This window comes from Camellia sinensis, chromosome 4, assembly GCF_055761805.1.
Source record: "Camellia sinensis isolate YWXY chromosome 4, ASM5576180v1, whole genome shotgun sequence".
Taxonomy (NCBI): domain Eukaryota; kingdom Viridiplantae; phylum Streptophyta; class Magnoliopsida; order Ericales; family Theaceae; genus Camellia; species Camellia sinensis.
The window spans coordinates 36,516,553-36,588,641 of record NC_138964.1 but is presented as its reverse complement, the minus strand read 5'-3'; the positions used below and the strand labels follow the sequence as shown (position 1 = coordinate 36,588,641).

General features: G+C 39.6%; 2 protein-coding genes and 2 long non-coding RNA genes across 4 annotated transcripts; 2 read left to right on the top strand and 2 right to left on the bottom strand.

Moving 5' to 3' along the window:
• Positions 1 to 32,019: 32,019 nt before the first annotated feature.
• LOC114256529 (CAP (Cysteine-rich secretory proteins, Antigen 5, and Pathogenesis-related 1 protein) superfamily protein) lies at positions 32,020 to 33,052 on the bottom strand. The gene has a single exon (XM_028196196.2). The coding sequence runs from the start codon at positions 32,980 to 32,982 to the stop codon at positions 32,392 to 32,394; it is 591 nt and encodes a 196-aa protein (XP_028051997.2). The 5' UTR covers positions 32,983 to 33,052; the 3' UTR covers positions 32,020 to 32,391.
• Positions 33,053 to 36,754: 3,702 nt separating this feature from the next.
• Positions 36,755 to 39,971, top strand: LOC145824562 (uncharacterized). The gene is made up of 2 exons (XR_014366336.1): positions 36,755 to 37,582; positions 37,620 to 39,971. It is a non-coding gene; the product is annotated as an uncharacterized LOC145824562 (long non-coding RNA).
• Positions 39,393 to 39,979, bottom strand: LOC145824561 (uncharacterized). Its single transcript, XR_014366335.1, has 2 exons — positions 39,751 to 39,979; positions 39,393 to 39,703 (listed from the first exon to the last, which is right to left on the bottom strand). It is a non-coding gene; the product is annotated as an uncharacterized LOC145824561 (long non-coding RNA).
• Positions 39,980 to 48,760: 8,781 nt separating this feature from the next.
• Positions 48,761 to 49,240, top strand: LOC114256549 (uncharacterized). The gene has a single exon (XM_028196213.2). It carries the CDS (start codon positions 48,761 to 48,763, stop codon positions 49,238 to 49,240), a length of 480 nt encoding a protein of 159 aa, XP_028052014.2.
• The last annotated feature ends 22,849 nt before the right edge of the window (positions 49,241 to 72,089 follow it).

Sequence of the window (72,089 nt, the reverse complement as noted above, 5' to 3'; positions counted from 1 at the left end):
TCTTAGCATAGGAATTATCGTATACTTGTAGAAATGGCCGCTCACCTAGAGGCCATAGTCCTAGTCATGGGACAGAGTGAAAAGGGGGCCACTTCGGCAACTCCTACAGCTAAGAGTTGTAGTAGACCTAGTAAGAACCAAAGGAGAAAGGCAAAGTTGTTGCTTCAACCAATAATTGTACCAATGGGTTCATCTAGCCAACCGGGACTTGGGGCGATCGAGTGCTCACCGGGGGAGCAGTCATCGGGATCCTTACCAGTTCAAACTTCTAACCAATCATGTATTCAGGAACCGCCTATTCGCTATGAATGTAATCAACCGGGTCATACTAGGCATTTTTGTACGCAACAGGGGACTTCTTTGGGTAATCCGTAATCTAGTCGAGTTCAACCTTATCTATTGTCGGAGCGATACCGATACCAAAACCCAGTAGGCCAGACTTCAAGGGCCATTGGAGAGTCAAACTTTTATCCGAGTGGGAAGATGTGTGTTTGTTTCAAGTGTGGCCAGCTAGGTCACATCTATAGCTTTTGTCCTTGGCGTCGTAGTTCAGGGAGTGTTCCTAGGGTTGAGAATAACCCGTTTTGGCAATCAAGATAAGAATGTGATGGTGGTGTTGGTGGAGGGATAGTTGTTTTGGGTAGTTTGTTTTAAGTATCTTGCTTTATGAACTAGAGGGCAAACGGTTGTAATTATTATGTGATCATTTTGTTTTGTAAGCAGTACGGTGTGGACCGTTGAAATATTATGACTTTTGTTTATGTATGTATGCATGGTGGATTGTTTATTTTGATGAGTTGGATATGTTGTAATTTTAAGTGTTTCCTTAATGTGATGGGCATTTTAAGGGTCATTATGATTAGTTAGAATATTGTGAGGGTGGAGTAATACCAGTCAGTATGTTCGATTTGGTTGATGTTGGTTGATGTTAGAGGTATAAGTTTTAATATATTGCGGTGGAAGTTTCTTAGGAAAGCTAGAGGGTTATGTCTTGTAGTGACAGGAGTATTGTTGTGTTTGTTGGTCGAGGTTTGGGATGACGGTAAGGAGGCGATTGTCTCCAGATGTGGGTCTTGTTTGGGCTCAAATAGTATTCTAGGTTGGTTGAGAGAGTAGTAAGGAATGTAGAGTTGCGACTTTGGTGGTAGAAGAGGTTGAGAACTTCTTTTGTTCTTTTGTGGAGTTAGGATAGTATGACTTTGAAAAGCTTGTAAGTGTTGTATGTATGTGTCAAGGTTTGGTTCAGGATAATTTTTCGGTAAATATTAGCAACTGGTAGTTTAACCAAGGGACTTAGTATTTTGGTTGTACTTGTATACTTGGTGACGGGATAAAAAGTGGATTAAAGAGTTAATTTTATTGGTCATTGAGGGATGGAGGTGTTGTGTTTGTTTGTTGTTCGGTTTGGGTTGTTATATGGTAATGGTGGCATTGTAGCGTAGTAGGCTTTTGTGAGTTGGTTTGGTGCAAGAAAATAAAATTATGAAATTCGTTGTTGTAAACTCAGTCGAGATTATGAGTACATTGGCAGACTGCGGGACTTAGTGCTGAGATAACCCATTTGGGGTTAAGGGTGAGATGTTGTGCAGTAAGTAATGGAGTCTTGCTTGTGTGGCGTGTAACAATATATATGGATTGTGTATTGTTGTTAGGTGAGGTGTAAAATGGGATTGGTCATGGGACTGTCTTAGGAAGGTGTCTTGGCGATGCAATAGTGTTGTTAATATATGGATTGAGTAGTTTATTGTTCAATAGTGCTGGATCACTTTGGTGTGGTGTTTGTTGTTTGGTTTGGATAGTGGAAATCCGAGTGAAGCAGTAAGATTATGTAGAGTGATTAGCATGCTCTGTCAGAGTTGTTTTGGCCTTATCAGTCCTTGTTGTATTTTAACTTGAGAAGTCCATTTCGAACTCAAATGTGAAGTGAAGATGTGCATGCCATGTAGGCATACGTGTAATGGGTGAATGGAGAATCAGAGTACCGTGGTTTAACTTTGAGGAACCCGGAGTGATTCAACGAAAATGTGAGGTTATGTATGGAACTCCATTTCAAAGTTAGTGAGGTTGGGCAAGGTGTTGATGTTAAGTTATGTGAAGTTAAGTGGTGTGGCGGTGTTTGGAGGTTGGTACAGGATAGTGGTGTCGGATAGTTGATTAATTAGTATTTGGATTGGTTGACATATAGTCACCTTAGAAATAGGTTGGAATTAAGGGTTGTGTAATTGAACGATGTTTTGGTGTGGCATGTAAGTCCCGTGTGGATAGTTGAAAAGTTGTTCTGATTTTATGGTAACCGGTTTGGGGTTACGATTGGGAACTTTGGTCTTATACTGTATTTTTGGTGTCATTATGTGATTGGTAGATGTGGTATTTCTTTCTCTTGTGTTATTGCGTTGATAGCATTTTGGAAATTTCTAGGGATTCTCATTGTGGAAATTTTGTTTTGGTGTTATGGCATCACCGTGGTTGTGATGGGTTTTGTTGGGTGACTGTGTTGTGGATCACTGGAGAAACACTAAGAAATGATTTTGAGGAAAACAAAAATTTTCGTTTTGGAATTATAGCCTTGGATACTTTTCTTAAACAAAAACGGTTTTGGGTTTGAAATGTAAATTTTTGGTTTAATAAAAAGCTGAATCCAACAAATCAAAAAAAAAAAATTGAAAATAAAATTGATTTTGGTGGTACGAGTAACACTATTGTTTTCAAAAAAACAGTTTGGAAATCTCTGAGTTTTGTTATGGACGATTGTAAATGTATTTGGATTGTGATGGTGCGATTTGAACACCTTTTGGGAAAGTAAAGTGTTTTGAGACAAACGGGGAAAATAATAATTTTCTTTAACCTTAATGGGGTATTTTATATCTTGTATTGGGAAGTCGTGATTTGACCTAGCTTAAGTTGCTAGTTACATATTGTATGTTTATTTTTGCAAGGACTCAGAATTAGCGGTCATTGATGTGCCATAACGTTATTGATGGATCATGTTTTATTTATGTCTTGAGTTATGAGAGAGTTGATTGGGAGCTTTGTATGCGAGGAGTTTCTTATTCTCTGTGTCCGAGTGTTTGAGCACTAGGTGGTGATTTCGGTGTTGTAGGTGGTTTAGGCGTGGTTGACATCTTTGAGTCTAGGTGGCTGTTGTTGTTGTTGTGGTTGTTTCTTGTCTCATAGACCATTACAAGTTATGTGGGTCGAAGAGGCATCTGTGCTTATACTTAGTATTTTGGTGTTCGGGTGTCATTGGGTCCCCGAGGTGTTGAACCGAGAATCTGGGGACTTATCCCAAAATGAGTGTGGGTTAGTGTTGTGCTCTCTAGTGTCATTTGGTGGCCTTTTTGGTTTTGGCGTTTCTTAAATTTCAGGAACGAAATTTCGGGAATGAAATTTCTTAAGGAGGAAGGCTATAACAATTCTAGTTTAGACCCAACCTATTTGATGTTCTAGATCTGGATTTCATTGTCTTATATGGTTGTTCATGTCTTATTCATCTTGTACTTCATTAAGTTTGGTTGTTGGAATGTCTTGGTGGCGTTTGGAACAGGTTGATAGTTTTTTTTCAAAACTATTATTGCCTAGATTTTGGCCTCTTCGCTCGAGCGGTGATTCTTGCGCTCAAGCAGTCTTTAAGAACTCTCAGTACTTTTGCAGGCCTGTAGACATACTAGGAGGGTGGCATTCTTCGCTCGAGTAGTCTTTATTACACTCGAGCAGTGATTCTTGTGCTCGAGCGATAGTCTTCTGTTTGTAAAACTTCTGAAAATTGGTATTCTTCACTTGAGCGGTCACTTTGTGTGCTCGAGCAGTCCCACTTATTGTGTCTGGTCGCTCGAGCGACACTTCTTCACTCGGGCGGTCTGGGTGTATATTAGTTTATAAAAGTCACTTTTTGAGTCACTTTTTCATCTCTCTCTCTCTCTCTCTCTAAACATTCTAAAAACCCTAAATCTAGAGTCTCTCTCTCTAGAACTCACCTTCTTTCTACAAATACACCTAGATCCATTAATTTCTTCACACTAGTCTCCTTGTCAAAAACGTAGAGCTCGGCGAGGGCTTTTATTTAATCTGAACAGATCGTCTTTTTGTTGCCGGCAATTTTTCCGCCTTGGCTCCTCTTCACTTCAAGAGGTAAGGTCTATTTTCTTAACTCAATGTGAGTTCGTTGGTGTATTTGTGGTATATTTTGATATATAGATCTTGTGGTCCTTAGATTGATTTTTGGGGTATATTTTGTGGGTTGAGGGTTTGTCCAAATTGGGGGTTGTCGGTTGTGATTTTGCTATTAAAATATATTTTTGGTATACAAAACTTGCATATGATTTTTCTAAAAATGAAAAATCCCAATTTGTGGAAGAATCCTAAATGATGTTGATTTTAGAAATTTGAGTAGAGCTATGGAAAATGGATTTGGTTGGGAAAAGGATGTTGATGTTTTGGAAATACACAAAGTATTAAATACTCTTTTGGAAATGTTCTAGAACAGTGATTGTTGAAACTATTGGATTGTATATCCCTATTGTTATCTATTAATTATTGCATTAGAGATAATTGTTTTGGCTATCGGTGGAGGATAGCATCGCCGTGTGTTAGAAATTTCATGTGGATTAGACAAATTGAAATCATTCATATCATAGAGCATGTAATGGATTTTTGAAATTTGAAACCGTATGTTTGGAAAGGGGTTTTGTAAATTCTCATATTTAGTCTTGGAACATTTGCATTGTTTTGGAAAATAATATTTTGAATCACACATATTGTGCTTTTGGAAAAAGGCAAATAAAGTGGTAAAGCTATGAGGGGAGGTTAAAACAGATTTAAGTTTGCCTGTGTGTCCATAGTGAAAGACCTAAACCCACGCAGTAGGTGTTGAGCCTTCTGATTAGCACCGGTAAAAATGACCTTGTGACTTGTATAGTTACTCATATGAGCACTAGTCCTAGAAATTTACCCATTTATTTATTATCATTTTGGTTTTTGGAACAGGATGTTTGGATGTGGTTTTAGCAATGTATTTGCATTTGATTTAGCAATATATTTGCTGGTTGGTATTGAGATACCTGGATTGATTTTTGGAACGGAATTTTATATCAAACAAATGTTTTGAATTCGGAAATTGTTTTCATTAAACGTAAGGTTTTGGTAATTGAAAAGAAAGGATTTTGTTGAGAAGCAAATGTATTTGAAAATGCATTTGGGCATATTGTATATATATATATTGCATCATGATCATTTATGCTGGTGGAGCATGTTTAGTTTTTTAAATATTCTTTACTAGGCTTTATGCTCATCCTACTTGGCTGAAAATGTTTTTCAAGCATACATGTGTGGTTGTGGACTAAGACGTGAGGTTGTGTTTGGAACCTTGTAGGGTGGTTCTGTTATATGTAGGCCATAGGCCATTCATGTTATTTATTGGTTGTGTGTCATTCTTGTAAAGGGTTACACCCTTTGTATATGATGTAAGCCTCTAGGTGTTCAATTTAATTTATAACATCTGTGTATGTTTTAACTACAGAACACCCATTCAACTTAGATATTGTATCTAGGAATGTATGAAATCAGATAAATACATGTATTGTGTGATTATACTATATACATCTATATGAGGATTGTTATCTGTTGTTTATCATTGAGTGATTTATTCACGTGGGCCGAACTCCGTAAATCTGGGGTGTGACATACATTATTTAGTTTTAACGATTTGTTTCTACTTTAATGTTGGAGGTATTAGATAGTTATGAATTTATTATGGATGGTTTGGTTGGCGTTTTGTTAATCTTTTTTTTTTTATCCCTTGTAATTTTTTTTAGCATTGAAATTTACTTAAACCACATTCAGACGAAAACATTTAGATTTTCTTGCACCCTTAGGATATTGATAAGGAATATTTATTGAGATTTAGTCATAATTTAATATTTAATTTTCCAAATTTTGGGGTGTGACATATTGTATTGTATTTTATTTTACCAAAATAACCTTCCATATTAATGATCTATGTTTTTTCATAAGGGTAATTTTGGTATTTTTGAAAACCTTTATTAAACACAATTCTTTTCTCACCAAATTTTACTTCTTTTGGTGAGAAACAAAATATAAGTTTGGAGAGAATCATTTTCTCACTATTTCTCATCATTTCTCACTTATTTAACCATCCAAACACGTAAAGAAATTTCATATTTTCACCATTTCTTTTCTTTCTTTTTTTTTTACCAAACCCCTCCATCCAAACGAAGTGTAATGGATGCCAGTTTTCAAATGCATGGATTGCATAGTAAACACGATTAATTATACCAGTTACATTTGTTTTTTCAGGAAAAAAGCTTCTTAAATTTAAAAATGATTGAATTTTACCTCAATCAACTATGTCACAAGAAAGATTATAGCGATCCCGGTTGTCCCTTTACTGTTCTGTTGTATTCCGGACTCGGTTCGGTGAAGTTGGTAGTGGTATCTATCTTGTTGTCGTCCTTTAATTCCACTTGATTGAGTTTTAGGATGTTTTGAGAAGGGTTGTTACAGGTTGGTTAGGCCTTGGTTTCAATTCCTTGCTGTTCAGTTTTTAGGCGTTCCGCTCGAGCGGGTCTTCTTGCGCTCGAGCGGGGATTGCATACCTCCAATATTTCGTGTTCCTGCAAAACTTCTGCAGATGTGATTTCTACGCTCGAGCGGTGGCGCTCGAGCGGGTTTGTTGGCGCTCGAGCGGGTAGTACTTTCTGGGTATAACATCTGGGAAGGGGAAATCTACGCTGGAGCGGACTGGTTTTCGCGCTCAAGCAGGAGTGCTTTATTCTTGTGTCTTGGCGCTCGAGCGGGCATTATTGCGCTCGAGCGTGGGCAGATTTTTGTTCTTGACGCTTGAGCGTTGTGTTTTCCGCTCGAGCGGGAATGTCGTATAGCAGAGGGCAACTAGGCATTTTTGAATCACTTTCTACACTTCCTTTCTCTCTCCTACTTTCTAAAAAGATATTTTGAGAGCATCTCTCTCTAGAAATTCCCTTCTCTCTAGGGTTTGGTCTAGTTAGAGTGCTTTCCTTCCCTTTGCCCTTTGTAAAAGTTGTGTTGATCGTCGAGGGCTTCGTTTTGATCCGTGAATCTTGGAGTTTGGAGCATTTTAGTTTTCTACATCTTCTCCTCTTGGGCTCCGAGATTGAGGTAGGGATTCCTACTCACTTTTATGGTCTTTAACATATATTTTTGGTAATTTTGATAAAGTGTTGAAGTTGAGAAATTTTGGGACTTAGGGTTTCAAAATGTCAAAGAGGGTTTTATTATTTTGATTCTAAAATGAGTATTTTGGGTTTCAAAATAGTGATATAGTTGTTGGTTGTTGATATTAGGCCATTGGGTCAATATGGGAAAAGGAGGTAGAAAACCCTAATTTGTTGTATAAATTAATTGGTATAATTAATTTGGGAAAATTGTGAACTTAGGGAATTGAGTTGAAAATAATGAAATTGGCTCATTATGTTGTGAAATGATGGAGTTGGATTTATAAATCGCTCGTCTTTGAAAACATTGATATTTTATCTGTTGGGAGCTTTTATTATCTGTTTAGAAATAATTGCTTGGGCTACCAGTGGAGGGTAGTTTTGATTGTTGTAGACAATGCATGATGATTAGGCAAACTAAAACTAATCAATTGGATATGTCATAGAGTATGACGGTTGATAGAATACATTAACGATATGTATTGATTGATTGTGCATATGACCTTTGTGTATATATGCATTGTGTGTGTGTGGGAGGAGATAGGGGATGTACTCCACGGTTTTGGGGAAGATAGGGGATGGACCTCTAAACCGGATGTTGTTTGGGAGGAGATAGGGGATGGACTCCACTGATACAGCTCATATGCTTGTCAGATAATGTGTTGATACATCTCATATGATTGTCATTGGAAGTGTTGATACAGCTCATATGCTTGTCATGGGAAGTGTTGATATAGCTAATATGCATATCTGTTGAAATGTGGATATAGTTTGTATGCTTATCTGTTGAGATATTGATATAACCTGTGTGTTTATCTATTGTAAAAATGGAAAACGTTTAATATGAGTCTTGGTCTCATATAAGTGGTTGGCCAGGTTCTGAGCCATTAATAGAAATTGTAAAATTGATAATAAATGGAAATGGATTATGAATTGGTTTATGGAAATTGAACACTTATCAATTGCTAATGTCTTAGTGAGATGCGCCCGCGTGGGGGACTCTCGCTACAGTTCGGACTCGATTTGTGTCACGGTTCTTAATCTGAACCAAAGAGTCCAAATCCGGCAAATCGTTTTGAGAAAACAGATTTTTGAAAGAAGTGCCAAACATGGACTGCTTTGCCAGATACAGAGTCGCCACCTAAATATTTTATTTTGGGGAATTTAGGAAACCCTGACTCGGTGCCAAAGGCCACGTGTCCGTCATCACCAAAGTTGCCTCGGCTCGGGAACTTGGGTACGATTGGGGAAGGTCAGCTATGAGCACCCCCTCTCGCCCGATCCGAAGATCGGCCTCTACTAACCGTGATATCTTGTTTTGAAGGCATTATGTGTTCTTATTCCATTTATTAGCTTAGAATTACTATGTTATGCGCGCAGTAAACAAGTATAGACCAAATCGCCTAAATTGGAACAAAACATTACATTTTTGTTTTGAAGATGGTTTGCTACTCGCAAGTAGGCTAAAATGCAGGTTTTGCCACCCTCGAGTGGGCTTTTAGAAAAGATGGTTTTGCCACTATCGGGTGGGCTTAAAACTCGCAGTTTTAATGAATTATCCCAATTTAGGCAATTCGACCTTCATCCACAGGCATTCAAGCAGTTATATCACATAAGCAGCTAGCCTCATGGTAATCATGCAATTATGGCAACACTCACACGCATGCAGCATGCTAAAGCATAAAAGCTCACCTAGTACTCCAAGCCAAAACAGAAACCAGTTAGTAATCACATGCATGATCTTAGTTCATATTTGAAATGGCTAATGCAACACATGCAAAGATGCAATCTAAACAGGCTCGGCTATCCTAAACATGGCATGTGAAATGCTGCAACTAACGAATACTCAACTTGGAATTGAAATACGAGTGCAGTTAGCATGATGTACCGAGCCTAGTGCATGCAAGACAAATGTATGAATGCACGCATGCATAACATAAGGTATGCTAATTTAAATATGCCCTAGTCTACCATCATAAGCAGGTAAATAAAAGGGAAGAAAGACATGGGATTGGAAGACATGCACACACGCACCCACACTTATTACAAATTTGCCCTCGCTCGGAGGGACCGAAAGAATAATACAGTCCGAATAACAAATCAACTATCCTAGCTAATTAATTATTACAGACCCTTAATTAATTAACAAAATAAATGCAGACAGAAGTTGGCCGCAGCCGTGCCTCGGAATGCGCAAATGATGCATGCTCGGTCCATTTTGCCCGGAAACCCATACCATGCCACTGCTACCTCTATTAATGCTGCCTTGCTCCTCTGAAAATTGCCAAAGTCTCAGGGTATCTTCAATGAGAACTGCATAACACCACCGGCTAAGTGAAATGACCACCGACCATGGGAAATTTCCATCGGCTTCTTTCAAGTCCATCGGCCTCATATCCTTTGCCGGTCGGCATTCTTCAGTGCCGGTCGGCAGAAACTTCCTGCAGAAGCTGGTTTTTGACAACAACAAGGACAGACAGTGCATGGCATAGAATTTCAAGCAAATGTATGCACCAACCACACTCCCTATCATGCAAGGGACTCAAGGGAGCATGGCCCTCGACTCTCGGACCACCAATCGCGCATTTCAATGCGTGATGGCCCAAAAGCCAAGTGTGCAACTTCAATATGGAATGAAATGCACAAAACAAACAATGGGCCCCAACCTCCATCATAATCAATTCAAGAGGCAAGAGATGCATGCTAATGTAATGCAACCTAGGCATGTGAGCTAAGTGTGCAACATGAGCATGTGAACAAACAATGTAAACATGTAAGCATGCAAGTTATGCAAACTAACAAGCATGCAAGATGGATGAGCATGCAACGACATGTGGGAATGGTCTTAAACCAAAACGGGCAGCTCTCAAATAGGCCCAAATCAGTGGCCAAATGCCATGGAAATGAGGGCCAAAACACATACAAGCATGCATGCACACAAGGTTCAACACTTAGGCACCAAAGAGCAACTTTTAAGCACACTTAAAAGAGAATAAACATGGATACATGGCATGCATAGAAAGCTCTGAAATCATGTTATATAAGGTGCAAAACCAAGTAAACAAGACAAGCCAAGCATGCAACAATGGTCTAAAACTCAAGGCAAGCCAAGGGGGATTACATGGTAGCTATACAAAGCAAAGCATGGATGACCCGAATGACCCAAAACAGATCTCAAGCACACTAAAACATGCACAAAAGCTTCACAAAGCTAAGCCAAAACAAGTAAGCATAGTGGTCTAAATGCTAGATACATGTTAAGGCAATTTCATGGCATTACAAGACAAGTATGCAAAGCAAGCATGGTGTGTCTAAACCAAGTAAAAACAGTGCTATATCATGGAAAAATAGGCACAAATAACACTTAAGACATGGCCAACATGAACTTAAAAATGGTGCTCACACATGAGGCTAAAATGGCACTTTTTGAACACAACAAGGAGAGGGGATGACCCTCTCCTTCCTAGGACCTTAAACCACCATCCTCACCACTGAAATCTTGAGGGATTTCAGTGGTGAGGAGGCCCAAACAAGGTGGTCCCGAAACTCACCAAAAATAGCACAAAAACAAGGCCTAAGAGGGGGTAGACAACCCCAAACACAAAAGTGGTCTTAATGAAGTATCTTAAACACAAAAAAATAGAAATTGTTTATGTTATACACGAAGCTCAAAACAGCAAGCAAGATAGGCTAAAAGTGTGTGCAAAAACGGGGAATAAAGAGGGAAAAGGGGTTACCTTTGTAGCCAAAAGGGGACAGCAGCCTCTTGGTCCCAAAAACAGTCCCTTAGCCTCTGAAAATGGCCTCCAAGGTCCTTAGGTTGATGATGGAGGTGTTAGGCCAAGAGTTGTAGTTCAAATGGCCAAAAACTAGACCCTTTTGGACCCTCTAACCCACCCAAATGTAGAGAGAGAGGGAGATATAGAGAGGGAGTGATATATATATCATATATATCTGATTTTTCTAACCCCTAAAATGGAAGGAGAGGCTCTCCTTATATAGAGAAACCAATGGGGCAAAGCTTCTCTTAGAAGCTTTGACCAAAAAGGCCAAGCTTCTCTTAGAAGCTTGGAGCAAAAGCGCCAGGCTTCTTGGAGAAGCTAGGCAAAGGGGTCAAGAGGTTCAAGCTTCTTGGAGAAGCTAAAAAAAAGGGTCAAGCTTCTTGGAGAAGCTAAAAAAGGGTCAAAAGGTTCAAGCTTCTTGGAGAAGCTGAAAAGGTTCAAGCTTCCTCAAGAAGCTAAAAAAAGGTTCAAAAGGGTCAAGCTTCTTGAAGATGCTAATAAGGTTCAAGCTTCCTCAAGAAGCTAAAAAAGGTTCAAAAGGGTCAAGCTTCTTGGAGAAGCTAAAAAGGTTCAAGCTTCCTCAAGAAGCTAAAAAAAGGTTCAAGAGGGTCAAGCTCCCTCAAGAAAAGGTCTCGGCTAGGAAAAGTGGCCGATTGATCAGAAACAGTGGCCGGCCGACCAAACACAATGCCGACCGACCGACCGACCGACCATCAATAGTGCCGACCGGCAACAAAAGGTGCCGATGGCAGCAAAAACCAGCCGGTGACCTCTAGCCACTGCCGGTGGTGTGTGGGGATGCCTCACAAGGCATTCCCTGCCCCTCCAAGGCAAAACACAAGTGTTTGGTGAAAAACCAGACACAAAACGGTCAAGTTCGGAGATCCTGAGGCAGGGCGCGTGGCCGAGACCCACGGGAACTTCAAACGAACACAAACAAGGATGATCGCCGAGTGTTCAAACGGTGACGTCCAAGTCTTGAGGACGGTCAAAAATGGGGTGTCTACAGTTGCCCCTCTTTGACAGAACGCGAAAGTCATAACAATGACGGGAGTGAGTGTCAAAGCCCAGAGACGACCCATTTTTGACAAGGCCGAAGACTTAGACAAAAGCATACAAGCTACAAATAAAGGTATGCGCCCGAGGGCAGGGACAAAATGCAAGACAATGCACAAAGCCGAGCATAACTTATGATCATGCAAGAAACATAGGGACGTATCCCGATGTTTCGGAAATGTATAAGCATTGGAACGTATTCCAAATGCTCTTAACCAAAGGGGGAGAAACATAGGGACATATCCCGGTGTCTCGAAACGAATGAGAAACATAGGGACGTATCCCGGTGTTTCGGAAAAAGAAGGAGAAACATAGGGACGTATCCCAGTGTTTCGAAAAAAGAGAAGAAACATAGGGACGTATCCCGGTGTTTCGGAAAGAAGGGAGAAGAAACATAGGGACGTATCCCAGTATTTCGAAAAGAAGAGAGAAACGTAGGGACGTATCCCGGTGTTTCGGAAAAAGAGAAACATAGGGACGTATCCCGGAGTTTCGGAAGGAGAGAGAAACATAGGGATGTATCCCGGTGTTTCGGAAAAAGAGAAGAAACATAGGGACGTATCCCGGTGTTTCGGAAAAAGAGAAAGAAACATAGGGACGTATCCCGGTGTTTCGAAATGGTGTGAGCATTGGAACGTATTCCGATCGCTTTTAACCAAAGAGGGAGAAACAAAGGGACGTATCCCAAAGGTTAGGGACGTATCCCAAAGGTTAGGGACGCATCCCAAAGGTTAGGGACGTATCCCAAGGGTTAGGGACGTATCCCAAGGATTAGGGACGTATCCCAAAGATTAGGGACGTATCCCAAGGTTAGGGACGTATCCCAATGTTACAAACAAGGAGGAGAAACATAGGGACGTGTCCCGGTGCTTCGGAAAAAAGAGGAGAAACATAGGGACGTATCCCGGTGTTTCGGAAAGAGAGAGAAACATGGGGACGTATCCCGGTGTTTCAGAAAAAGAGAAAGAAACATAGGGACGTGTCCCGTTGTTTCGGAATGGAAAGAGAAACATAGGGACGTATCCCGTTGTTTCGGAGAGAAGGAAGAAACATAAAGACGTATCCCGGTGTTTCGGAAAGGTAGGAGAAGCATAGGGACGTATCCCGTTGTTTCGGAAAAGAAGGAGAAAGGGAAACGTAGGGACGTATCCCGGTGTTTCGAAAAAAGAGAGAAACATAGGGACGTATCCCGGAGTTTCGGAAGGAGAGAGAAACGGAAATGTAGGGACGTATCCCGGTGTTTAAGAAAGGGATAAGAAACAAAAGGACGTATCCTAGTGTTTCCAAACAAAGGAGCGCGCAAAACAATGCAATGCAGGTGCACAAGACAGTGCGATAAAATGCAATTTCTATGCAAGTATGGGGGCATTTTCTGTGCAACATTGAAAGCATATTCTATGCAGAAACATAACGATGCGCGGCACGCATGCAACCGAAGTGTATATGAAAGTTCACATTCTATGCAATGGAAGGGCATCAAACACGTACTCTGGTGCCTCCGATTTACCTTTCAGAGGACTTGGCAACACAACTCTGCTCGAAAAAGGGACACCCTGTTTATATTGGCAAGAGATAACATTTGCTGCTGCTTTAATTGCCATTCTGACTTGAAGCAGGCTTAAGCTTGGAGTAGAGGCACACTCATTCTTCGGAGCACTGACAAGGCCTGAAGAGGTACATCCGGAGCACAATCACGGAGTTTGAAGAAGGTGAAACACACTCAGATACTTCGGTTTTCCCTCTTTTCTTTTGCTTTGTAGTCTGGAACTCATATAACTTCAAATAGGTCCTTATTTTACTGTTCTTGCATGACCTGGGTTGAACCCTACGGTTTTAAGAAAGAACAAATTCTTGTTTTGCACAAATGTGGAGAATGGCACAGCACTCTGGGCACAAAACGATTCATTTTTGAAATTGAGAAATGAGTTCTCGACCAGGTATTGAGCCTACGACTGGCCACAGCGCACTACAACTCAACAACGGAAAACAAAAGGTAAACAACCTAAACACATCGAGACACGCTCAGAACGACTCAAAGCAAGAATCGAGACAAACAAAACAAAAGACACGACACACAGACGTGCACAGGGAGCCTGTTTCACCGGGTATTGTTTCCCACCCTTTCTCATTTGTAATCCTCACATCACTCGGCCCTCAAGCTCTATTTTTCTGAAAAAGCCCTTTTCCTCACTTTTTCTCTCAGTGCACATCTCTCTATTCTTTAATCTCTCATTTTTCATCCCTCCCCAGGGGGTTGATGAATAAACAGGAAGTTGCGGGTTCTTGCCCCTAGCATTCTGCTAGATTCTCTTCTTCTGCTCACAACAGTGAACTTTCTTCCACAGAGGGGTTGCGCTACAGCTGGACGTGTAGCAAATCTGTAGTTGACATCGGTTGACGATGCTCTGCTGGGGAGTTTGGACGTGATTAGATCTGCCTAGAGGAGGGAATGGGATATCTTGTCCCATTCTGGTTCGTGCTTCGCACTTGGCTTGATACCTCGTTGCTTGGAGGATGTGAGAGTTTTCTGTCATTTTGTGGTCAGCTTCAGTGGTGCCCTTTTCTGGCAGGTAGAGTGCCCTTTCTGGCAGATGCACTGACAACGGAGGAAAGACAGGAAGCCTGACTCAACTGTGCCCCTAGTTCATTATTTTGACCATTTTTTGTTTTTGTTTTCTACTAAAACAATTTTGACCAACATGAGAGTTAGATTAACAAACTTGTTCGATTTTTTATTTGAAATCATGCAAGTCAGGCCATGAGCACTGAAAATTTTCCTCTTTTGGGTCCCAGAAATGGTCCAAATTTTGAAAAAGATGGAACAATTTTCGAGAAAATTAGTCAACCTTAGTAAAAATTCTCAAAAACTATTTTTGCAAACGGCCAATGCTTAACAAGCACGGAACCTACTTTTGAGAGGCACAACCTCGGATCGGAGGCAATGGAAAATTGCCCCTTGTCTGAAGGACACTGCATGGCAACGGAAAGTTGCCCCTTGTTTGAACGGTACGGCAGCGCATTGAACGGCAACGGAAACTTGCCCCTTGTTTGAATGGCACCGCAGCGCACTGCAATCAATCCTCAGAGTGACGATCACAACCGAACTCGTGGATATAGAGAAGGCAAAGACAATCAAAACCATTACATGGACACAATCGATTTTAGAGGTGTTTGTGGCTGGACTTCAGAATGAAGTTGCCTACGTATCCCAAACATGGGAATCAAGCCTTACGTAGTTCCGGGTAAGGTACACTCGGGTATTTTAACCTTTCCTTTTTAGGCTCTAACTTTTGCCAAGGCGCCCGTTGCGGGTTTCTGACCTTGCGAGCTTTGTTCTTCTTTTTTTTTTTCAATTTTTGTATCTTTTCATTCTTTTTTTCTTTTTTCTTTTTTTTTCGTTCATTTTTTTTCTTTTCTCTTTTTTTCTTTTGCATTTTTTTTTTTGCTTCTTTTTTTGTATTTTTCTCTTGCTCTAACTTTTGTCTGGGTCGCCCTTCCGGGTTTTCGGCCCAGCGAGCCTCTCAAAGGGTAAAAGTGTAACAAGTCCATGCCAAATGGTTTTAGGGTTTTGAAGCCATCCGTATCCAGGAGAGTGGCTGTTGCATTGATTTGCAGAAGGATCCATCTTCGGCTCTTCGAGCATATCGGACATTTTTGCCCCTAGTTCGAGGGGTGCTTTTATTCTGGCTTCACAAGCCTCTTCTGATGAAATTTGATCTTCTTGATCTGACTTTCTTGCCTCTTGTTCGAGGGCTGCTTTGAATCTGGCCACACAGGCCTCACATGGCGGTTGACCGTTGAACGTTCTGAATGGGTTCAAGGTTCGAAAACAAATGGATTGAATCTCGAGGCTGAGAGTGATCCTAGGCTGCACAATCTCAAGAGTGATTCCACACAAGTCTTCACAGGACCGCGCAAAACAGTTTTTGAAATCTTTTAAGAAAGCAACAAATCGCTCGTGCTGAAGACAGTGTAGGACCAATCTGGATCAAGCCAGGATCCTTCTCAGTACTCACGTTAACAAACATGATTTCATTCATTAAGGGCTTAGCATGCCTCTCTTTCTCTCAATTGATCAAATTTTGCAAAACCTGAGGAATTCCTTCCTCTTCGTTTTTATCACAATGTGTCGAAAAAAGTTTTGGAAAACTTAGGTCGATGTAATGAATTCAAGGCACAGAAAAGACACAGCTTCTAGTCAAATACTGCCATCTTACTTAGAATTTCTGGCACAACTAGCACACGGCAGAAGCAAACACAAGAGTGTGAAAATCACTACTGCTCCATTCAAAATCTGTTGGCACAACTGGATCCTCGGTAGAAACAGACTCAAAGAAAGCAAAAAGACAAACACAAAACAAAACAGTGATGTCCGAGGTAACACCCCCGGAATCACCCGACTCTTAACAAAACAGGATTGACTCGATACAACAAGAAAGGCCCGACTGACTCAATACAACGAGACAGACTCAACAGGACTGACTCGATATGAAAAGACTGACTCAAAACAAAGAGACAGACTCAAAACAACAGAACTGACTCAATACCCAAGCCAGAACGTACAAAACCCAGTATTCACAAATGCTCAAAACAGTGCGTGCCATATGCCACATCTGGAGTAAACTGAGCGCCGCCCGCAGGTGGTTCATCCCTCGATCACATCACATTATCCCCCACAAGTTCACTGATCAAGTGCCGATAGACTTTGCAGGACCTGGTGCGGGGATGACCTTGTCGTCAATCAAATTTTGTATCTCGTGACAGAGACGGACGCAACTGTCGGTGTCATGACCGGTTTGTTGATGAAAAGCACAGTACTTAGTCAGGTCATGCTTTGGAGGGAGAGGATCGGGTAGAGGCCGTTGTTCCAACGGTTTCAGATGTCCTTTCCTGAGTAGGACCCCCAGGGCTTTAGACAAAGGCATAAAGAGTGGGGTGAAAACCCTCTTGTCTCGGGGTAGATAGTCCGAAGTTCGGGGATTTGGATTGGATGCACCAACAAAAGGGGTGGCTGTTCTTGGTTGGTGGTGGCGACCATGCCCACCTCAGAAGATCTTGCAGCTGCGTCACCGCTGGTGGTCGTATTCGAACTGTGGGTAAACGCCCTCTTGGGCTGCTCCTTCTCCTGATCAATAAGGCCCTGCTTCATAGCATCCTCGATCTGTACCCCCATCTCATGCAGATCTGAAAAGGTAGGGAAGGGGAGCACGATCATTTTCTGCATTAGTTTGGGTTGGAGGTTGCGCACAACCATCCTTATCTGGTCTTTGTCGGAAGGCCTTATAGCCATCATCGAGGCCTTTGCTCTCCACCTCGCCACAAACTCTGAAAAACCCTCCTTTGGCTCTTGGCGGGTGACTTCAAGATCACGAGTTGTGACCTCAATCTGTGTGTTGTAGGAGTATTGATCACTGAAGGCCTCAGCCATCTCTTCCCAATTCTGTTTCACAGGGTTCTCCAATTTCGCATACCAGATTGCGGCTATCCCAGACAGGGTCCGGCCAAACAATGATAGCTTCTGTAATCTGGTGAGGCCCATCAGCCTTAGAATATCTGAAAACAGCCGCAAGTGCACCATAGGATCCCCGGACCCATCGAAACGGTCGATATTTGGCATCTTGAATCTGTCTGGCAGCGTCACAGCTGCATCGGTATACCCATCCTCAATGTCCGGGACGGATTTCATGCCTTGAGCCTTCTTGAACAACCTTTCAAGCTTGCTCATCTTTAGCGCCGTTGGATCCGTCTCTAACTCAAAAGGGGAGTCCAGTAGGTTGATGGGTGTCTTGGATAGCTAGGGTAGAACTGGGGGCGGAGCTGGCCCGACTGGAATGTCCGTATCATCATCCTGGATGTGGGTTGCCTCCCCGAGTATGGGAACTCTTGGTGGGGGAGGAGCCTGGTGCGAAGTAGATACTCCAGTTTGCTGCTCCAATCTGGCAATTGTCTCTGCCTGTTGGGCTATGACCACAGCCTGTTGCTTGGCGAATTCTGCTTGACGGACAGTGTCTTGCTGCATGGCTTTCATACTATCCTGGAGTTGGCGCACCATCTCTTCCAGACTCGACATACTGTTCTAATCTAACTGAGCAACCGGTATATCTGTGTCGGCAATAGGCTCGGAAATCTCAGCCCGACTGCTCAAAGATCACTAATCTGGTAGCTGTTGTACTGGTGGTCTGTGCCTGACTAGCCTTCTCTGGCCCTGATTACCCTTGAACTGAGTCTATGACCTGACGAAGTCTATCAGTACAAGTCCAATGAACCTCGGGGGATATTGGAGCCTTCTGAAGCTATGGTTCCAGGACTACCTAGCAAAAGAGAAAACAGGCAGCATCTCAGCCCAATTTCATCAGAACAGGTATAGGCATAACTGAATAACTGTATTCCACTACTGATCACTGTTCCCAAAAATCGCTGCCCCAAATCTGAATCTGATACCCGCAGATATAACTGATTCTCAAAACACTGATGCCCGCAGGCCTGATACCCAGACTTGCAAACTGATATATGCATTCCTGTAGAGGCCAACTTCAAAAAGCACATAGCAAGCAAATGAGAGCCAAAACACCCCTATGTTGGGGTAGGGTTTCCCTGTCCTATTTTGTCAGGAGCTAGGGTTTCACTACGCACACAGCGGTTTCAAACAACCTAATATTGGGTAAGCAACCTGTCCTAGTTTGGAATGGTCGCTATGGATTCGAATATGCACTAGGTCGAATGGTCGAAAAGGGTGCCTCGAAAAAACCGGGGTTTGTGTTCCCATACTGTCAGAGCCCATAACCAGTCAGCCTTATGGTCATGTCTTGACAAGACAAGCCTCCGGCAAACCGTTCAGGAATGGCAGATGGCAAACACGGTGTCCTAGGCGCACCAATGCACATGCAATGCAAAGAAACACAAAAGTGAAATCAAAATAGGATATCACGAGTTCGAGTCAAGCTCTCTAACTTCCCCAGCAGAGTCGCCAGAAACTGTAGACGCGCCCGCGTGGGGGGCCCTCACTATAGTTCGGACTCGATTTGTGTCACGGTTCTTAATCTGAACCAAAGAGTCCAAATCCGGCAAATCGTTTTGAGAAAACAGATTTTTGAAAGAAGTGCCAAACATGGACTGCTTTGCCAGATACAGAGTCGCCACCTAAATATTTTATTTTGGGAAATTTAGGAAACCCTGACTCGGTGCCAAAGGCCACGTGTCCGTCATCACCAAAGTTGCCTCGGCTCGGGAACTTGGGTACGATTGGGGAAGGTCAGCTATGAGCACCCCCTCTCGCCCGATCCGAAGATCGGCCTCTACTAACCGTGATATCTTGTTTTGAAGGCATTATGTGTTCTTATTCCATTTATTAGCTTAGAATTACTATGCTATGCGCGCAGTAAACAAGTATAGACCAAATCGCCTAAATTGGAACAAAACATTACATTTTTGTTTTGAAGATGGTTTGCTACTCGCAAGTAGGCTAAAATGCAGGTTTTGCCACCCTCGAATGGGCTTTTAGAAAAGATGGTTTTGCCACTATCGGGTGGGCTTAAAACTCGCAGTTTTAATGAATTATCCCAATTTAGGCAATTCGACCTTCATCCACAGGCATTCAAGCAGTTATATCACATAAGCAGCTAGCCTCATGGTAATCATGCAATTATGGCAACACCCACACGCATGCAGCATGCTAAAGCATAAAAGCTCACCTAGTACTCCAAGCCAAAACAGAAACCAGTTAGTAATCACATGCATGATCCTAGTTCATATTTGAAATGGCTAATGCAACACATGCAAAGATGCAATCTAAACAGGCTCGGCTATCCTAAACATGGCATGTGAAATGCTGCAACTAACGAATACTCAACTTGGAATTGAAATACGAGTGCAGTTAGCATGATGTACCGAGCCTGGTGCATGCAAGACAAATGTATGAATGCACGCATGCATAACATAAGGTATGCTAATTTAAATATGCCCTAGTCTACCATCATAAGCAGGTAAATAAAAGGGAAGAAAGACGTGGGGTTGGAAGACATGCACACACGCACCCACACTTATTACAAATTTGCCCTCGCTCGGAGGGACCGAAAGAATAATACAGTCCGAATAACAAATCAACTATCCTAGCTAATTAATTATTACAGACCCTTAATTAATTAACAAAATAAATGCAGACAGAAGTTGGCCGCAGCCGTGCCTCGGAATGCGCAAATGATGCATGCTCGGTCCATTTTGCCCGGAAACCCATACCATGCCACTGCTGCCTCTATTAATGCTGCCCTGCTCCTCTGAAAATTGCCAAAGTCTCAGGGTATCTTCAATGAGAACTGCATAACACCACCGGCTAAGTGAAATGACCACCGGCCATGGGAAATTTCCATCGGCTTCTTTCAAGTCCATCGGCCTCATATCCTTTGCCGGTCGGCATTCTTCAGTGCCGGTCGGCAGAAACTTCCTGCAGAAGCTGGTTTTTGACAACAACAAGGACAGACAGTGCATGGCATAGAATTTCAAGCAAATGTATGCACCAACCACACTCCTTATCATGCAAGGGACTCAAGGGAGCATGGCCCTCGACTCTCGGACCACCAATCGCGCATTTCAATGCGTGATGGCCCAAAAGCCAAGTGTGCAACTTCAATATGGAATGAAATGCACAAAACAAACAATGGGCCCCAACCTCCATCATAATCAATTCAAGAGGCAAGAGATGCATGCTAATGTAATGCAACCTAGGCATGTGAGCTAAGTGTACAACATGAGCATGTGAACAAACAATGTAAACATGCAAGCATGCAAGTTATGCAAACTAACAAGCATGCAAGATGGATGAGCATGCAACGACATGTGGGAATGGTCTTAAACCAAAACGGGCAGCTCTCAAATAGGCCCAAATCAGTGGCCAAATGCCATGGAAATGAGGGCCAAAACACATACAAGCATGCATGCACACAAGGTTCAACACTTAGGCACCAAAGAGCAACTTTTAAGCACACTTAAAAGAGAATAAACATGGATACATGGCATGCATAGAAAGCTCTGAAATCATGTTATATAAGGTGCAAAACCAAGTAAACAAGACAAGCCAAGCATGTAACAATGGTCTAAAACTCAAGGCAAGCCAAGGGGGATTACATGGTAGCTATACAAAGCAAAGCATGGATGACCCGAATGACCCAAAAAAGATCTCAAGCACACTAAAACATGCACAAAAGCTTCACAAAGCTAAGCCAAAACAAGTAAGCATAGTGGTCTAAATGCTAGATACATGTTAAGGCAATTTCATGGCATTACAAGACAAGTATGCAAAGCAAGCATGGTGTGTCTAAACCAAGTAAAAACAGTGCTATATCATGGAAAAATAGGCACAAATAACACTTAAGACATGGCCAACATGAAATTAAAAATGGTGCTCACACATGAGGCTAAAATGGCACTTTTTGAACAAAACAAGGAGAGGGGATGACCCTCTCCTTCCTAGGACCTTAAACCACCATCCTCACCACTGAAATCTTGAGGGATTTCAGTGGTGAGGAGGCCCAAACAAGGTGGTCCCGAAACTCACCAAAAATAGCACAAAAACAAGGCCTAAGAGGGGGTAGACGACCCCAAACACAAAAATGGTCTTAATGAAGTATCTTAAACACAAAAAAACAGAAATTTTTTATGTTATACACGAAGCTCAAAACAGCAAGCAAGATAGGCTAAAAGTGTGTGCAAAAACGGGGAATAAAGAGGGAAAAGGGGTTACCTTTGTAGCCAAAAGGGGACAGCAGCCTCTTGGTCCCAAAAACAGTCCCTTAGCCTCTGAAAATGGCCTCCAAGGTCCTTAGGTTGATGATGGAGGTGTTAGGCCAAGAGTTGTAGTTCAAATGGCCAAAAACTAGACCCTTTTGGACCCTCTAACCCACCCAAATGTAGAGAGAGAGAGAGATATAGAGAGGGAGTGATATATATATCATATATATCTGATTTTTCTAACCCCTAAAATGGAAGGAGAGGCTCTCCTTATATAGAGAAACCAATAGGGCAAAGCTTCTCTTAGAAGCTTTGACCAAAATGGCCAAGCTTCTCTTAAAAGCTTGGAGCAAAAGCGCCAAGCTTCTTGGAGAAGCTAGGCAAAGGGGTCAAGAGGTTCAAGCTTCTTGGAGAAGCTAAAAAAAAGGGTCAAGCTTCTTGGAGAAGCTAAAAAAGGGTCAAAAGGTTCAAGCTTCTTGGAGAAGCTAAAAAAAAGGGGTCAAGCTTCTTGGAGAAGCTAAAAAGGTTCAAGCTTCCTCAAGAAGCTAAAAAAAGGTTCAAAAGGGTCAAGCTTCTTGGAGAAGCTAAAAAGGTTCAAGCTTCCTCAAGAAGCTAAAAAAGGTTCAAAAGGGTCAAGCTTCTTGGAGAAGCTAAAAATGTTCAAGCTTCCTCAAGAAGCTAAAAAAAGGTTCAAGATGGTCAAGCTCCCTCAAGAAAAGGTCTCGGCTAGGAAAAGTGGCCGATTGATCAGAAACAGTGGCCAGCCGACCAAACACAATGCCGACCGACCGACCATCAATAGTGCCGACCGGCAACAAAAAGTGCCGATGGCAGCAAAAACCAGCCGGTGACCTCTAGCCACTGCCGGTGGTGTATGGAGATGCCTCACAAGGCATTCCCTGCCCCTCCAAGGCAAAACACGAGTGTTTGGTGCAAAACCAGACACAAAACGGTCAAGTTCGGAGATCCTGAGGCAGGGCGCGTAGCCGAGACCCCCGGGAACTTCAAACGAACACAAACAAGGATGATCGCCGAGTGTTCAAATGGTGACGTCCAAGTCTTGAGGACGGTCAAAAATGGGATGTCTACACTTAGTCATTGCTCATACTGTGTTTAGCGTATCTCTACTGGGCTGTGGCTCACCCTATATGGGAATATCATTTTCAGGTACAGGTAGCATGCCACCTCCAAGGACATAGCTTGGGAGGCTAGAGGCGGACACACTTTTGTTGTCTTATTTCTTTTGATGTATTACATGTAAATTCAAGCCAAGGGCTTAATGTGTAAATGATTTAGTACTTTTTTATTGTAAACAAGTGTTAACTTGGAAAGCTGTAAGCCCTTAGGACATTTGCTTGCTTTTGTCGTTAATATGTAATACTTTTTATAATGGAATTCTGATAAATAGAAGAATGTGGAGTTTTTATATATAAATGTATTATTTTTTTGAGGGCGTTACAACTTGGTATCAGAGCGTACCGGGTTCGAATACTTTGGGTACGTGGGAAGTGATTAGGATCACAATGGGTTTGTCTCGCTTGATAGAGACTTAGATGTAGTGTCATATGCTATGTGCTTAATTGATAACATGCTTATGTGACTATGTGGGTATGGGATGTAGTTTCTTGGATGTTAATTGGATCCTTGGGTTGCTGGGAGTCTTGTTGGAAAAGCACTTGATCAATGTTGTTTCTAACCGGAACTCTAGTAACGCATCGGGACTATCATTATCCGGAAATGAAATTCGTAAATGCTTATGTGTTTATGTGCTTACGTGGAGTGAATTACAGTTGTCCATGCATTAGGACGCGAGTGTTATAGCTTCGGCACATTTGTAAATGTGCTAATAGTCTTGGTTACCTTTATTAGGATGTCAGGACGAGGGCGTGGTAGGCGTGGCAGGCATGGTAGGCAGGAGGTACCTGTACCGGATGACGTTCCGGCAGTGCAGGAGGGAGTTGGTCAGGCCAATGTGGCCGAGCCAGCGGGTCAGCAGGCTATGGGCGCCTTGGCCCAAGAGATAGCGGGAGCTTTGGGTATTCTCAGAGCTGAGAATCAGGTTGCTGAGGCAGGGCCTTCTTTCTTGAAGAGGGAATTCTTCCGGTCTAACCCGGACGAGTTTGTTGGGGATTTAAAGGAGCCACCTAAGGCTGACGAGTGGTTGGAACAAATGGAGAAGACGTTCGAGATGCTTGGCATCGAGGACGGGGCTTTGAAGGTGACCTTGGCATCCTTGCAGCTGAAGGGAGATGCGGGTCAATGGTGGAAGTACAAGAAGGGCAGTGTTGGTGGTGCATGGGAGGCGTTTGTGAATGCTTTCCAGGAGAAGTTTTTGTCTTCAGCTGCCAGAGAGAAGCTGAGAGAGCAGTTTTGCCAGCTTAGACAGCAAGGCTTGTTTGTGGCCGAGTTTGAGGCTCCCTTTACTAGTCTGTCCAGGTTTGCACCTGAATTGGTGGCGTCTGAGGAACGCCGTTGCTTTGAGTTTAAGCGGAAGTTGAGGCGGGGCCTCAAGTTGAGGGTTGGTGGATCCTTCATCCGGGAGTATAGACGTTTGGTGGATGTGGCAGCTCATATGGAGCTCATGATGCAGGAGGAGGATGAGGGGGCAGAGAGACTCCAAGAGGAGCCAAGATGGTCAGCGTGATGGTAAGAGACAGAGGGGTCCCAACCCTCAGCAGTCTCTGGGTGGTGTGGTTAGATCGAACTTTCTAGTACCGAGTGCGGGCTCAGGGGGAGGTAGTCAGGGAGGCTTGACTTGTTTTGCGCGTGGCCAACTGGGTCACAAGTCTTCAGTTTGCCCACAGAAAGGAGGGGGTCAGCGAGCTGCTTCTTCTTCAGCTAGACCTCAGGGCCAGAGTCAGGGCAGGGGCCAGCTTTTGTCTTGCTATCAGTGTGGTCAGCCTGGGCACCTGAAGAGGTATTGCCCACAGTTAAGTGCTACTTTGGGAGCATCTGGTTCTAGACAGACGCAGAGTTATCAGCCAGCTCAGTCTGTGCAGGCCTCGAGGGCCAATCCGAGAGCTTCGTCATCCCAGTCTGTGCAGCAGTCGTTTGCTCCTAGAGGTGAGTAGGTAGATTAGGGGCCTACAGGGCGCGTGTATGCTGTTACCGCGCAGGACCTAGTACCGGCTCCATCAGTAGTGAGAGGTACTTTTCTGTTTTGTAACTCGGTTGCTATTGTGTTGATTGACACGGGAGCATCTCATTCTTTTGTATCTGCTGCATTTGCATCTATTTTGGAATTGGAGTTGGCACAGTTAGCATCTCCTATTTGTGTAGTATCGCCTATTGGTGGTGAGTTGATCTTGAAACAGGGTGTTAGAGGTTATGATATAGAGGTCGCCGACCATAGGCTTCCTTTTCCATTTGTGGCCATGCCCATGAAGGGCTTTGATGTTATTTTGGGTATGGACTAGCTATCGTCATACCGGGCTGTTATCGATTGCTACCGCCAGAGGGTCACTTTATGTACCTTGAGCGGGGAGTGGTTCCATTTCTTGGGAGACCGGGTTGGTAGTGTTTTGCCACCGGGGTATGATTCGCGAGGGCGGAGTGAGCTTAGTGGTCTACTTGCTAGCTTTTTGAGTGGTGAGTGTGATAAGACCCATGTTGTGTTGCCGAGGGTGGTTTGTGAGTATTCGGATGTCTTTCCCGAGGACCTTGTTAGTTTGCCACCTCATCGAGAGATACAGTTCTCTATTGATTTAGTGCCCGGCACCGTGCCGATTTCTATGGCACCCTATCGTTTTGCCCCAGCCGAGTTGAGTGAGTTGAAGATTCAGCTCCAGGAATTGCTAGATAAGGGTTTTGTTCGCCCTAATGTTTCACCGTGAGGAGCACCGGCCCTCTTTACTAAAAAGAAAGATGGTGCCTTGAGATTGTGTATAGACTATCGGAAGTTGAATCGGGCTACGGTCAAGAATAAGTACTCTATGCCCCGTATAGATGATCTGTTTGACCAGTTGAAGGGTTCCCGTTGTTTCTCTAAGATAGACTTGAGATCGGGTTACCACCAGTTGAGGGTCAGGGAGGAGGATATTCCTAAAACGGCATTCCGTACGCGGTATGGCCATTATGAATTTCTGGTGATGCCGTTTGGGCTCACCAATGCACCGGCAGTCTTTATGGACTTGATGAACCGGATCTTCCGGGAATTCTTGGATCATTTTGTAGTCGTTTTCGTGGATGACATCCTGATTTATTCGCCTTCAGAAGAGGAGCACGAGGCACACTTGAGAGTGGTGCTTGAGTTACTTAGAGCCCACAGGCTGTATGCCAAGTTTGGGAAGTGTGAGTTCTGGCTAGGAGAGGTGAAATTCTTAGGCCATCTGGTATCCGGGGAAGGGGTGCCTGTTGACACATCCAAGGTTGAAGCAGTGCAAGACTGGGCACAGCCTAAGAGTGTGTTTGAGATCCGCAGTTTTCTGGGATTAGCTGGGTATTACCGTCGGTTTGTGAAAGATTTCTCCAAGCTAGCTTCGCCGTTAACTAGATTGACGCGAAAAGGGGTTAAGTTTGTGTGGAGTGAGACTTGCGAAAAGTCGTTCCAAGAGTTGAATGTTAGATTGACCACCGCTCCGGTTTTGATTATTCCGGAGAGAGGGTTGGGTTATGCGGTTTATTGTGATGCCTCACGAGAGGGTTTGGGTTGTGTGTTAATGCAAGAGGGGAAAGTGGTAGCTTATGGTTCGCATCAGTTGAAAATTCACGAGAAGAATTACCCTACACACGACCTAGAGTTAGCAGCCGTGATCTTTGCCTTGCAAATTTGGAGGCACTACCTGTATGGTGAGAGGTTTGAGGTGTTCTCGGACCACAAGAGTTTGAAGTACCTGTTTACCCAGAGGGACTTGAATTTGAGGCAGAGGAGATGGATGGAGTTCATTGAGGACTACGATTTTGAGTTGCACTATCACCTGGGAAAGGCCAATGTTGTGGCCGATGCCCTTAGTAGAAAATCCATTAGTGATGTAGCTTGTATAGCCATCCGGGAATGGGAGATGTTGGGTACACTTGGCGAGTTTGATTTGTATCTGGGCGAATCTGTTGAGGCTGCGGCCTTGTTTTCTGTTGTTGCGCAGCCTACACTTGTGACTAGAGTGTTAGAGGCACAGAGAGGTGACCTTGAGGTAGAATCCCTCCGAGAGAAGATCTCAAGTGGGAAGGTGGAGAAGGGTTTGACGGTGTATCCCGACCAGAGTGTGAGATACCGAGACCGTTTGTTTGTGACGGAGTCTTGCCGAGAGGAAATACTCCGAGAGTTCCATCATTCGCGCCTTGCGGTGCATCCGGGAGGCACTAAGATGTATTGTGATTTGGGTCGCCAGTTTTGGTGGCGGGGTATGAAGAGAGATGTGGCGGTTTTCGTATCGAAGTGCCTTACTTGCCAGCAAGTGAAGGCCGAGCATCAGAGGTCAGTGGGTTTGTTGCAACCCTTGCCTGTTGCCGAGTGGAAGTGGGAACACATCACTATGGACTTCGTTGTAGGTCTTCCGAGGACTCAGCGGGGTAGTGATGCTATTTGGGTGGTTGTAGACCGGTTGACTAAGTCGGCGCACTTCATTCCTATGCGCGTGAAAGATTCGGTAGATCATCTCGCCAACTTGTATATTCGGGACATAGTGAGATTGCACGGGGTCCCAGTGACGATCGTCTCAGATAGAGATCCTCGTTTTACTGCTAGGTTGTGGCAGAGTTTGCAGAGTGCCTTGGGTACTAAGTTGACCTTTAGTACGGCTTATCATCCTCAGACTGACGGGCAGTCTGAGCGTACTATTCAGATCCTTGAGGATATGCTTCGAGGTTGTGTCCTTGACTTTAGTGGGACGTGGGAGAGGCACTTGCCATTGGTGGAGTTTGCCTACAACAACAGTTTCCAGTCTAGCATCGGTATGGCACCGTTTGAGGCCTTGTATGGCCGACCGTGTAGGTCTCCAGTGTGTTGGGCTGAGGTGGGTGATGCACCTTTGTTGGGTCCGGAGTTGGTAAAGGAGACGACGAAGAAAGTTGAGCTTATCCGTAGGAGGCTTGTTACAGCCCAGAGTCGCCAAAAGAGTTATGCCGACCGTAGGAGGAGGCCTTTGGCGTTTGAGGTAGGTGATCATGTTTTCTTGAAAATATCACCTAGGCGAGGTTTGTTGAGGTTTGGGAAGAGCGGGAAGTTATCCCCTCGGTTTATTGGGCCTTTTGAGATCCTTGAGAGGATTGGCGAGGTTGCTTATCGTTTAGCGTTGCCGCCACAGTTGTCCGGAGTTCATGACGTGTTTCATGTGAGTATGCTTCGGAAGTATGAGCCGGATCCATCGCATGTGTTAGATCGGACCGACTTAGAGGTAGATGAGGATGCCTCGTATGAGGAAAGACCGGTTCGGGTCTTGGATAGGCGGGATCAAGTCCTGCGTGGCAAGACCATTCCTTTGGTGAAGGTTTTATGGAAACATCACGGAGTGGAGGAAGCCACTTGGGAACGTGAGTTGGAGGTCCGCGAGAAATATCCGGACTTGTTTGTTGATGAGTAATCTGATATTTAGATTATGTAATGTTGTTGGACTTAAGAGCTTTATATATGTCTTAAGTTGTAAAGCATTGGCAATGTTTTGGTTTAATGGAAGTATGTTGTAGAACTTACCTTGATATGGAAGTTGATTATGATATTGCATGTGTTGACTATATTGTCGGATTGGAGTTGTATCATGTATATTGATTATGATATGAACTGTGAACCATGTATGTTGGAAATGGTTGGAAATGGAAGAAAATTTGCATGTTAATAATGCACTTGTAATACTTGTTGTGAAATGCCTCTTGAAAAGAGATGAAATTGACCGGTAATGGGTCGGGTTGTTTAATATTTTGTTGAAATATTATTGAGAATGGAGAAAACATGTTTTTGAAAAACTTGTGTTTAATTTCGGGGACGAAATTCTTTAAGGGGGAGAGGTTATAGCGATCCCGGTTGTCCCTTTACTGTTCTGTTGTATTCCGGACTCGGTTCCGTGAAGTTGGTAGTGGTATCTATCTTGTTGTCATCCTTTACTTCCACTTGATTGAGTTTTAGGATGTTTTGAGGAGGGTTGTTACAGGTTGGTTGGGCCTTGGTTTCAATTCCTTGCTGTTCAGTTTTTAAGCGTTCCGCTCGAGCGGGTCTTCTTGCGCTCGAGCGGGGATTGCATACCTCCAGTATTTCGTGTTCCTGCAAAACTTCTGCAGATGTGATTTCTACGCTCGAGCGGGTTTCTTTACGCTCGAGCAGTGGCGCTCGAGCGGGTTTGTTGGCGCTCGAGCGGGTAGTACTTTCTGGGTATAACTTCTGGGAATGGGAAATCTACGCTCGAGCGGACTGGTTTTCGCGCTCGAGCGGGAGTGCTTTATTCTTGTGTCTTGGCGCTCGAGCGGGCATTATTGCGCTCGAGCGTGTGCAGATTTTTGTTCTTGACGCTCAAGCGTTGTGTTTTCCGCTCGAGCGGGAATGTCGTATAGCAGAGGGCAGCTAGGCATTTTTGAATCACTTTCTACACTTCCTTTCTCTCTCCTACTTTCTAAAAAGATATTCTGAGAGCCTCTCTCTCTAGAAATTCCCTTCTCTCTAGGGTTTGATCTAGTTAGAGTGCTTTTCTTCCCTTTGCCCTTTGTAAAAGTTGTGTTAATCGTCGAGGGCTTCGTTTTGATCCGTGAATCTTGGAGTTTGGAGCATTTTAGTTTTCTACATCTTCTTCTCTTGGGCTCCGAGATTGAGGTAGGGATTCCTACTCACTTTTATGGTCTTTAACATAGATTTTTGGTAATTTTGATAAAGTGTTGAAGTTGAGAAATTTTGGGACTTAGGGTTTCAAAATGTCAAAGATGGTTTTATTATTTTGATTCTAAAATGAGTATTTTGGGTTTCAAAATAGTGATATAGTTGTTGGTTGTTGATATTAGGCCATTGGGTCAATATGGGAAAAGGAGGTAGAAAACCCTAATTTGTTGTATAAATTAATTGGTATAATTAATTTGGGAAAATTGTGAACTTAGGGAATTGAGTTGAAAATAATGAAATTGGCTCATTATGTTGTGAAATGATAGAGTTGGATTTATAAATCGCTCGTCTTTGAAAACATTGATATTTTATCTGTTGGGAGCTTTTATTATCTGTTTAGAAATAATTGCTTGGGCTACCGGTGGAGGGTAATTTTGATTGTTGTAGACAATGCATGATGATTAGGCAAACTAAAACTAATCAATTGGATATGTCATAGAGTATGACGGTTGATAGAATACATTAACGATATGTATTGATTGATTGTGTATATGACCTTTGTGTATATATGCATTGTGTGTGTGTGGGAGGAGATAGGGGATGTACTCCATGGTTTTGGGGAAGATAGGGGATGGACCTCTAAACCGGATGTTGTTTGGGAGAAGATAGGGGATGGACTCCACTAATACAGCTCATATGCTTGTCAAATAATGTGTTGATACAGCTCATATGCTTGTCATTTGAAGTGTTGATACAGCTCATATGCTTGTCATGGGAAGTGTTGATATAGCTAATATGCATATCTGTTGAAATGTGGATATAGTTTGTATGCATATCTGTTGAGATATTGATATAACCTGTGTGTTTATCTATTGTAAAAATGGAAAACGTTTAATATGAGTCTTGGTCTCATATAAGTGGTTGGCCAGGTTCTGAGCCATTAATAGAAATTGTGAAATTGATAAGAAATAGAAATGGATTATGAATTGGTTTATGGAAATTGAACACTTATCAATTGCTAATGTCTTAGTCATTGCTCATACTGTGTTTAGCATATCTCTACTGGGCTGTGGCTCACCCTATATGGGAATATCATTTTCAGGTACAGGTAGCATGCCACCTCCAAGGACATAGCTTAGGAGGCTAGAGGCGGATACACTTTTGTTGTCTTATTTCTTTTGATGTATTACATGTAAATTCAAGCCAAGGGCTTAATGTGTAAATGAGTTAGTACTTTTTTATTGTAACCAAGTATTAACTTGGAAAGCTGTAAGCCCTTAGGGCATTTGCTTTTGTCGTTAATATGTAATACTTTTTGTAATGAAATTCTGATAAATAGAAGAATGTGGAGTTTTTATATATAAATGTATTATTTTTTTGAGGGCGTTACAAAGATTGAATGTATTAGAAATTTTATCAATTAAAAATAATTAGTTAATAAGTTGCATTATGCAAGTTTGATTCGCAATTTTGTAGTTAAAAATATGAGAAGGATATTTTTTAAGTATACAATTTGTTCACTTTTATTTAGTATTTTAACTTGAATTCTTTTATTTTTTTTATTTTTTTTTAAACTTTTTTTTTATATATTTAAATAAATTTTAATAATTATATGTATGATCAAAATTTAAAGACACAATCTTTCAATCCCAAATTTTTTATTTATTTACTGTATGAGAGGTTTCACATTAAGAATTCATTTTGACCCCCAAAATATCAAAGCCGGCCTTGTCTAAAAGAACCCAATAATTACCCCCATGATTAACCTCATGGATAAGCCAATAATTTAGTCTCATTAAGATATCAATCATTTCAGCTTTGTGGCATATGTGAATATGAGCCAAGAGCAAGGATTCCAGAAGGTGAAATTTGATATTGTAAATGTAAGTCGACATTCCTAAAGTGGAGTGAAAGCTGGCCTTAAGCAGGATTCAGAGACGTTTAATCTGGATATAAAAGTGAAGTTTAATTATCAAAAGTGATATCTCTTTTAGTCCATAGTCGTCTTTTCCCTTTTGAGTGAGTTTCTTAAGATAGGATAGGAAATTGGGTTTTTTTTTAATATCTCCCTTTCGGCCTATCCTATTAACTTAGTTCGAGATCGAAACTAAACCAAGATTTTATTTTTTTGTCAATTTTTAACTTAATAAAAGCTACGCCAAACAAGTATCTTGTAAGAGGGTAACAATTCCTTTTGACTTTTTATTATTCAACACTTAATAGTATATTAGCAAGTTATAAATTAGGTTAGGAAAATCAAATATTCGACACTTCTCCATAAATTTGAATCTTTATACTCCTGGGAAACCTAAATGAATAGCTTATGGGTTCCAATATATTCAAAATGAATAATGTTATACAAATAAAAAATTCATACATAATGATATATGGCTCAAAATGTGAATTTTTTATTTCAAAATAAAATACCATTAAAGATGAATTTATATACAATAATAATATTACCACATCATTCTTATCGAATATTTTGTATAAATTTTATTTAAGAATAGAATTTTCCATTCAAAGCACTGCTTCACATTATTTAACATTAAATCGCATACAAGAGTCAAACAGAGCACCAACACCCTTTGGACTTGTATTTTTTCCCTGAGCATACTATTATTGTATTAGACTAATTAATCATAGGTGACACAAAACTCACTATAACACCTTCATATCCACATATCCCACATTATACAAACACCAAATGCACAACCATATATATGTATGACACCAATTCTTCTATTAACACAGAAATCAATCACAGAATTAGACATAATACTTTCACATAGATATAAAATTCACAAAAAGATGGAACTTACGTCTTGTGAGAAAGTTATGTTTGATTCTGTAATTGATTTCTGTATTTCTATACTTTTTCACACTAGTATGGCCTCTCGCCAATGTAATTGCCCACCGGATCATAGTTACAAGTCATGAACACATCTCCACTGTCACAAACAACTCTAGCACACCCAACTCTCCTCGTCTTCCTCCACACGATCTGGGTATAATGCCCACACTGCTGCCCAACAGCGCATCCATTGGTCGAGTAATCATAGTACTTCTCTTCCTCTGCCCAAGCCCTCACCGCATCAGTCGGTGTCCATGTCGACCCACTCCCCCAATAAATGTTCTCTCCTAGCTTGAACTCTCCCTCAGGAAACGAATGCTCCACTGCACAATCCGATTTTCTCTGTCCCGCCCACCATTTTGCATATTTTTCGAGGTCAAAATCCCACGTGAATGGTAGTTCCCACTTTGCTGCTCTAACCATGTTTTGTGCAAACAAGAATTGGAGTGACTCTCCAATGCAACCCCAACATAGTTGCTTCGAAATCCGGTATATGGTTTCGTTATCTGGCTTTTTCGGGCCTGGTTCGGATGCTGGAGATTGGTGGTGAGAAGAGAGGGAAAGGTTGGTGGTAGTAAGAGTTGTGAAGAGAATGAAGAAGAGAAGAAAATGTGGTTTCATTTTTTTTTTGTTTTTTTTAGGGAGATAGTATAGTGTAGGTTTGTTTGTGACACTGATTAATGTGGTCTGTGGTTCATACCCTTATAAGAATTTCAAGAAGATATGATTGATTGTCTGTGTCATGGTGTGGTGAAGATGGACCACGCGCGAGCTTGGATGTGCACACACTTTCATACCATAATTGAAGAGATGATTTATTTATGTATTTTTAGTTTTTTTTATATGTATCATTATTGATGACAAATTTCACATGATATGATGATAAATTTCACATGATATCATATTAATTGCATATGATAAACTATCACATGATATGATTAATATTAGTTTAATAAGTATAAATTTATAAGTGTATGGATGTTAGCTAAAATCATTGTGGCAATCTTGCTAATCACTCAAAGCCAATAATAGAAGGAAATAAGACCCTTTTTTTTTTTCTAGTCTGGAAATTGTTGCCATGCTTTTAGTGACGAAACCAGTTTCTTGTTTGATAATATTTATGTTTACAAAGAAAATCAAAAATTTAAAATTAAAAAAAAAAATGTTTTCATTTGTTTTGAAAACAAGTTTTAATTCCATCCCCCTTTCCCCTCCTTCTGCCCATAATCAAGCCTCAATTCCAACCAGCACCATTGATGACCCCCGCTAATCATTATCACCAACAACCATTTCTATAAAGTCTCCTCACCTCGGCCACCACCTCCAGCAAATCTCAAGCTCTAAGAGCATCTCCAACGGTAGTAGGCATTTTACCTATCTAAATATTCTTATAAAGTATATATTTTATTTTGCCTATCAACTGTTTTATGTTTTTACTCCAACCATACTCTTTATTTTAGCTATTTATCCAAATACTATTAATTTTATAGAATGACACGTCAACAACAAAGATGGAGGGAAATGATCCTAATGATTGAATACATTTTGCCTAGCGTTGAAGGCTAGCTACATGTAGCTAGTGAATATGAATTGAGCCAAAATGCCTAATCATATGCCTAGTGCATTGGAATTGAAAAAAGTGAATCACACTAGGCATTTTAATTAACAAGTATTATCTGCCTAGTGCATTGGAGATGCTCTAATGGCCAAAAACCACTGACAACCAACCATTTTACTCTCGTTATCTCAAAATATTAGTTCATTTTAAGAAATTCATTTTCTTTTTGTTGTACAATTATTACACTTCAAAAATACTAAGGTGCCGTTTGGTAACACTTACGTTTTCAGTTTTCTGTTTATATTTACAAAAATTTTAAAAATTCAAATAAAAACTTGTTTGGTAAAATTTTCTATTTATAAATCAGTGGTCTCAGTTTATAAATTTGGCCAAAAAATAAAAACACAAAAAATGTGTTTCCATTTTGAGTTTTGAGTTTTTTTTTTTTTTTACCACCCAACACTAGCCACCACCCGCCACTATTTTCTACCACCGTCTTCCGCCACCACCACCCAGCTGCCACCACCAGCCACCACCCACCCACTCACCACCACCACCCACCCCTCGCCGCCTCTACCGCCGCCACCACCACCACCACCACCACCCACCACCCACCAGCCACAACCATCCACCGCCCGCCACCACCACCCGCCACCTACTTGCCACCACCAGCCACCTGTCACTCACCCGCCACCACCACCCGCCACCCACTACCACCACCACCACCACCACTACCACCACCATCACCCACCACCCACTCACCTGCCACCACCATCCACCACCAACCATCCACTCGCTACCACCTACCACCCGTCACCGTCACCCACCCACCCACCACCACCACCACCATCTGCCACCCACCTACCACCACCACTCACAACCCGTCACCACCACCACCACAACCCACTCGCTACCACCCACCACCCGTCACTGTCACCCACCCACCTACCACCACCCGTCATCCGTCACCCACCTGTCACCACCGCCCACCACCCGCCACCGTCACCCACCCACCCACCACCACCACCCGCCACCTACCCGCCACCACCACCCACCCACCACGGCCACCACCACCACCACCCACTCGCTACCACCCACCCGCCACCACCCACCACTACCAGCTACCCACCACCTACCATCACCACTTTCCACCACCGTCTTCCACCGCCACTTGCCACCACTTGCCATTTCTCACTCTTTTTTATATTTTTAAACACTTTGTCAATTTCCAAACGCGTTTGTAGTTTATGTTTTTCTAAAAATAAACAAAAACCAGTTTATAAAATTTTTGTAAATATAAACTGAAAACGTAAACGTTACCAAACACACATTAACTTTTTTAAAATTACCCTTTGTCTTTTTTTGAGAACATCAATTGTCTAATTATACTTTTTGTGTATATTAATGATAATGGATTTAAAGGAATGGAAAATTAGAAAATTCATATAATTTTAGTCCTTGGTTTTTTAAAAAAGACTAATATTTTGAGACAATGAAAAATGAAATAGCAAGCTAATATTTTGAAACTGAGAGACTATTTGTTTTCGAAATAAGTTTTTAAAAATATACAAACATATTTTTAAAATTTTTTTATAAAAAATAAATATAACTGTATTTAATGTTTTATGAAATAAAAACTATAAATATTCCAAAAAACACCTGTTTTTGTTTTTATTTTTCAAGATATTTTAAAACAAAAGGAAGTTACTAAACCTACCCTAAAATACTTAAGTACAAATAGTAATTAGTTAAGTTTTCAGACAGTATTAAAATACAACAAATGCACAATCGAATTTCATAAAGTTGCAATTTAAAAACAACTAATGTAAAACTATAATGATCACAATCATTTAAAAAAAAAAAAAAAAAACTGCAATACCAATTTTGGAATCTAGACACTATTTTTAATACATATTTGTAGCAGGAGTGACCCAACTATTTTTGAGGCCTCCGGTGAAATCTCAAAATGAGGCTTTTGTATTATTAATTTAAATAATAATTACTTAAATTTTCAAGTATTTAAATTTAATTTTTACTACTTTTCAAGATGCGAAATCACTAATTAAGTGTTTACAATAAAGGTTTTATTCCACTTGCTAATTAAGTTTTTTATAATCAACCACACAGAGAATAAATGTTAATTTTATTGTAGTGAAATGCGAAAAACAGCCCTTAGGGATATTATTAGTATTAAAAAAAAATATGTAAAAATAATTTAGAATATATAAAAAATATATTGAAATTATAAATCTTTTGACATTTAAAATTTTTTTATTAACCGCACTTAAGGCTGTCATTTATAAGATCCTTTATTGAAAGATGTTTGATTGGTAGCACACACTATTTTGGGGGTTAAACCATAAAAGGATCACTTTATCTAAAATATTGTAGCATATGTGCCGTTTATTTATTTGTACAGTACAAATATAAAAGAAAAAAACACATGAAGCATTAGTTTTTTTTGTTTTTTTTTAATTTTCAAATTATGATTTGAGCACGGGCTCATCAACTTCATTTTTAAGTCCAAAGAAATAACTCTTTCTTTTCTTTTTCTTTTTTTATGTGTGTTTTACCCATTACTAAACACTCTATTTGGATAAAGTGATTTGGTGAGAAATGGTAAAAAGTGATGAGAAAGAAAATTATTTTCTTATATTTAGCTTATAGGTTGAGCGCGAATGGAATGAAAAATAGTAAGAACTAGAACTTTCTTATTAAGCTTATTTCATTTTTATTAAAATTGTGAGATTTAGTGAGAAACAAATTGATTGGTTATAAAATATTTATAATACCAAGATTCTCCATTAAAAATAAAAAAATAAAAAACTCAATTGTTAAAATTTATCACCTACTTCACCCACTTAAGCCTACTCCACTAAACCTAACCCACTACACCCACTTAAACCTACTCCACTAAACCTAACCCACTACACCACTACCACCTCACCTACTCCACTAAACCTAACCCACTACACCACTACCACCTCCACTTCACCTACTTCTTACCTACTACACACTCACCCTCTTCTATATATAGGAATCATGAATCATTGTAATAAATATCAATATATCAATCAATAATAATACATACAATTTATTCTCTCTCTTTCTCTATACATTATTTCTTGCATGGTATCAGAGCTGGTTTAAAACCTAGTATTTTCGCTTCCCCGGCGGGCGGCAACCTCACCTTAGCCGCCCGCCGGACCTCAACCTATTCCGCTGATAAAATCAACAAAGATTTGTGCAACTGTAGTCATGTGTGAGGCTGATGGAGAAGAATTCTTCACCTCATATGACGAGACAGTCTGGAACTGGAAACACTGCAACATTCTGCTCTGGAATTCTGCAGCAGCTAGATTATAGCTTGGTTGAGTGCCAAGCTTTGGTTCTTCCACCCACTCTTGAACTTGCCCAGCAAAGTGTGAAGGTTCATGCTTTTGTTGGAGGGACTAGTGTGCGCGAAGATCAGCGCATTCTCTCCAGTGGGGTTCATGTTGTTGTTGGTACTCCTGGTCGTGTGTTTGACATGTTGCGGAGACAATCACTTCGCCCTGTTTACATCAAAATGTTTGTCTTGGATGAAGCTGATGAAATGCTGTCACGAGGTTTTTAAAAAATCAGATCTATGATATTTTCCAGTTGCTGCCACCCAAAATCCAGGTTGGGGTGTTCTCAGTTGCTGCTACCCAAAATCCAGGTTGGGGTGTTCTCTGCCACAATGCCACCAGAGGCTCTTGAAATCCCCACTAACAGTGTCCACTTTTGACCCAAACCATTTTCAATCCATCATTTCTCCTTCACCTTTTGCACCCCACTCACCGACTCTCTCTCCACTTTATCACATGGGTTTGTCCCTCTCTCTCCTCCATTTGATTTCAAAAATCACTTATTTTTATTTATTTTTTCCAAGTCATTTTTCCTCTTTTTTAAATACCCCACTTTATTTTGAAACAATCGCACTGATGTTTTTCATATATTCCATCTATAAATATTTTTTATCTATTTTCTTTCTCCCTTGTTTTCTTTCATTTTATTTTTATTTTTTCAACAAAACACTCCAAAAAAAAAAAAAAAAAAAAAAAAAAAAAAAAAAAAAAAAACAACAACATTTTACAAACTTGTCATTTCTTCATGCCGGGGATCAACCCCGATCAGCATTTTACACCATAAAAAAAAAAATAAAAAATAAAAATAAAAAAAAATAAAAAAAAATAAAAATAAAAAAAAACACAAAACAAAACAAAACACAACCAACACAAATCGGAACAGTGGGATTTTTCTTCTCGCCTATTCTGCCGGTCTTTTCTTCTTGCCACCGTCTTGGGCGGCCCTTGCCGGTGTTGCCTCCGTGTTTCCCACTCCACTGGGCATGATCACTCCACCCTGCTCCTCCACTGCAACATATGGCGGCCCTCCAAATCGGAACATAAAACTGGCCTTCCGCTTCAGCTCCTTGTTTTCCGCCTTTAGCACACTTATCTCTGCTCGCGCATCCTTATACATGCGTTGGAGCAGAGCCAGTTGGGCGTTTAACTGCTGCACCTCATTTGTCCTACTCTGCAGCCGGTTCGACAAATTTGTAACCGCAGTCATGGTTTCCACACATGACTTCAAGGTATACTGATTGGCCTCCACATCCGACTGCACCGCCATTTTTTGCTCCACCGACCGCATCGGAAAGTTCAACGGAGCAAAACCAGAGGTGTTTGGTTGAGGTTCACGGGCCACCGCACCTGTTATCTCTCCTGTTGACTCGTTGAGGTCGGGAAAGAGAGTGAGCAGACCACGGGAAGATGAGGCCATGTTCTGGGTAGCTGAACGGGAAGAAGAGGCCATGTTTTTTGGGTTGCTGAGTGTTTCCGAGAAGGGTTGGATACAGAGTATTTACAGATTGTTTCAGAATGACAAGTTCAGAGGTTTCAGTCTGGTTTGGTTTCCTCCGCCTTCGCATTGGTTTATATTGACACTGACGACGCGGCCGACACGCCGCTCTGTCGCTCACGTGCCTCGCCGCGTCTCCGGCTCACCTTTTGATGGCTCGACGCTTTCTGTCGGGCACGACTTTTGATGAAGTGGGCGCGCCTTTTGAGGGCGCAACTTTTGATAGCACGTCTTTTCATGGATTGGGCACGCCTTTTGATGGCACGCCTTTTTTGAAAAATTGGACACACCTTTTGAGGGTGCGATTTTTTATGGGTCCGACAAGACTCTGTAAACTGTCCCGACATAGATTCCGGTTAGTTTCTACAAGGGTCCGACAAGACTCTGTAAACTGTCCCGACATTGATTCCGGTTAGTTTCTACAAGGGTCCGACAAGACTCTGTAAACTGTCCCGACATAGATTCCGGTTAGTTTCTACAAGGGTCCGACAAGACTCTGTAAACTGTCCCGACATTGATTCCGGTTAGTTTCTACAAGGGTCCAGCAAGACTCCGTAAACTGTCACAACAACTGTCACCACATTGTCTGCTACAACGGTCCGACATGACCCCATAAACTGTCTTCTACAACGGTCCGACATGACCCCATAAACTGTCTTCTACAGCGGTCTGACACCGCCATCCAGTGTCCTCTACACCATTATGACACCACCATACAGTGTCCTCTACAACGTTATGACACCACCATCCAGTGTCTTCACCAATGGTCTGACACGACCATACAGTGTCACCTATCCTCTTTTATTTTTATGTATTTTCTTGTTTTGTAACTCTCTCCAAACTCAAGTTGGCTAGTTCCTATCCCCCTTGAGTTTGCGGGGGGCTGTTAAAATTTATCACCTACTTCACCCACTTAAGCCTACTCCACTAAACCTAACCCACTACACCCACTTAAACCTACTCCACTAAACCTAACCCACTACACCACTACCACCTCACCTACTCCACTAAACCTAACCCACTACACCACTACCACCTCCACTTCACCTACTTCTTACCTACTACACACTCACCCTCTTCTATATATAGGAATCATGAATCATTGTAATAAATATCAATATATCAATCAATAATAATACATACAATTTATTCTCTCTCTTTCTCTATACATTATTTCTTGCATCAATTGTATTTCTTTCTCACATATTTTTTTTTTCTTTTCTCATGGGTGAGTTTACAAAGTACATTTGCATATTGTAGGAAAAATTATACTTTATGTGAGAAAAATTATACATTTTGTGAGAATAAAGTTACATTTCTTATGATGAAAATTATAAATTTTGAAGTTATGATATGCACCTAAAAGTTATATATAACTAAAATTATACTTTTTGTGAAAAAAGTTATACATTTTTGTGAGAAACAAAAAGTTATATTTTTTGTAAACAAAAAATTTGTGACAAAAATTACACATTTTGTAAAAAAAATTGTACTTTTTGCAAACGGTGAATATGATGTGCACCCAACAAGAAGTGCACATCATACCATTCTCCTTAGATGTTCCAAGATGGGTCCTTCTATGGTGTGCGCTCCTCTAGGGGTGCATATGGTATGCACCCCAACCACAAAAGGTATAACTATGTCACAAAATATTGTAACATCAATTACAAAATGCATAATTTTATTACAAATTGGCATAAAAAAATATATTGTAACCAAGTTGTAAACTTTTGTAATGTCAACCACAAAATTGTAGACATTTTACTACACCAATTTATAGCAAAATTACAGATTTTATTATTATTATTACAAAATTTTATAATAAAATTACCTATTTTGTGGTAAGTTGCATACCCCTAAATAGGTGCCCACTATGGCATTTCCATAAAATATTACAACCATTTCTTTCCTTCTATTTCTTACCTACAATCCGAACGGAATTGGTGTTCGTGTTGTGCCTTGTGGCACAACACCTATGTTGTGGTCCAATGCGATATGTTCCGAGTCTTTTTTGATAATTTGAACTATTCATACTGTAGGGTTTATTTAGCATATTATTCATACAAAAATTTAGGTTAATCAAATATACGTAACCTCATGATCAATAATAATTATTTTTTAAAAAAATTATCAAAATTATACTAACCATTTATTTTTGTTTAAAACAAATGTAGTCTTGTTATGGGATTCTAGATATCCAATTGATCTGATTTTTTTTATGTATGATTATTCGACGAACCTTATAATATAGGCAGTTCAGATCATAAAAATAGACTCAAGACACATCCTAACAGGCCTCACAACACGTCGTGTTGTGCCGTAAAGCATAGCACCTACCCCAAATCTCAGATCTGAAAGTGTAAGAATCTTTGTTTAACCTAACAATATATATATATATATATCATTATGGGTAAAAAAATTTAGAAGCTTTTCAAATATAAAGCCTTATAATTAAAAGTTAGATAGAAAGTGTTAACACAAGTGATCTGGACGGCGTTTGGGAATGGCAATATTTTCATAGTCGGAAAGGTGATATGCTAAGGCCTTGTTTGGGAATAGGTTATTTTGGTAATTTTTTAGTTTTTTGACTAAAATATGAACTAAGAAAAATTAGTATGTTTGGAATGATTTTTTAACTTTTTATGAAAAAATATGCAAAAAGTAAAAAGAAAATGAAATTTTTAATTTTTTAATATAAATTGTTGACTTTTTAATTTTTTTAATAATTTTTTAACTTTTAAATTGAAACCGTTACTTACCAAACGAGACCTAAGTTTGAAGGACCCGTGAGCTATATTATCATGTGGTGGTCATGTTATGTTGCACCCGTGAGCTCTCTCTATTTGTTTGTTTCATGGGACAAACTGGCCCATTGCACATTCTAGAAAAATGTGGCACATGGTGCCAAATAATTGTGGATACGTGTAATTTTTAGGGCAAATTACATATACACCCCCGAGGTTTGGCTAAATTACAAATACCCCCCTGAGGTTTGAGAAATTACAAATTCCCCCCTGAATGCTATATTTGCATAAGAAATTAGGGGGTAATTTGTTATGAAATATAAACCTCAGGGGGTAAATTGTTATGAAAATACAAACCTCAGGGGGCGGGATGTAATTTCCGAAACCTCAGGGGGTATCTGTAATTTAACCAAACTTCGAGGGGTGTATATGTAATTTGCCCTAATTTTTATGTGTGGAGGAAAAGCCGATAAAGCAGTCACTTTGGCACGGTATGGTTTTCATGAGTCTGACATTTGTTGAATTTATTTTAATGATTTGAAATGGACATAATATTTAAGCTAATTAAGTATTTGTAACTCATAATAATACAATATTTGTGTTTGTAGGAAGGGTCAATTTGAAAAAATTTTATTTCCACATACTAGATTGTCTTTGTGCACATCCTTTCTCATTTCACACACTTTGTAATTTGATTCTCAAGTATTTATCTCAGTCCACATACTGCACATTCCAAATATACCCATTTCATAAAAAAAATGTGTGCACACTGAAAGCTACTATTTGTACACACTTATTCCCCTTTATACACATTCTTACTTAATACACACACCAAATATTTTTTAAATTTTAATTTTCACTCCAAATCCTAAATCCTAAACCACCATAGTTGTTTATCTATTAGTGTTCTTCCTCAACTTCAACTTCAACCTCAACCAGTGAAACCCTTCCTCTCCCAACCTTGCACTCCATCAACACCGCTACTACAAAACTCCTACCACTGCAAAGCCACCACCATTGTGACCTGCGACTACCACCATGAAACTCTCCTATTCCTACCCGTGGTGGCTACCACGTGAAAACCATCACCCACCATTGTTTCTGTTTGAAATACCAAATCCGAATAGACAAGCTTTGTTGAGGGAAGCAAGTATGAATATTTGTTTTTGTTTGATCAAACATGCCCTTTTTTTTTTTATCAACGTTGTTTGCAGGTAAAAAACTACTGAGATATATACATATGAAGAAATAGAGAAAAAAAAAGAGAAAAGAAATATATATATATATATATATATATATAACTACATCTAGTATAATATTGGGGTAACATAACTTGTTTTCTGTTGCTTTGCTTCCGAATCAAAGGCTAAAGTTCAAACTTGTAGCATTGAATTGTTAGTGGCGATTATGCAAAATCAAACTTCACAATGGGATAGGATTCACAATAGTTAGAGGGTTTGCAATAGTGTGGGGTTCACCGCGATAAAGAGTTTACAGTGGTGGGGTTTGTGGCGACAGTAGTGATAGTAATGGCTGGTGGTGGTGGTTGGCCGGTTGGTGTGTGTTTGTTGAGTGCTCCATCAAGAGGTGTATGTTTGATCTTAAATAGTAATTTGATTAAGGGATAGATTTGTAATTAAAAAAATAAATCATTAAGTGTGTGGAAAAGGAGAAATAAGTGTGTGGAAATAGAACTCCCCGTCAATTTGGGCCTATATATTAAAATTAATTATAATCAATCAGAAAGTCCAAGATTGGTGGGCCCAGATATATCGTCATCAAACGATTTGGATCTCTCTAAGTCTTGAAAGGATTTGGATCCACGAATATAGAGACTTATTCGGGTCCAGACTCGAAAAAGCATTGAGTAAACCTAGAGATCTGAGGTATTCGGATTTTGAACGGATTCAATCACAATTTAGAAGCCGCTCCTTTGATAAGTCCTAGAACATTTGCAGACTTAAAGCATTCAAAGATCAACCCACCATAAACATAAGTGAGGTTAGAGCCCAAACAAAGGGCCTAAATCCCGAGGACGGTAGGTGGAGATGAATTCACTTGTCGATTAATTTAGTCTATACCCTGGTCGAGGTGACACGATCTCGAGGAATCCATGAGACTTGCAATATTTGCGGTAGGGGAGTCCTTTGGGACGACCCCAACCCTTTGGGATGATTGGTTAGGCATGGCTACGAAGAGGGGTTCACTGCGGGGTTGATCTCATCTTCGGGACTTTTCTCATCCTCAGAAAAATCACCTCCTCAAACAAAGTTGTTAGAGAGAATATTCCTCCCATATGCCTTGCACATGGGACTCCATCACTTGAGTTGGCTATATATAGAGCACTTCTCATAACTTTAAGGAAGAGAAATTTTAGAGAGGAAGAGCCTTTGGGAGTTCTCATCTTTCTTAGGATCTATGGAAGGTTGCCATGATTATTTCTCTCTAACTTTTTTGCCTTCTACTTCACCTAACCTCGTCTTCCCATCATCTCTTCTCTATGTGAGATTCTATTAGTTGTGACCATTGAAGAATCTTAGTCTTGCCACTTATTTCTAGGAGATTCGAAATTTTCGGCGACATTCGAATTTTCCGTTCAAAATTTCCGGTGACATTCGAATTTTTCAACAAACCTTCAAAGATTCTGGCTATTTTTCCGGCGATGTTCAACTTTTCTGGCAACATTCTCGAACCCTTACATACAATATTTGAGAAAATTAAATAAATGGTTTGAATAATTTTAATAATTTTTTTAAAAACAATTAGAGCTAGATCAAAAGGCTATACACGTCCGATTAATCTCATTTCTTATATGAATAATATACTCAACAAATCTTATAATATGAATTTTTCAAATTATCAAAAGATGATTGGAATTAATTTCCTGAGTATGACAGCACAATTGCTGTTACAAAACCCACCCCAAATCCTATTAAAAAAGAACTATTTTCGATTTTGATAGTATTTTGGTGGATAACTACACCACTTTATTAATGCTATAGGTATGATATGACATTCCAATGTGACAAGTATTAATGTGACACTTCAACGTGGCCGGTGTGATGTGACACTCAAAAAAAAATTAAAACTCCTTAGTGTATTTTTTTTTTCTAAATATGACAATGTGACAGATATGATGTGACACTCTAAAAAAACTAAAAACTTTCTAGTATACTTTTTTCAAATGTAACATGTGACACTCCAACATAGAGGGTATGATGTGACACTCCAAAAAAATTAAAATCTCCTTGTATACTTTTCCTAAATGTGAAGGCATGATGTGTATGATGTGATAACTAAAAACTCCTTAGTACAATTTTTTCAAATGTGATGACGTGATGAGTATGATGTAATACTCTAAAAAAATTAAAAATTATTTAGTGTATTTTTTTCTAAATGTAACATGTGACACTCTAATGTAGCAAGTATGATATAACACTTTAAAAAAAAAAAAACTACATGTGATACTCCAAAAAAAACTAAAAATTCCTTACTATATTTTTCTCAAATGCGACAACGTGACGGGTATGATGTGACACTCCAAAAAAAGTTAAAAATTCCTTAGTGTACTTTTCTTAAATGTAACATGTAACATTCCAACGTGGCAATGTGATGTGACACTCTAAAAAAATTAAAAACTTATTAATATACTTTTTCCAAATATGACACTCCAACATAACGGGTATGATATGACAATAAAAAAAAATTTAGTAGAGTTTTTTCAAATGTGACGCTCCATTCTGACATGCAAATGAATCATTATTACATATCTAAAAAGACTAAATGAATTACAAAAAAAAAAAGAAAAAGAACTATATAGATCACAAATTCAAAATATGAAACTTATTAGTCAATTTCTAAAAAATATCTCAACTTAATATTGCATTAATTATAATTATAAAATCAAATCACATCAAAGGAAATTATGGTTACTTAAAATCTAATCCCACTCCATTCTTGAAAAAAAAATAAAAAAATAAAAAAATAAAAAAAATCTAATCCCACTTTTTATGTTTGTTTAGAAGTTGATGGATTGAGATGACTGAATCAGGGCCCGTGACAGGGCCTATGAAGACCAACACCGACTTCCAGTGTAAGAAATTTTCTTAATTAGATTATTATTAATTATATTTTGTTTAATTTGTGAAAAATGAGTTAAAAGTAATTTAGATAAATTGATTAGTATGATCTCAAAATTATTATGGTGATTTATAAAATTTTGAGTCATGATCCATTTTAATGTATTTATTATTTTATATGTAGATATCTAAGTATAAGACATGTTTTAAATTATTTAAGTATCTTAATGAAAGGGTCTAATAAATGTTTATTTTATTTAGGTCCGATTACATCCCTTATTCTATTAGGACTTGCATATTTATTTATATATGTGCAAATCAAAAGGCTGTAAAATCTTACATCCAATGGAGAGGCTCTTGACCCAATGGAGAGGCAGTGACTTTGTGAATTTTATTAGCAAAAATGAGTGAGATCACTAAAAATATTTAGTTATCATTTTTTAAAAATATTTTTCAAAAAATTCTATTTTTTTATTTTTCGTATATTTTTGTTTTTACTAATTTTTTTTAATATTTTAAGCAATTTTTTTAATTTTTTAAACATACCTAACATGAATATACCTAAAACGTAAAAAAAAATTGAAAAAAACCTTTTAAAAATTCACTAAATACCAAAAATACAAAAAAAAAAGAGAATTCAGTACATTTTTTTATATTTTTATGTATTTATTAATTTTTTAAAATATTTTTTCAAAATTTTTTTACTTTTTGGATACATCTAAGTAAAGTGCATCTAAAAAAGTAAAAAAAAAATGTTTAAAAATTTAAAAATATTCACTAAAAACAAAAAAATACAAAAATCAAAAAACCTAATTTTCAAAAAACTTAATCTAAAAAACTCAAACTAAACACACTGAATAATTCTAAAGTGGTGTGAGTCCCACATGATAAGATGTTTTGCTCTTCTATTTTTTTTTTTTTTTTAATTTCTACCTTATTAATGGTCAACTAATACTACCAAATTAATAAATAAGATGAATCATTGTTGTTTTATTAGATCGAACATCCTCTCCAATTCAGCATCCCAATTATAAAGTACGGTTGGCTTTTTGTGGGTCCAGTAGTATTATGAATCGTTTAATTTTAAGAGCCCCTCGAATAGAATTATTCTTATAAAAAATTTAGACAACTTTAATTACATGATTATATTATATTTATCTTTAAAAAAAATTAGATGATTGATTTTTAAATTCATATTTATCATTTATTTTTTGGAAGACAAATTTAATTGGATCACATTGCTACAATAGTCCGATGAGCTTGATTTTTTAAAGCATAATTTACACGAAAATCTTTACAAGTAAAATAATTCAGATTATCAAAATGTGAGTTTGTGATAAAACTTACTCAGACCAACACCACCCTCCAATTTAAAATCGTACAAGAGCACGCAATTAGGCTTGTGGAGCTTATTATAGGTCTAATTTTGATAATTCAAACCGTTCAATATATAGAATTTATAGAGTACTTCATCATTGTAAAAAATTACGTTGATCGAACATCGATGGTCATTTAATCAGATCACATTTTTATTAATGATAAATATGATTTTAAAAATAAATTATTAAAAAAAATGTGTTCTGATCAAGTGACTATTGATATCCGAATAACGTGATTTTCTGCAAGAATGAAATACTCTAGAAGCCTTACATATTAAATGGTTCAAAATACCAAAATTAGACCCGTAATGGACCCATATGCCTAAACAATACCATCAAATCCACAAATGGCATGCTTATTGTAAAAATATTATTAAGTAAAATAAATAATTTAACAATACATATTATGAATCATAAATTTATATGTAAAAGAGGCTTAAAAGCGTATTATGTCTATTAAAGAATATAAATTAAGATATTTCAAAGAGATTTTTGGAATACAAGTTTCTACCATTTTCATATTACAAACCACTACATTGGGGGGGGGGGGGGAAGGCTGATATTTACTCGGTATTATATTTTTCATCTGGTATCGATGGGTATTGGCCAGTACTATTCGGTATTCGCTGGTATTTTAGGTGGAATGGAATTGGACTATGTAGGTACCATTTTTCGTTTGAAATGGTATGTACTGGCCGATACCAGCCAATATGGTACGATATTGATAACATTGATACAAACATCATTATATGGGTTTTAAGCCATGTTTGTTTGACAGATTAAGTTGGATGAGATTATTAGTACAGTAGGATTGAGTGAATAGATTAATTGTGTGGTGATATTAAATTAGAGATGTAAGATAAAAAAAAATGTTTATTTGTGTACTAGTGTAGTAATATTAGTTGTTTGGGATTAAATCTATGAAATCACGTAAAAGTCCTCATTGTATAAAAAATATTTTTGTTATTTTTTATAAAAAGATGGCAAAATGGTTTTTCACCTTCAATCCAATGGGATTAGATTAACAATCCCAACTCCCCAATAGGTATGCTAATCCCACTCTTGGGGAATTGATAGTCCAATTGGACTAATAGTCCTATAGCATTTTAGCATAATCAAACTTGATTTTTATAGGTATCACAGATTGTTAATCTAATCCCCTCTTCTAAATAGCCAAACAAATTACTTTGGTTTACTTCTACGACTTTGTTTGGTTTAAATTCTCATAAATTATTTTTAAATAGATTTTTTATTGTCTTTATTAAACTTTTTTCGTATTTTAATCATTTTTTTAAAAAAAAACTTTGCAGATATATCAAACTTAGATGCATCTAAATTTTTTTTTAACTAAATATGAAGAAGAAAAAAAAAATTAACTATACAAACGAAAATCCGAACAAAAATGCACATTTAAAAAAAAAATTATTTATTTTTAGTGAATTTTTTTAAATTTTAGAAAATTTGGCCATAAACCCCTCCTAACTTCCTTTTCTTGTTAAAAGGACAAAATAAATTTAGTACTTTCAAAACCCTTTCATAATTATAAAGTCTTATATGAAGGACAAAATTTGAGAAATTCTATTTCCACGCACCAAGTTTACTTACTCCACACACTTAATGAATTTTTTCAGAATTATAATTTTATCATTTAACAAAATTACCATCTCACCCACACATCTCACCCACCACCATCTCACCCACACATCTCACCCACCACCATCTCACCAGCCACTTCACTGCCGACCATCGCCTCTCATGCTTCACCCCGATAAAAACAAGTCTATAGGGGATGATGGGGCATTTAAGCTTATTTCAAAGGCTTGGAGTTTGTTGTCTGATAAAGCGAAGAGATTAGCATATGATCAGAAGAGGAATGTTAAAGGTTTTCAGCAAAAAGTTCCACCTACAAGTGTGGGTCCATCAGCACCACTCAGGTCAAATGGGTTCGACAATTTCACCGAATGTATAACTCCGTATATGAGGTTTCCGAAGGGTAATACAACAAAGGCCACAGGCGAGTCTCATGGTCCTCCTCCATCTCATAAGCAGAAACCCCGAACCTTCTGGACCGTGTGCCATAGATGTAAAATGCAGTATGAGTACCTCAGAATGTATCTTAATCATAATCTTCTCTGTCCCAATTGTCACGAACCATTTTTCACAATAGAAACTGCTCCACCGTCCTCAATAGGTTATAAAGCATCCACCCAATCAAACCATTCCCAGCAGCAATAGAACACAAATCATCCGGGAGCAAGCAAAAATGTACATATTGCAGGAAGAAAATGAAGGAGAGGATGTGCACAGAGAATGTGATGGTATATTTGGAATATGAAGTGTGTGGACTAAGATAAACAAGTAAAAATCAAATTACTAAATGTGTGGATTGAGAAAAGATGTACACAAAGATAATTTGATGTGTGGAAATAGAATTTTCCACAAATTTTATTATTTAAATTTTTTATTTGACCATTATACCCTCTCTTTCTTCTCTTTCTTTTACAACACACACTCTCTCTTTTCACCAACTCCATGGTTGTTCATCATCTCTACCATCTTCATCATTTATCGATGTTGCTTATCCTCATAATCGGCCAGCAACCACCATTTTTATCGTCAAACCACCACCATCTCAGATTTGATACCTACAAACTCATATTTGAGATCAATAACTTTAGTTCTGAGATAATAAAAAAAAAAACTTAGATTTGATATTTAAAAAAAATGAGAAATTGAAATATTGCAATGAAAAATTAAGAGTTTTTTGTTTGTTTATTCATAGATCTAAAAGTAAAAAATTTAACTCTGGTTCATTCATTTAGTATGTACTCTATTTTTTGTAATAGTAAAATTTTATTTTAGTTAACAGCATGTTGAGCTGCTTAACAATAGTAAAATTTTACTTTGAATCAGAGTAAATAGTAAATTTTACTCTAAATCTGAGTAATTTTTTTTTTTTATATTTATTGCAGAGTAAAATTTTACTCTGAAACAAGTTGCGAGGATGGCTTTACAGGAGAGTGTTGTATCATGAACCAGAGTAAAATTTTACTGTTCAAAGAACAGAGCATCATGAGAAGAAAAGAGAGAAATATGGAAATAGAGTTCGAAAATATAGGATCATGAGAAGAAGAAGAAGAAGAAGAAGGAGAGAGAGAGAGAGAAAGAGAGAGAGAGAGATAAATGGTGAATGACACACACACACACACAGAGTGTGAAGGATCTTAGATCTCAAGTTTGTGAACCGTCAGGAACAGACATTTTTTAGCGATGACGACTGTAAATGATCTTAGATCTAAGGTTATGGAAGTGACGGTGGCGATGAAGACGGTAGAGAAAGAGTTCCATGGTAAGTGGCGATGGCGTCGATGGAGAGTAACAGTGACAAGAACGAGACAGAGAGAACAGAGATTGAGATGAGAGAGAGTGATTGCAATCTAATACAAACACACACACATACACACACACACACACATATATATATATATATATATATATATGAAGGTATTATAATAAAAGAAATAAGTTTTAAAATATTAAGGGATTTTGAAAGGATTCATATAATTTTTATCCTTTTGAAAGACAAATTAGACACTGAGGGGTCTATTACCAAATCATCATAATATTTTAGTTAATTTATTTTAGTTTTTACATAATTCTACATTAGTTGCAACTAAAAATTAGAAAATTTGGCTAAAATATAAAAAAAAACAAATTCACTAAATATAAACGATAATTCATTTAAAAATAATTTTTAAAAAATCTAACCAAAAATAGTTTTGATTTTCAATTGACTTCCTATTGGTCAGTGAAAAATGATGCTAAGAGTTAGGGGCTGATTTTATAGTTATAGTGTTCGATCTCGAATTTTCATCTTTTTATTTATTTTTTATTTTTTTGAATTTTTAATACTTGCGTTCAGTTTTGTTTCTAAAATTTATTTTTAAATATTTTCAAAAAAAAAAACTAAAAAAACTAAAAACTAAAAGCAAACATATTATCTCTAACTGAATATATATATCTAAGGAGATCATAATTAAAAATTTTACAATTACTTTTCATCTCAACTCAAAAAATTAAACTAGTATAATAATACCATAACTTATATATACTAACAAACCTTCCTTCAATCGTTGCCTCCCCTTCTCATCTTTATTCAAATGCTTAGCGATGAGATCTTATAGTTATGTTTAAATTTTGAGACATAAAGATCAACACTTTGGTTTAAGAGAAAATTTCATTTTTACCCCTATACTTCATCACGATTTTCAATTACACCCCCAGACTTTTATTATTTTCAATTTTACCCCCATATTATGTAAATCTATCAATTTTACCCTTGTCGTTTATTCCGTCAAGGAAGTGGATAGAATAGGTGATGTGGCCCCCTATACTTTTGGATTGAAGGAAAATTAAGCCTTTCCCACCAAAACCTAACCTCCCATTCTTTTCCCTTCAACCTACAAAAACAAGGACAAAGAAGAAAAAAAACAGAGCATAAATGAAAGCAGTGGGAAAGAAGAAATGAGGAAAAATCGAAGCTCAAGAAATCAAGGGAGATGGAACGCAAGTGGTGTGAACAAGATGTTTTGCAATGTTTGTGAAAGAAGAAGGTTAATACACACAACATGGACTGATGCAAATCCTGGGTGGAGATTTCTAAGTTGCCCTAATAATGGTTACAATCACTTTACTTGGGTAGACCCACCCATGTATGATCGGGCAATGCAGATCATTCCTGGTCTGTTGAAGAAGTTGAATAAGATTGAAGCACAACTGAAGAAAAGGACTGGAAGAGAGAGGAAATTATGGATTTGCTTGGTTCTGTCATGGTTGGTTGTAGAAATATGATTTGTAATGTAAAGTTACAAGTTATATGGCAGTGTATAAATGAATGGAGTTTGTATCCTGTTTATGAATCGTATGTAATGGGTGAACTATTGTGAATGGAAAAAAAAATGATTTTGAGATAAATATTGTGTATTTTTGTGTCTATTATTTTATTTTTGGTGACCTGTTATTTTTGTGTCTTTTATTGTGTTTGGTGACTCACACATAGACAGAGGTAACACATAGAAGTTGGGAAAGGATTGTGACTCACACACACAATTCGTCGCCACATTTGTCACTCCAAATTCAATTTGGGCAAAACAATATAGTGAAGGCACAAAAGTTGACATTCTTGCTTTCACTGTGTGTCTATCCCTGAACTGAAAACTAAAAAAAAATAATAATAATAATAATAAAATAAGCAGTAACACATACACATAACAATCCATCACCAATCAAGACACAGAAGTTGGGAAAGGATTCTAAGTCACCCACAGAATTTGTTACCACAATTGTGACTCCAAATTCAAATTGGTGAAAACAATCTAGTAAAGGCACCAAAATTGACATTCTTGTTTGAACATCATGCCCATCCCTGAACTGAAAACTGGAAAAAAAAATGGCACCAACACACATACACATAGCAGTCCATCACTAATGAAGACATAAATTGTCACAATAGCATAAAAGGCAGTAAATTATCATCCATATAGATCAATTCACGCACTTGTCATTCATTTGGCATCACCAATGATACAATTGTCATTCATTCATGATGTGCAAAACATATACTAACAAAGGGGCAACTGTAAACACCCCATTTTTGACCGACCTTAAGACTCAAATGTCACCGATTGAGCGCTTGGTGATGTTGCATATCGTGCTCGTTCAGAGGTTTCAGAGTCTCGGCTGCGAGCCTTGCCTCTGGACTTCCGGACGCTTTCATGCTTTGCCTCGGTTTGCGAACCAGGCTCTATTTTCTCTATTTTCTCTTCCCGAAGGGAGGGAGAGGTCTCGCAGATCATCTCTCAGTGGCCGTAGGCTACGTTTCGTGGTCGTAGGCCATTTTTCCCGTTTGGAGTCCGGTTTCCGATTTTTCGGAGCCGTTGGCCGTGTGCCTCGGTTCGGGACCGCTTAACCACCTCCGTTTGCTCCGATTTTTGGCATGCATCTTATTTGCTCCCTTTTGAGGGACACTATGGCTCGAAAAACCAACTTCGTGGTCGAACACCACTTCCGGTGCCTAACAGTCAGTTTTCGGGGCCTCGGGCTGCGCGTTTCGGCCCCCGAACCTCCATTTTGCATCGGTTTGAGTTCATTTTTGGCAGGGACCTCTGTTTCATTGTTAGGAAGGTCGTAAAAGGGTGGGAGGCCAGCAATTGTTCTGACAACCAGTTTTATTCCTCCATCGCCCTCCGTCGCCCGTTTTTCTCACTTGAAAGCCAATGTTGACCACCCTAAGGCCACTTTTTCTTGCCCCAAACCACATATTTGTATTTTACACACCTGGGAGGCCACCAATATCACATGGCCGGCCAGTAATTCTGTGTGACCCTTTTGAACCCCTCCTAAAAGTGACCTTTTCTCTCTCCTGGTTCACTTTCTCCAGTTTTTGACCACATGGTTGTGTTGTGCACACATGGGAGGCCACCAATCTGGGATGGCCGGCCACTAATCATGATTGATCCTTTTGACCCTTGGCCGGCCGGCCATGGGGAGAGCCGGCCGGCTACCTAAACCCTAGGAAACTGGCCGGCCATGATCCTCTCTCCAGGTACTTTACAGAAATGTATTTTGTTTCCCCCCATAATTTGTATCCGGGGGGCTGCACTTTTGGGGGGAAACTTGAATTCTTTTCCCCCCCATTTTTCCCCCATTTTCTCCACTCCTTTGCCTATATATCCAGGCCCCCCAGCTGTGTTTTAGAGGTTACAAAAAATTGCTTTGAGGCTCTTGCATTGATCCTCCCCCTCCTTCTCTTCCAAGCACCAAAACCTTCCAAACCCTACACCATTTCTACACCACCACCTAACACCACACCACCACCATCCATTCCAGCCATTTGGAGCTGTTTTTCAGAGCTAAGGAGCCACCAAACTTGATCCAAGAGTTATCAAAAACTTGGTCTTCAAGGGTAAGTCTCCTTCTCCTCTTTTTGGCCCTATTTTTGCATACAATCTAAGCTATACTTGCTTCCATTTTTGGGCTCCGACCCTAACTGAAAATAGAATTATTTTGAGCTCTTTTTCATGTTTGTTTAAGGGTCTCTCCCTGTTTGAGGCTTCCTTTTTATACTTGCTTCTTTACCTCTCTTGTATGCCTCTTTCTTGCATAGTATTTTAGGCCTATTTTTAAACTGTTTTGAGCTTGGTTATAAACTTCAAAGTGGATTATTTTGAGCCCTTATTCAACATTGTTGAAGGGCTCTTCATTGTTTGAGGCTTCCTTTTGTCACTTGCCTCTTTATCCCTCTTTTGGCCTTATTTTTGCATGTTTGTTAGCCCCTTGTGCTTGTATTTTTGGGCTCTTGTACGAACTGTAAATAGCCTTATTTTGACCCTCTCTTCATATTTTATCAAGGGACCTTTTCTGTTTGAAGCTCCCTTTTGGCTCTTTGTGTTTAAACCTCTTTTTAGGCCTTGTTTTGCATAGTATTTTAAGCTTGCATGTGCACTGTTTTGGGTTTGATCATAAACTGTAAAATACCATGTTTTGGGCCCCTCTTCAACTTTGTTGAAGGGCCCTCCTATGTTTGAGTCCAGAAACCATCGCTTGCTTCTTTGTCTCCCTTTTGGCTCATTTCTTGCACAATGTTTTAGGCCTGTTTGTGTTTAGGTCTGTGGCTTCTTGTAAACTGTAAAGTACTTCATTTTGAGCCCCTCTTCAACTTTGTTGAAGGAATCTTGGCCATTTAGGGCCAGTAGCTGTTACTTGCGTCATTACCTCTCTTACGGGGCCATTTTTGCATGCTAGCTTAGTCCTATTTACGTCCATTTTTTGGCCTTGCTTAAAACTTTAAATATGCTTGTTTTAGGACTTTCTTGATTCTGTCTTCATACTTCATGTTCAAATAATGCATGATTTGTATAGCTATAGGCCATTGCGTGTGCCTAGTTTTGCGTTTCGGGTTTCATTTCATGCATCGGGTACCATATTGCCATGTTTCGGGGCTGTTTTGCATCATATTTTGGTACTAAAATTTTCATGCTAGTATGGCATATTCCATGCCTTTCCATGTCTTGTTAGAGTGGCATTTGGTGCCTTAGGTTCGGTCCTTGGTTTGCGTGCATGTGTGTACGCATTTCGAGTGTCTCATTTTTCATCTCATGGCCTCCTATGTGAGTGTGGCTGAGGTCCACTCATGTTGGTGTAAGTCCCTTGTGCATTGTGTATGCCATTTCATTTCATAGCATTGTGTATGCTAGGTTGTATGCTAGCGCATTGTGTATGCCATGTTACCTCGTGTATCGTGTATGCCATTTCGTAGCATTGTGCATGTTAGGTTGTATCTTAGTTGCATTCATACATGTCATGCGTACTGCATTGTGCTTGGGATAGGAGTTAGCCCGAGCACGGGAAACGAGGTACGTTTCGTATTCCGAGTGACAGAATGTGTCTCAATTCTCAGTCACCGACACTCCGGATTATCCATGATGGAGTTTAGGTTTTGTTGTATTTATATGTGCATTCATTTCATATTGAGTTGTGTAATTCGACTCCTCAGCCATCATGCATCGATGTGCGTAATTGGTGGCACGAGGATCGAGGACTACACTCCCTGAAGGGTAGTCATGCATATATATGTGAAAATACTTTGCCATGCCCCTTTCTTGCTCTCTGTTACAGCAAATCAAGAGTCAGCAGCCTTCCGGAGCTTGGCACCCATCCCAAGAACAATTGCAAACAGAGGCTAATTGGGGCATCGCAATGGATTTCCGCACAAAGCAACCTGGACATGCATCATTCATCATCCGGAGCAACGTCGAGGCAGTCCCTAGCTTGCATGCTAGTTTACAGCTTACCTAGTTTAATTTGTTAATTAATTAGGATTTTGTAATTATTTGGACTGTAATATTTATTCGGGACTGTATATTATTTATTCGGACCCTCTGCGCGAGGGCACAACTGTAATAAGTGTGCGTGTGTGTGATGTATGTCTTCCAACCCCACGTCTTTCTCCCTTTTATTTACCCGCTTATGATGGTTAGATTAGGGCATATTTCAATTAGCATACAGTATGATAGCATGTTTGCATTCATTCATCTGTTTTGCATGCACCGGGTTCGGCGCATCATACTAACTGCATTGTCTCTTCAATTTCAAGTTGAATACATGTTAGCTGTAGCATTTCATATGCCATGTCTAGAATAGCCGAGCCTGCTATAGTTGCATTTTTGCATGTGTTGCATTAGGCATTTCTGTATAGTTAGGATCATGCATGGATTTCTAACCTAGCTTCTGTTTTGGCTTGGAGTACTCGGTAAGTTTTATGCTTTAACATCCTTGCATGTGTGTGAGTGACTGCCATGAATAGCATGCTTACCATGAGGCTATATGCTTATGTGATATATCTGCCTGAATGCCTGTGGGTGAAGGTTGGGTTATTTGGATTGGAACAATTCATTCACTGTGAGTTTTAAGCCCACTAGATAGTGGCAAAATCATGTTTTTCTAAGCCCACCCGAGGGTGGCAAATCCACGTCTTAGCCTACTTGCGAGTAGCACCATCAAACCATTTTCAAACAAACAAACATGAAATGTTTTGTTCCAATTCAGGCGATCTAGTCTATACTTGTATGCTGTGCGCATCACATAGTAAATCTAGGCTAATAACCGGAATAAGAACACACAATGTTTTCAAAACTTGATATCATGGTTAGTAGAGGCCGATCTTTGATCGGGCGAGCGGGGGTGCTCACGAAGTGACCTTCCCCAATCGTACCCAAGTTCCCGAGCCGAGGCAACTTTGGTGATGACGGACACGTGGCCTTAGGCAAACGAGTCAGGGTTTCCTAAATTTCCCCAAAATAAAACATTTAGGTGGCGACTCTATATCTGGCAAAGCAGTCCATGTTTGGCACTTCTTTTCTAAAAAAATCTGTTTTCTCAAAAACGATTTGCCGGATTTGGACTCTTTGATTCAGACTTAGAACCGTGACAATTTGAGAGTCCTGAGCTATAGTGAGCCCAATATCGAACGGAACGGGGGACTCGTTCCTCCCGGAGGCGTTCTGGGATGTCTACAGCAGCCAATACAAAAACGAGGCTTCAAATATACAAAAAGACCCTACCACTGTAAAGGTTATGGTATTTGAAATTCTATTTGGTGATATACCACAAACAAAAATAACAAAAACCACTACATTCATTACATTGTATTCCATGTTAAACAAAAACAAAAACAACACTTGTCATTCATTTTCTCCTACTTTGTTTCAGTTGCATTCTTGCTTTCAACCAGTGGAGATTTGACAGCACTAGCATATTATACACCACTCTTCCTCTTCATCTCATTTGACCTTGCACAAGAGTGTGGTATTGGAACTTACTGAAGAACCCTTCACATCCTGGCTTGCACGCAATGGAGTTGAGTCATTTGTTCTTATAACCATTCTCCTCTTTGCCTGCAATAGACATTATCATTGATCAGAAAATATGCAAGGAAGGCATTTATTTAAATTAGTAAATATATTTTCAAAACTTACAGTCAGCTTCTTCTTCCTAACTTGAGTTGCTTGTGTAACTTGACTCTCAACCAGGCTTCTTTCAAGTTGTCTCTGACTATATATTGCTTTAGGTTGACTCTGACCTTGTCTTGCTTGAGGCTTACTTTGAGCTTGGCTTTCTACAGGCTGGGTCTGACCTTGGCTTCCCACATACTGGGTCTGACCTTGGCTTTCCACAAACTGGGTTTGCAAAAACTAAAAAACAAAAGTTAGCAACGTGTAAGTTAACAAAATGCATAAAAAATATGAGTTACTTGAGTGAAACTAGTAGATGAATTGGCCTTTGACTTTGCATGTCTTTTTGTTGTGTCCCAACTTGCCACAATTCTTGCATGTCATCTGAATTCCCCTCCTTCACAGCTTACGTGAATTAGTTGCATCAATTGGTACATATGTGTCCTTCCTCTTATGCAGTATTGGCCTCCCAGTTTTCTTCTTTACATCAGGTAGGAGCACTTTAGCATATTTAGTTGTTGGCCACATTTGTCTACCATTGATTGGACTCAACATGTCCTCATAAATCCTCAGGTAGGTTTCAACTTTATGGTGATGCACATACTTTTCTGGTTCTTCACCCATATAGTTTGCAGCAGCCACAACACGGACACAATGAAGGCCTGACAAATCCCATTTCCTACATCCACAAGTCCACTCTTTCAAGTCCACCTTATATTGCTCCATATGGGCCAACAACTTCAAATTGGGAACCCCCATTCCATTTAGGAATCCAGCCAGCTGTACTCACATTTACCTTCTCCAAAATATTTTGAATCTTAAGACATATATCACCTTTGTTGTACCTTTTCATTGCTTCATTTCTTTTTCGAACTGTTTCCATCAACAAAACTCTTATCTTTTCCAACATGGTGAGCACAGGTTTATCCCTAGCCTGCAATATGCTTGAATTGAGACACTCACAAAGATTATTCAACAAAATGTCACACTTAGGAAAACTATGGAAGTGACTCCTACTCCAATGGATTGGTGGTCTTTCAGCCAACCAATTGTATGCTTGTTCATCAACTCTTATCGCTTCTTCAATGACTTTGGTGAATGCAGCGATAGTGCTTGCCCTAGCAACCTTCCATAACAAATCCATCAATACCCTACCCTTATGTTCACCCTTGAAATTGTTGTACAAATTCCTTACACAGAACTTGTGTAAGGCATTTGGAAAGATCTCAGTCATTGCAGCAATTAGGCCTTTTTGTTTGTCACTCATGAAAGTGTAACAATGGGAATTCACAATATTCAAATCTTGCCCCCAACAAATTCAAAAATCACAACCATGTTTTCTTCTTCTCCTTCTCAACAATGGCATAGGCAAATGGGAATATACAATTATTTGCAGCTATCACCACTACAGTCAACAACACTCTACTATATGGCCCCTTCAAATGACAACCATCCACTCCAATGATTGGCCTACAAGTATTCTAGAAACTTTTCTTCAATGGACCCCAACACAAATACAATCTCTTAAATTTGGACATTTGATCATCCCATTCATGAACTTTTGGAACTTTTTTCACCTTCATGCATATTATTGTTCCAGGAATAGTACCTCTAATCTCTTCTACATAACCCTAAAGCATTGCAAATTGTTCAGTTGCAGTACCCTCAATCATTGTCAAAGCCTTACTTTTTGCCCTTCTCACATTTTGCATGTCAACTTTGACATTGTGCTCTATTGTAATGATGTCTGCCAATGACTTAATTGGCCACGTATGGTTAAATCTAATCTTTTCCCAATACCTCTTCACAATCCATCTACTACTCACATGTGGCACATCAAATATTTTGTTGCATGTGTGTTCATCTACAAAGTTTTGATCCTATACACCCATTCACTCTTCACAAAAGAAACATAGCAAACCCAAGGACAACCAGGTTTGCACTCTGCCTTAACCCTCTGTTTGTCACTCTTAGCAAATGTGATTTGTTTGCCCCATTTAATAGCATACTCCTTCACAGCATCTCTAAACAACATATTTGTTTTGAACTCTATGCCAAGTTGGAATGTAGGATTATGCATGTCAGTCTCACTCAAAATAGGGTATTTAATCCTCCTGTAATGACTATCTTCATCAGAGGAGTTATGAAGGCTTCTTAGCTCATCAGATGAGCAGTCCATGCTTTGTAGGTCATCATTGTCAGCCCAATCACCAATAGCATCCTTACTACTTCCTAAATTACCAAATTCCACATCTTTGTCAACATGTTTATCATATAAAGCATCATCATTGTAAACACCCCATTTTGACCGGCCCTAAGACATAGGCACTTTCTCTTGAGTACCCGATGATGACAATCAAAATGTGTTTCTCATAGAATCCTCAGTAAGAGAGATGAAATTTGAGCTTTAATCCCAACCTTCACACATTTTTGACCAAATTATTTTTCATCCAAAATTCACCAATCTCCACTACCAAATTTCCTACTTATCAATCTCCACTCACCATCTACTTTCATAATCACAACCCACAATCCCCACTCACTATCCACTTTCATAGTCACACCCCACTATCCCCACTCATCATCCATCTTCCTAATCATACCCCCACCATCCCCGCTCACCATCCACTTGTCTAATCACACACCACCATCACCACTCACCATCCACCTCTACTATCCATTGTCTCCCATTAGCTCCATTAATGCCCCATTAGCTCCATTGTCTTCCCTAAATGTTCCACTTTGTCCTCCACTTTGTCTTCCACCATTGCCCACTTGCATTGCCTATATAATGAGAGCTCTGGCCTTAAGTTTGTGGGCATGAATTAGAAGAGAAGTGTAGAGAGAATGCTAAATTTGAGTTAGAATTTTAGAGAAAAGAAAGCCTTGAAAACAAGAGAGTTGTCTTGCCAAAATAGTGAAGTTACCAAGCTTATACATCTCATCTTTCCTTCCAAACACCACTCAAGAACCAAGTCCTAAAGCCTTGATCAAAGGCAGAGTAGTCTTGTTAAGTTGAAGAAGATTAAACAGTGATCATACGCTTGTCCCAAACCATCATTCTAAGCTCAAATTTCAAGCTCTTGAATTGAGGATTAAGAACATAATTTACAAACTTGAGGGTGATCAAAAGAAAGTTTGAAAATCAAAAAGTTTTCTCTTTCTTTGGAAGGTGAATTTTCAATTCTTTCATTTCTATCTCATCTTTGTTTTCTTACTTTCGTTGCATATTTCTACTCATTTTCTTGAACTTTCTAGCTCATATTTATTTTCTTGCTTTCTATTTCATAGTGTTTTGTTGTAATCTAAGCAGTTAATTTAGCTCATATCTATTTTCTTGCTCTCTATTTCATAGTGTTTTATTGTAATCCAAATGGTTAGGTTATCTCATATTTATTTTCTTGCTTATTTTCTTACTCTTGTTTCATATTGTTTTGTTGTAATCTAATAGAAAGCGGTTAGTTTTCAATTCTTTCCTTTATAGTCATTTTTTTGTTTTAAGTTGTCTATTAGTTTTGTTGTAAGCTAACCGGAAGTGGTTAGTTGAGCCACCTACATATTTCTTGTTTGTTCTTTTCTCGGTGTTGCAATAAGACAGGTTTTGCTAGGCCTAGTTGGCCAGCCGGCCGGGTAGCTTCTTTTGGACAAAACAACGTAATCTTCCAATGTTGACCAGTTCTCGGTGGTTTCCAAGGCACATGAAGCTTCTATTTTGTTTTTTTTTAATATTTGAGTGTTTTGTGAGGCTTTTATTTTATTGTAATATTTTCCTCCTCCCTCTCTAATTTGGTTTGTAATTATTTTTTCTAGCATTGTAATAATTTTCCGCCCGCTTCTTTCTATCCCATTCTTCTACTTGCTTTCCTTATTTGTGAATAAGCATCATATATATATATATTTTTTTTTATTTATTATATCCATGCTTTGTATACATATTTCATGCATCTTGATTCGGCTAAGTTTGCGTTTGTGGATTTAATAAATTCCTATGTGATTATGTGTGCTACATCATGTTCTTGAGATGATGCACATATCATATCTTAGAAGTCGAATCTTTAGCTACATCTCATGTGTGAATTGCATTAGGATTTTGTATATAAAATCATACATATTTTGCTAACTTCGTTTTGTAACTGTTCACGGGACATCGATAAACATGTAAGTTTTTATGCTTTAACATCCCACTTGTGTGTGTTTTTCTTACTATGTTTTGTATCCTACCATAAGGTTACTTGCTTACTTGATATAACTATATGAATGCTTGCAAATGGATGTTGTGTCGCTTAATTTGCAATGATGTTAATTTTTTATGTTTGTAAACTCAATTTTTTTGAGTTGCACATCTTCAAAACTTTTTCAAAACACGTGAAATCACTTTGTTCCAAAATAAATAGCATAGTCTATACTCGTATGCTTCACATAGTAAATTTTAGGATTTATTTAATAATTGAAATATGAACATATAAAGTCAATAAAACTCATATTATGGTTTAGTAAAGGCCGATCTTTGATCAGGTGAGTGGAGGTGCTCAATTAATGACCTTCCCCTCTGAAACCTAAGGTTCCGAGCCAAGCATTTTTGGTTACGACGAATAGTGGCCTTGGTACGAGTCACCTGTTTCCTAATTTTTCTAAAAATATTTCGGTGGTGATTCTAAGATCTGGTGATGTAGTTCATTTTTGGCAAAGATTTTGTATTAAAACATATGTTCCATAAAAGGTTGCCAAATTCAGACTCTCATTTATATTTCACATTGCACTTGTGAGACTAGATCAAAGGATTCGAGAGTTCGAACTATTTAACGTGCATGGGTAACCCCCAAGCGTGTTACAATCATCACCTTGCTCATAGTCACTGTCATTGTATTTTTCAGACTCATCAGATAATGAGTCTGACTATTCAAGATCATAGGCATCACTGTCTTCATCTTCATCCACTTGAACATCAACAACTACCCCTTTCCAAATTGTGTCCTATGTAAACATCTGTCACTCTATTTTCATCCACATATGTGTCCAACATCAATACATCAATATCAGATTTTAGCAACTCTATCTCACCATAACCAATAACCTTACTATAATAGATATTACTTGGCCCATGTCGTAATTCCTTAGCCATGCAACACTACTCTGTAATAGAAATTTGATCTGAATGACAAAAGTCAAAATCACTTACCATACCACCACTATAAACCCTCTATGGAATATACCTAACCACACCTCCATGATGCATTTTGATTGTAAAATATCTAGATCCTTCCTCTGCATTTATCAATGGGAATTTGTCATTAAAACTACTATTCAATGGAACTCGCAATGATAAAATACTATTACATTACAAAGTTCAATGATTGGAAGGCAATGATTCTCAGAAAGATTAAAATAGGCAACAAAATGCATGTATGGGATAACATAACACTCTAATCAACCATCAAGGTTCATTATTACTTAATAATAACATCAACCCTACATTTATCAACTAAAGATAGAATTTGATTAACCCAAATTTACAAAATACAAATTATTACTATTAAATGGAACTCATAATGATAAAATACTATTACATTACAGTAGAGATAAATAAATAATAAACCAGTAGTCATCCATGTGAAATAGAAACAGCCAAAAAAATAAAGATTTTTAATATGTGTTCATCAATTTCAAATCGAAACAAACATAAACAAAGATTTTCCTAAAGTAAAACTTTTGAAACTAAAATAAACATAAACAGATTTCATTAAAAAAATCCATGTCACATAGAAACAAACGAAGATTTCACCATTCTAAAATAATATTAACATCAACACATGCGATTTCGAACAAGAATTAAAAAAAAAAAAAAAACATTAAAAAAATATAAAAACTACATACCATATACAGATGTTCCTCTTCCTCCTCCATTATTCTTTTCTCTTAGCACCCATCCTATCGTTTAACTTTTGATTTCAATGTGATTTTGCAATCATTATTGACTCTCAACTTTGATTTTGGAATTTTGAGAGCAAATTAAAACCACTAATTGCGATTTGGGAAGTTCTAAGTAACCCTAATCTATATGTAATTGATTGTGGTCAGCCAAACCGTTGTATATTCCCTCCAACCAAAAGTATAAGGGGCCACGTCACCCATTCCATCCACTTCCTTGACGAAAATAGACTGTAGGAATAAAATTGATAGAAATTTATATAGTGTGGAGGTAAAATTGAAAATAATAAAGTCTGGGGGTGTAATTGAAAATTATGACAAAGTATAGGGGTAAAAATGAAATTTTCTCTTGGTTAAATGTGTAAAATGCTTCACTTTAGAAGTGTATATGGATCCATAAAATCTAATGCTTGGTTTATAGCATAATAGACCTCGGTTTAGAGCCATAAAGGCTTCATTTGGAAGTATAAATAGGAATAAAATTCCATGTAAGGTCTTTCTAAGCCATAGAGGACTAAATGTGGAATTAGCAAGTTATATAAATTTGTGGATCATTTGCACTAAAATTTCACACTACACTTTACCACATATAGGAATCCATGTTGGTGATATATTAGTATTTGTAATTATGGAAGGTGTTATGTTATTCAATAGCATAATTACCGCTACATAGTTCGATATTAACATTCTTATTGAATGGGATTCTGTGTTGAGATGTTTTTATTCTGAATCATGTTTTGTGGCCACTAAAGTTGTTCAACTCGAGAGTTATTTTATTAAATAAAATATTTTCTTAATTTAGTAGTCAATGTTGCCCAAGTGGAAGAATGTAAGAATTTATTCTTAATTAGGCTACCATTAGCTACAATTTGTTGAGATAAAGGGTGATTCAGAGATGTGGCAGCTGAATTTCAGAAGACCTTTATTGGCTTGGGAGGATGAAAAAGTGGTCAGGCTTAATTCTTTTTTAAATGAGAGAGGCAAATGAAGGGATAACTTTAACTCAAGAGGAATTAGCAGCTGGAAGTGGGAGGTCTGCTGAAATAGGAAAGATGAGGTCTACTGTGCAATTCCTTAGCTCATATTTAATATTGCTGATTCACTTAAGTGGAATGCATCAGATTCAGGTGAGTTTTCTATATCCTTTGTGTATAAGTGATGTGAATATGTTAGTGGCACAAATAGAGTGGTTCCAAATGTGCTTTGGACTAATGTTGTTCCTCATAAGGTAAAGTTTATTGGTTGGCTAGCATGGTTAGGGAAGGTCAAAACATCTACTTTTCTACAATGAATTGGAATTTTCGATGGAAATGTTACTACATTGTGTGTTTTTTGCAAGATGGAAGGGGAGAGACTCTTAATCAATTAATGGTTTGATACAATGATGTAATGGGGGTTAGAGTTAAGAGATTGGAAAAGGATTTATGGAGAGTGATTCATGTTGCTATTTTATAGTCTATTTGGAATCATAGAAATAACTATATTTTTAAAGGAGTCCAACCAAACATTGAAGAGTTGTGTGAGCTGATTAAAGTAAGGATTACAAAATGGGCGAAGTATGCTTCAACTGATCCACCTTATCCTATTAATGAGCTCATGTTCAATCTACAACAAGTTTAAGCATAGCCAGTGGTGGAGCTATTACTATGATATTTTGGGTTTGGATGGGGCTGCTATGTTGAGATGGCTTTGTTTTTGTGTGTTTTAGGCTAGGATGGCTATTTATTGTGCATGCATTGGAGTGGCATGTGTAGACACCCCATTTTTGACCGACCTTAAGACTCAGACGTCACTGATTGAGTGCTTGGTGATGTAGCATATTGTGCTCGTTCTGAGGTTTCAGAGTCTCGGCTGCGAGCCTTGCCTCCGGACTTCCGGACTCTTTCATGCTTTGCCTCGGTTTGCGAACCAGGCTCTGTTTTCTCTGTTTTCTCTTCTCGAAGGGAGGGAGAGGTCTCGTAAATCATCTCTCAGTGGCCGTAGGCTACGTTTCGTGGTCATAGGCCATTTTGCCAGTTTGGTGTCTGATTTCCGATTTTTCGGAGCCGTTGGCCGTGTGCCTCGGTTCGGGACAGCTTAACCACCTCCATTTGCTCCGGTTTTTGGCATGCATCTTATTTGCTCCCTTTTGAGGGAAACTGAGGCTCGAGAGACCAACTTCGTGGTCGAACACCACCTCCGGTGCCTAACAGTCAGTTTTCGGGGCCTCGGGCTGCACGTTTCGGCCCCCGAACCTTCATTTTGCATCGGTTTGGGTTCATTTTTGGCAGGGACCTCTGTTTCATTGTTAAGAAGGTCGTAGAAGGGTGGGAGGCCAGTAATTGTTCTGACAACCAGTTTTATTCCTCCATCACCCTCCGCGCCCGTTTTTCTCACTTGAAAGCCAATGTTGACCACCCTAAGGCCACTTTTTCCAGCCCTAAACCACATATTTGTGTTGTACACACCTGGGAGGCCACCAATATCATATGGCCGGTCAGTAATTGTGTGTGACCCTTTTGAACCCCTCCTAAAAGTGGCCTTTTCTCTCTCCTGGTTCATTCTCTCCAGTTTTTGACCACATAGTTGTGTTGTGCACACATGAAAGGCTCTCTTCTTGGCATGGCCGGCCATTAATCTTCATTGAGCCTTTTGACCCTTGGCCGACCGGCCATGGGGAGGGCCGACCGGCCACCTGCAACTTCAATAACCGGCCGGCCATGATCCTTGTCCCAAGTGCATTCCAGCCATGTATTCTGTTTTGCACTTCACCCATGTCCGAGGGTTTGGCCTTTTTGGAGGGAAACTTGAATTCCATTCCCCCCCTTTTTTTCCCCCCTCTTTTGCCTATATAACAGCACCCCCAGCTGTGTTTTCAGGGGTTAGAAAATTTGGCCCAAGTCTCTTGCATTATATCCCTCTCTCTATCTCTATTCCAAGCTCAAAACCTCCCAAACCCTACACCATTTCTACACCACCACCTAGCACCATACCACCACCATCCATTCCAGCCACTTGGAGCTGTTTTTCAGAGCTAAAGAGCCACCAAACTTGGTCCAAGAGTTGTCAAAGCTTGGTCTACAAGGGTAAGTCTTCATTCTCCATCTTTTGTGCTTTATTTTGCTCAACATATTAGCTCCTCTTGCTTGCATATTTGGGCTCCGACCCTAACTGAGAATAGCATTATTTTGAGCTCCTTTTCATGTTTGTTTAAGGGCCTCTCCCTGTTTGAGGCTTCCTTCTTACACTTGCTTCTTTACCTGTCTTGTATGCCTATTTCTTGCATAGTATTTTAGGCCTATCTTTAAACTGTTTTGAGCTTGGTTATAAACTGTAAAGTGGCTTATTTTCAGCCCTTCTTCAACATTTTTGAAGGGATATTCACTGTTTGAGGCTTCCTTTTGTCACTTGCTTCTTTATCCCTCTTTTGGCCTTATTTTTGCGTGTTTTGTTAGCCCCTCGTGCTTGTATTTTTGGGCTCCGGTCCAAACTGTAAATAGACTTATTTTGACCCCCTCTTCATTTTTGATGAAGGGTCTTTTTCTGTTTGAGGCTCCCTTTTTACACTTTGTGTTTAAACCTTCTTTTAGGCCTATTTCTTGCATAGTATTTTAAGATTACTTGTGCACTGTTTTGGGCTCGGCCATAAACTGTAAAATACCTTGTTTTGAGCCCCTCTTCAACTTTATTGAAGGGATCTTCATTTTTTGGGGCCAGAAGCTGTTACTTTCTTCTTTATCTCTCTTTTGGGGCCATTTTTGCATGTTAACTTAGCCCTATTTGTGTTCACTTTTTGGCCTTGCTTAAAACTGGAAATATGCATGTTTTGGGACTTCCTTGATTCTGTATTTATGCTTCATATTCAAATAATGCATGCTTTGTATAGCTATAAGTCATTCCATGTGCCTAGTTTCGAGTTTCGGGTCTCATTTCATGCATCGGGTGCCATGTTTCCATGTTTCGGGGTTGTTTTGCATCATATTTTGGTACTGAAATTTGCATGTTTGCATATCATGTTTCATACCTTGCCATGCTTTGTTAGAGTGGCATTTGTGCCTTAGGTTCGGTCCGCGGTTTGCGTGCATGTGTGCACGCATCTCGAGTGTCTCATTTTCATCTAATGGCTACCGATGTGAGTGTGACTGAGGTCCACTCATGTTGGCGTAAGTCCATTGTGCATTGTATATGCCATTTCAATTCATAGCATTGCGTATGCTAGGTTGTATGTTAGAGCATCGTGTATGCCATGTTACATCGTGCATTATGTATGCCATTTCATAGCATTGTGCATGCTAGGTTGTATAATAGTTGCATTCATGCATGTCATGCATATTGCATTGTGCTTGGGATAGGAATTAGCCCAAGCACGGGAAACGAGGTGCGTTTCATACTCCGAGTGACGGAACGTGTCTCAATTCCTAGTTGCCGACGCTCCGGATTATCCATGATGGAGTCTAGGCCTTGTTGTGTCCATATGTGCATTCATTTCATATTGAGTCGTAAAATTTGACTCCTCGGCCATCATGCATCGATATGCGTGATTGGTGGCACGAGGATCGAAGACTACACTCCCTGAAGAGTAGTCAAGCATACATATGTGAAAATACTTTGCCATGCCCCTTTGTTGCTCTCTATTGCAGCAAATCAGAAATCAGCAACCTTCCGGAGCCTGGCACGCATTCCAAGAACAATTGCAAACAGAGGCAAACCGGGGCATCGCGAGAGATTCTCCGCACAAGGCAACCCGAGCATGCATCATTCATCATCCGGAGCAGATTTGAGGCAGTCCCTGGCTTACATGCCAATTTATTGCTTCCTAGTTTAATTTGTTAATTAGTTAGGGTTTTGTAATTATTTGGATTGTAATTATTCATTCGGGACTGTATATTATTTATTCGGACCCTCTGCGCGAGGGCACAACTGTAATAAGTGTGCGTGTGTGTGATGTATGTCTTCCAACCCCACGTCTTTCTCCCTTTTATTTACCGGCTTATGATGGTTAGATTAGGGCATGTTTCAATTAGCATACAGTATGCTAGCATGTTTGCATTCATTCATCTGTTTTGCATGCACTGGGCTCGGCGCATCATACTAACTGCATTGTATTTTCAAATCCAAGTTGAATACATGTTAGCTGTAGCATTTCATATGCCATGTTTAGAATAGCCGAGCCTATATTAGTTGCATTTTTGCATGTGTTGCATTAGGCATTTCTGTATAGTTAGGATCATGCATGGATTTCTAACATAGTTTCTGTTTTGGCTTGGAGTACTCGGTAAGTTTTTATGCTTTAGCATCCTTGCATGCATGTGAGTGATTGCCATGAATAGCATGCTTACCATGAGGCTATATGCTTATGTGATATAACTGCCTGAATGTCTGTGGGTGAAGGTTGGGTTATTTGAATTGGGACAATTCATTAATTGTGAGTTTTAAGCCCACTAGATAGTGGCAAAATCATGTTTTCTAAGCCCACCTGAGGGTGGCAAATCCACATCTTAGCCTACTTGCGAGTAGCACCATCAAACCATTTTCAAACAAACAAACATGAAATGTTTTGTTCCAATTCAGGCGATCCAGTCTATACTTATATACTGTGCGCATCACATAGTAAATCTAGGCTAATAACCGGAATAAGAACACACAATGTTTTCAAAACTTGATATCATGGTTAGTAGAGGCCGATCTTTGATCGGGCGAGTGGGGGTGCTCACGAAATGACCTTCCCCAATCGTACCCAAGTTCCCGAGCCGAGGCAACTTTGGTGATGACGGACACGTGGCCTTAGGCAAACGAGTCAGGGTTTCCTAAATTTTCCCAAAATAAAACATTTAGATGGCGACTCTGTATCTGGCAAAGCAGTCCATATTTGGCACTTCTTTTCTAAAAAAATCTGTTTTCTCAAAAACGATTTGCCGAATTTGGACTATTTGGTTCAGACTTAGAACCGTGACAATTTGAGAGTCCTGAGCTGTAGCGAGCCCAATATCGAACGGAACGGGGGACTTATTCCTCCCGGGGCGTTCGGGGGACGTCTACAGTTTCTGGCGACTCTGCTGGGGAGTTAGAGAACTTGACTCGAACTCATGATATCTGTTTTTGACTACACTTGTGTGTTTCTTTGCATTGCATTTGCATTGGTGCGCCTAGGACACCGTGTTTGCCATCTGCTATTCCTGAACGGTTTGCCGGAGGCTTGTCTTGTCAAGGCATGACCATAAGGCTGACCGGTTGTGGGCTCTGCCAGTATGGAAACACAAACCCCGGTTTTACCGGGGCACCCTTTTGACCATTCGACCTAGTGCATATTCGGAATCCATAGTGACCATTCCAAGCTAGGACAGGTTGCTTACCCGATTTAGGTTGTTTAAAACCGCTGCGTGCGTAGTGAAACCCTAGCTCCTGACAAAATAGGACAGGGAAACCCTACCCCTCCATAGGGGTGTTTTGGCTCTCAATTATCTGTTATGTGCTTTTAGAGTGTGTCTCTACAGGAATGCATGTATCAGTTTGCAAGTTTGGGCATCAGGCCTGCGGACACCAATTCAGTACTTTGGGATTCAGTTAACCTAAGGGTATCAGATTTGAGGCTGAATTTTGGGGGCAGAATTCAGTAGAGGGCACAGTCATCCTGCTACACTCGTATCTGTTTTGGTGAAGTTGAGCTGAGGTGCTGTTTGTTTCCTCTTTTGCTAGGGGTAGTCCTGGAACCATAGCTTCAGAAGGCTCTGATATCCCCCGAGGTTCATCGAACTTGTGCTGATAGACTTTGTCAGGTCAGAGATTCAGTTCAAGGGCAATCAGTGTTCCTTTGCCAGAGGCAGGGTAAAAGGGCCAGTCAAGCACAAATCACCAGATCAGCAGTTACCAGATCAGTGGCCCTTATCCACCCCACCAGTGAACAGTCAGGCTGAGGTCTCAGTTTCTACTGCAGGGATAGATACCAGTCAGTTAGATAGATCAGCAGAACACATCAGGGATGGAGGCAATGATGCGCCAGATGCAAGAAAGTATGAAACTCATGCAGCAAGATGCTGTCCGCCAAGCTGAATTCACCAAACAGCAGGCTGCGGTCATGGCCCAACAGGCAGAGCTAATCACCAGATAGCAACAGCAAAATGGAGCATCTGCTTCGCATCAAGCTCTCCCCCCACCAGTAGATCCAATACCTGGGGAGACGCCAAATGTCCAGGAAGGTACGGACATTCCGACAGGGTCGGCTCTGCCCCCAATCTTACCCCAGCTGTCTAAAGCACCAATCAACCCACCGGACTCTCCCTTTGAGTTCGAGGTAGACCATACAGCGTTGAAGTTGAGCAAGCTTGAAAAGTTGTTCAAAAAATCCCAAGGGGTAAAGTCCATCCCGGACATTGAGGACGAGTACACCGACGCAGCTATGACACTGCCGGACAGGTTCAAGATGCCTCACATCGACCGTTTTGACGGGTCAAGAGATCCCATGGTCCACTTGAGTTTGTTTTCAAATGTTCTGCGCCCGATGGGCTTGACAAGATTACAGAAGCTTTCCCTTTTTGGCAGGACCCTGTCGGGTATTGCGGCCATCTGGTACGCCAAATTGGAGGATTCAGTGAAACGAAGCTGGGAGGAGATGGCCGAGGCCTTCGTCGCACAATATTCATACAATACCCAAATCGAGATTACTACCCGTGATCTTGAGACGACGGGACAGGAGCCTAAGGAGAGCTTCTCAAAATTCGTGGCCCGCTGGAGGGCCAAGGCCTCAATGATGACCATTAGGCCAACGGATGAGGATCAGATACGGATGGTTGTGCACAACCTCCAGCCCAAACTAATGCAGAAAATGATCGTGCTCCCCGTCCCTACCTTTTCAGATTTGCATGAGATGGGAGTGCCGATCGAGGATGCTATGAAGCAGGGCCTCATTGACCAGGAGAAGAAGCAGCCCAGGAGGGCGTTTACCCGCAGTTCGAATGCGACCTCCAGCAGTGACGCAGCTGCAAGATCTTCCGAAGTGGGGATGGCAGCCACCCCCTTTGTTGGTGCATCAACTTCAAACGCCCAAACTTCAGACTATCTACCCCGAGGCAAGAGGGTTTTCACCCCATTCTATATGTCTTTGTCTAAAGCCCTGGGGGTCCTACTCAGGAAAGGACATCTGAAATCGTTAGAGCAACGGCCTCTACCCAATCCTCTCCCTCCAAAACATGACCTGACTAAGTACTGTGTTTTTCATCAACAAACCGATCATGACACCGACAGTTGCGTCCGTCTCCGCCACGAGATACAAAATTTGATTGACAACGGGGTCATCCCCGCACCAGGTCCTGCAAAGTCTATCGGCACTTGATCAGTGAACTTGTAGGGGATACTGTGATGTGATCGAGGGATGAACCACCTGCAGGCGGCGTTCAGTTTTTCAGATATGGCGTATGGCACGCACTGTTTTGAGCATTTGTGAATGCTGGTTTTTGTACATTCTGACTTAGGTATTGGGTCAGTCTTGTTGTTTTGTTTTTGAGTCTATCTTTTTGTTTTGAGTCAGTCTCTTTTGTTTTGGGTTTGTCTTGTTGTATCGAGTCAGTCCTGTTGTATAGGAGTCGGGTGATTCCGGGGGGTGTTACCTCGGGCGTCACCATTTTGTTTTATGTTTGTCTTTTCGTTTTGTTTTGAGTCTATTTCTTCCT

Coding starts and splice junctions, on each gene's coding strand:
- LOC114256529 (XM_028196196.2), bottom strand. CDS start 32,982: ATGAAACCACATTTTCTTCTCTTCTTCATTCTCTTCACAACTCTTACT.
- LOC114256549 (XM_028196213.2), top strand. CDS start 48,761: ATGCTTCACCCCGATAAAAACAAGTCTATAGGGGATGATGGGGCATTT.